Source organism: Microcaecilia unicolor, chromosome 8 (genome assembly GCF_901765095.1).
Source record: "Microcaecilia unicolor chromosome 8, aMicUni1.1, whole genome shotgun sequence".
Classification (NCBI taxonomy): domain Eukaryota; kingdom Metazoa; phylum Chordata; class Amphibia; order Gymnophiona; family Siphonopidae; genus Microcaecilia; species Microcaecilia unicolor.
In genome coordinates this window covers 161345734-161409925 of record NC_044038.1, presented here as the reverse complement: position 1 = coordinate 161409925, position 64192 = coordinate 161345734, and the positions used below count along the sequence as shown (strand labels likewise).

Sequence of the window (64192 nt, the reverse complement as noted above, 5' to 3'; positions counted from 1 at the left end):
GAGCAGCCCATAATTGAAGGGTAGGTTATTGGTAACAGTGAGAGATAGCACATCACAAATTAAATCCGGAAAATCACATTGTGGAAAGTATATGAATTTATTTGCATTCTGCAGAGGGAAATAAGTATTTGATCCCCCACCAACCAGTAAGAGATCTGGCCCCTACAGACCAGGTAGATGCTCCAAATCAACTCGTTACCTGCATGACAGACAGCTGTCGGCAATGGTCACCTGTATGAAAGACACCTCCGCGTGTTTCCCTACTCCTCCCCCTGTGTTACAGCCCACTGCACTCCCCTTACGCGACCCAGTCGACCCCCCTTCTCGGCGAAAACCGTCCCCTGCCGCCGTCCAGTACCTGTGCTGACGGGGGACCCCAACCCCCGTCAGCCAAAGTCCTGTGCTGGCCTTTGTGCCGTTGCTTCTTCAATGATCTTCGGTTCAAGTTCCTCTGCGTGCGTCTGATGTCAGACGCACGCAGAGCAACTTGGACACAAAATCATTGAAGAAGCAATGCCTTGAAGGCCAGCACAGGACTTCGGCTGACGGGGGGTTGGGGTCCCCCGTCAGCACAGGTACTGGACAGCGGTGGGGGACGGTTTTCACCGAGAAGGGAGGTCGACTGGGTCACAGAAAGGGGGGGGGGTGAAAACGGAGGGACGGCAGAGTCTGGAACAGCGAGGGAGGGAGGGTGGGGGATGGCCTTGCTAGTGCCCGTTTCCTTCCCTTTTGAAACGGGCATTTTTTACTAGTTTTTTAATGATTTTTAACCGTGAAAATGATCGCTCACCACTTGCCACACTGACAGGAATTGTCAGCAATATTCTTAGAAACAAATTGCTATACATTGCAAAATAAGATAGCAGATGTAAATTCTCAAAGTGGACATATTCCAAACACTAAAATGAAAATAAAATGATTTTTCTCTACCTTTGTTGTCTGGTGACTTTCTTTTTCTGATCATTGATAAGTCTCTGACTCTAAAGTTTAGCAATTTCATTAAAGCAAAATATATTTTCACATATCACAGACTCTTCCCTATCCAAGGAGAATCTTTTATATAAAAACAAACACCAAAAAAACCAATCAGATTTTCACTTACCAGCTCTACTTGTCACTACGTCAGCTAAACTTCCTCTGAAACTACAGTTGGAACCATAAGTCAATGAAATGGCTTTTAGCTGTAGCTATCGGGTTACCTGAAAATTATGCAAATATCATTGCAGTCATGCTCTCCTCTCGGTGTACAAGCTCAGAGAAAAAAAAAACCCAAAAACTTTGAACCACTTAAAGATTTTAACAATTACACTATTTAGTTTTTATTTCACCCCAGTCTCACTTGCACACCTCCCTCCAAACCTGGCTGTTCTCTTTAATTTGAATGTTGTTCAAGCTCACCCTGAATGAGGAGTTCGTCCCACACCAAAGACATAAATAGCACTGGTTGTATTTTTTCAAACAGCTTCAGCAGAGCCTGCCTGCCTCAGTGAGCACTGTGGTCAAAGAGGGGAGAGCAGGGGAGAGAGGAGAATCACAGCTTCAGGTAAAACATTTTGCAAGTGAGCTGACCTCAGGAAATGGTAGGCACCCTCCAGAGGTCGGCGCCCCCCTGCGCTGCTTAGCTCGTGTTAGCACAGCCCTGCCTATGTTAGTGAGCTATAGAACATGCAGAGTAGGTTCACTAGAATTATGTGGACTAGACATGTAAGGTAAGATAAAGACCTTGGGATAGAGGATATTGTAAAGAAGAGCAATGAAAGGAGGGATATCAGTGGGGGACCATATAGCAAAGAAGTACTTTGGGGCAAGGGCTATCACAATGGATTACATGATCATTCATTGGATAATCAATGTTGGTACTGAGATGGGTTAAGCACTTTGGAGGCACTTTGGAGTAGAGAGCTGCTTGGGAACAGGGTTTGCAGGACTCCCGCAGTTCCCATGGGACTCCTACGGGGATCCCCTCCAGATCCATGGGACTCCTGAGGAGATGAACATAGGTCCTGTGGGGTTCCTGCGGGGATGGACTCAGGTCAGCGTAACAAATGCTGTGGTGTCTATGGCTGATGGACCAGTGGATAAACATGGGTTATGTGATCTTGGCAAGCTTTTTATAAAAACAATGAATAATTTTAGCTGCTGAAAAAAATAATTTTGGGTGTGGTAGAGGTAGCATGCCATTGCATCTCCCCATCTGAGAACCTGAAATCTTGTGTTAATGTGTTAAACAGGGTTTCTCAAGCCAGTTCTTGGGACATACCTAGCCAGTCAGGTTTTCACATCTAATATTATGAGATAAATTTGCTTGCACTGTCTCCATTGCATTGATTCATTATCGTGGCCTGAAGAATGCTAGGCTGCATAGAAAGGAGTATAACAAACAGAAGGAGGTGTTGATGCATCTGTACAACTCGTTGGTGAGGCGCCACTTGGACTATTGTGTTCAGTTTTGGAGGCTGTATCTTGCTAAGAACATAGAAAGACTTGAAGCAGTTCAGAGAAAAAGCAACGAAAATGGTATGGAGTTTGCGTCACAAGATGTATGAGGAGAGACATGAGGATCTGTACATGTCTACCCTGGAGGAAAGGAAAGACAGGGGTGGTATGATACAGATGTTCAAATATTTGAAAGGTTTTAATCTACAAACAAACCTTTTCCAGAGACGGGAAGGTTGTAGATCTAGAGGACATGAACTGAGGTTCCAGGGGAGCTGACTCAGGAATAACATCAGGAAGTACTTTTTCATGGAGAGGGTGGTAGATACCTGGAATGCTCTCCCGCAAGTGGTGGTGGAGATTAAAAGAGGTAATGGAATTCAGAAATGCATGGGATAAAGACAAAGGAATAATATATGGAAGGTGTGAAACCAAAAAAGCTTAGTGGTGATTAGATGGGAATTGGGAAGCAAAGCCAATGCTAGGCAGGCTTCTACCATCTGTGGCCTGAAATGGCAAGAACAAATCAAGATCAAGTATACATATACAGCATCTCATCATATCTTATACTGTGAGTTTATCATGTTGGGCAGACTGGATGGACTATACAGGTCTTTATCTGCAGTCATCTACTATATTACTATCAGCCTTATTTTCGAAAGTGATGGGCGCCCATATTTCGACCCAAATCAGGAGATGGGTGCCCATCTCGCAAAGGCGCCCAAATCGGTATAATCGAAAGCCGATTTTAGGTGCCTGCAACTGCAATCTGTCGTGGGAACGAACAAAGTTGACGGGGCGTGCCGGAGGCGTGGTGAAGGCGGGACTGGGGCGTGTTTATTGGCCGAGCAGAGATGGGCGCCTTCGGCCGATAATAAAAAAAATGGCCGTTTTTAGTGCGAATTTAGGTCACTTTTTTTTTACCCTTTTTTTTCACGAACAAGTCCCAAAATATGCCCTAAATGACCAGATGACCACCAGAGGGAATTGGGGATTACCACCCCTGACTCCCCCAGTGGTCACTAACCCCCTCCCACCAAAAAACCCCCCAACTTTAACAACTTTTTTTTCCAGCTTGTATGCCAGCCTCAAATGCCATACCCAGCTCCATCACAGCAGTATGCAGGTCCCTGGAGCAGTTGTTAGTGGGTGCAGTGGACGTCAGCCAGGTGGACCCAGGCCCATTCCCCCCTACCTGTTACCCTTGTGGTGGTAAATGGGAGCCCTCCAAACCGCTCCCAAAACCCACTGTACCCACATGTAGGTGCCCCCCTTCAGCCATAAGGGCTATGGTAATGGTGTAGAGTTGTGGGCAGTGGGTTTTGGGGGGGGGGATTTGAGGGGCTCAGCACCCAAGGGATGGGAGCTATGGACTTGGGAGGTATTTAACTTTTTTTTTAATTGTTACAAGTGTCCCCTAGAGTGCCCAGTTGGTGTCCTGGCATGTGAGGGGGACCAGTGGACTACGAATCCTGGCCCCTCCCACAACCCAATTCCTTGGATTTGTTCGTTTTTGAGCTGGGCGCCTTCGGTTTCCATTATCGCTGAAAAACGAAACCGCCCAGCTCAAATCTGCACATATCCGATGCATTTGCCCGACACAAACCGTATTATCGAAAAAAAAGATGGGCGCCCATTTTTTTAAAAAATACAGGCTGTCTCGTCCCTTCACGTACCCGTTCTCAGACATAGACGCCCATGGAGATTGGCGTTCGCGTTTGATTATGCCCCTCCACGTTATGTTACAGAATTGGTGCTAAGTGTGACCCTTTGTGGCACCTAAAATGAGGAACCATTTTATAGAACTGCCATCATAATGATTTAATTCAGGGTTTTGAGAGAGATGTTCCTCAACATCTTAGCAGGCATTGCAATTTGCAACAGACTGATCTGATTTGGATTAGGGTTAATAAACATTGATAATGGGTCAGTTAATGGTCTTAGTTTCAGTTCCACTATGCATTGTATGCTGCAGTGGAAGGGTGGAGTGAAAGGAGGAGTGTCTTGCTGCCTTGTACACAGCAGGTCTAAGTCAGAACCACATAAAATTTGTGAGCTCCCCTGCTACTGGGGGTCATTCCTGCCTTTCCCTATCACCAAACATGTCTCATTCTGCATTGCTGCTCTGGAGTTTCACCCTGCTTTGCATAGGTAAGGGATTAGGTTTATGGGGGGAAGGGGCACCTTCATGCTATGATGTGTATAACCAACGCTGATGTTTAATTTCTAACCTTCTTTGGTTCTGAAATTATAAATGATATATCTACCTCTTGCTTGCTGGCCCACTGGCATCCCTGGGGCAACTTAATCCTGTGTCTTGCTGATCAATATTGGTGGTATTATTTGGTATTATAAATTTGAGTTATGTGATGTTGGCAAGCTTTTTATGAAAACAATGGATCATTTTAACTGCTGAAAAAATAATTTTGGGTGTGGTAGAGGTGGCATGTCATTGCATCTCCCCGTCTGAGAACCTGAAACCCTGTATTAATGTGTTAACTAGGGTTTCTCAAGTCAGTTATTGGGACACACCTAGCCAGTCAGATTAGGGGATCAAGACAGAAATAGAAATGTCAAATGGAAGACGCAATTCCTTTCTAAACATTGCTATTTCAGTAGTGTTCTCTCTTCCAGCAAGTAATCCCAAAGAAAAATGTCACACATTGCTACACAGGATGTGAAGATCCCAACAAAAAATATATACAAGACTCTTTCTATTTCTTATTCTACAAAGTTGGGGTGTTGTAAAGAAAGACAGTTGTATTTTCATTACGTTTTAAGAATGAAAACCAAGAAAAAGTACATATTATTGATGTTTTTTTTTTTAACTCCTCTTGTGGAGGAGTAGCCTAGTGGTTAATGCAGCAGACTTTGATCTTGGGGAGCTGGGTTCAATTCCCACTGCAGCTACTTGTGAGTCTGGGTAAGTCACTTAACCCTCCATTGTCCCAGGTATAAAGTACCTGTATATAATGTAAACCACTTTGAAAATAGTTGGAAAAACCACAGAAAGGCAGTATATTAAGTCCCTTTCCCTTCGCTCTTTGTTTGCAACTAATAATACTGTGGACGATTAGAAAGGTACCCTATAGACCCATATTGCAAACCTAAGCTGGTGATGTGCTCTGTGCGTCTTCTCAAATTGTATCCAGTGATGCCTTTAGAGCTGTGTCTGGATTATGTGTCTCTGAGCCCCTCAAGTATTTTGTAGGGATGTATATAGTGGGGAAAAAATGTAGGTAGTTTTGGGGGTTTTTCCCACAATTTCTGAGTGGTTTTTTTTTCATGCATGCCTTTTAATAGGGGTTAATAGTACATGCTATAATGCTTTAAAATGCACTAATCGATTAGCATGTGTTAATCCTTGCTTAGAGCAACTTAAATTGATTTAGGAGCCCTTTTACCAAGCTGCAGTAGGGCTACCGCAAGCTTGGTGCATGGCGATTTGGCCCTACTGCTGGGCAACTGTGGGAGCGCCAAAAATTATTTTTAATTTTTTAGCACCAGGGCACTAACCTGGCAGTAATTGGGCAGCGTCGCGCACTACCTGGTTACCGCCGGATTAGAGTGGATGCCTTTATCGCCTCCTAAATAGGAGGTGGTAAGGGGTCCCCCTGGAAATGGCTGCAGTGCCATTTCCATTAAAAAGTCCTGTTTACCGGAGGTGGTAAAAGGAGGTCTCGGCTTGTGGCAAACCCATGCACCGACGCCACCCCTTAGTGTGCACTCATTTTTTATGGTGCACTAATGAACCGAATGTGCACTAGTGAGCAGATCACTGATTCTACTGAGAATTGGGTGAAATAAGTCTTTCAGTTCAGATCTATAGACAACATGCGTGGCATATTCTGTCTTCGCTTTCTGTGAGTCCTTGGTAGTCAGACTACAAATCTTTTGAGGTAGGAGGAATGAAGTGTTGTGTAGGCTGATAAGGCTTTCCCCCAGATTCTATATATGGCATCCAGATTTGCATGCGCCAAACATGCGTGCGCAAATTAAAATAACGAGCCCTTAACTACCAATACTTGGGTGATAACAACTAATTATTGATGTTCTCACTAAAATTTAAACATGCATCTGGCTGTGCGCTATTCTATAAGGCGCCTAACTCTACTAGCACGTAACTCAAAAAGGGAGAGTGGCCATGGATGTGTCAGGGGCATTCTGAAAAGTTTTGCACACAATATCATGTTTAATGTTGATTTAATCATAAATTGATAATGAATGTGACTGTTGGGCAGACTGGATGGACTGTTCTGGTCTTTATATGCCATCACTTACTTTGTTACAATGGGGCTCATTTTCAAAAGAGAAAAACGTTCAAAAAGTGGTATAAATCTGCATTTGGATGCTTTTCTCACAAAAATGTCCAAATTGGTATATTCAAAACCAATTTTTAGACGTTTTTCTATGCAGCCCATCAGAAGTGTGTTCAAATCCCAAGGGGGCATGTCAAGGGTGTATTAAGAATGGGATCTGGGCATTCCTAAGACTTGGATGTTTTTCAGCCATAATAGAACAAAACAAAACCATCCAGGTCTAAAACTAAGATGTTTTGAGCTAGATCTGTTTTCATAATGAATAAGGCACAAAGAGGTGCCCTAAATGACCAGCCAGCTCATTTTCGAAAGTGATCGCCGGCCATCTTCCGACACAAATTGGGAGATGGCTGGCGATCTCCTGAAACCGGCCAAATTGGTATAATCGAAAGCCGATTTTTTGACACCCTCGCCGGTTTCCCATCACAGAGCCAGCGAAAGTTCAAGGTGGCGTGCCGGCAGTGTACCGAAGGCAGGAATGGGCGTGTTTAAGAGATGGCCGGCTTCGTCTGATAGTGGAAAAAATAAAACCGGCGATGACGAGCGTTTCGCCGGTTTCACTTGGTCCCTTTTTATTCACAGCCAAGCCTCAAAAAGGTACCCCAACTGACCAGCTGACCACCGCATGGAATCGGGGATGACCTCCTCTTATTCCCCCAGTGGTTACCAACCCCCTCCCACCCTAAAAAAAAACTTTACAACATTTTTTTGCCAGCCTCTATGCCAGCCTCAAATGTCATACCCAGCTCCATCACACTACCAAAACCCTCATCCACGCTCTTATCACCTCTCGCTTAGACTATTGCAACTTGCTTCTCACAGGTCTCCCACTTAGCCATCTCTCTCCTCTTCAATCTTTTCAAAATTCTGCTGCACGACTAATATTCCGTCAGGGTCGTTATGCTCATATTAGCCCTCTCCTCAAGTCACTTCACTGGCTTCCTATCTGTTTCTGCATACAGTTCAAATTCCTCTTATTGACCTATAAGTGCATTCACTCTGCAGCTCCTCAGTACCTCTCCACTCTTATCTCTCCCTACATTCCTCCCCGGGAACTCGGTTCACTGGGTAAATCTCTCTTATCTGCACCCTTCTCCTCCACTGCTAACTCCAGACTCTGTTCCTTTTATCTTGCTGCACCATATGCCTGGAATAGACTTCCTGAGCCGGTACGTCAAGCTCCATCTCTGGCCGTCTTCAAATCTAAGCTAAAAGCCCACCTTTTTGATGCTGCTTTTAACTCCTAACCCTTATTCACTTGTTCAGAACCCTTATTTTATCACCCTCACCTTAATATTCCCTTATCTCTTATTTGTCCTGTTTGTCTGTCCTAATTAGATTGTAAGCTCTGTTGAGCAGGGACTGTCTCTTCATGTTCAAGTGTACAGCACTGCATATGTCCAGTAGCGCTATAGAAATGATAAGTAGTAGTAGTAGTAGCAGTATGCAAGTCCCTGGAGCAGTTTTAGTGGGTGCAGTGCACTTCAGGCAGGCGGACCCAGGCCCCCCCCCCCCCACCTGTTACACTTGTGGTGGTAAATGTGAGCCCTTCAAAACCCACCAGAAACCCACTGTACCCACATGTAGGTGTCCCCCTTCACCCCTTAGAGCTATGGTAGTGTTGTACAGTTGTGGGGAGTGGGTTTTGGGGGGCTCAGCACCCAAAGTAAGGGAGCTATCCACCAGGGACGCCCATGTATTAAGCACGCCCCAGTCCCGCCTTCACTATGCTTCTGACACGCCCCCATGAACTTTGGTCGTCCCCTCAACAGAAAGTAGTTGAGGACGCCCAAAATTGGCTTTCGATTATGTTGATTTGGGCGATCCTGAAGGACGCCCATCTTCCGATTTGTGTCAGAAGATGGGCGACCTTCTCTTTCGAAAATAAGCCTGTAAGTAACCATTTAGTTGTTCCTACTAATCAAATTATAGGACTTGATACAATTCGTTCTAGGATATTTAGAGGCTCATTTTCAAAAGAGAAAAATGTCCACAAAAAAAAGTAATAGGATGGTAGAACAACATTTTTCTCTCCAAAACATCCAATTTGCAATTTTTGACAGCCTGATATTAGACATTTTGCTCCATAGTTCATCCAAATTTTAAGGGGCGTGTTGGGTGTGAGTTTTGGGCAGGACATGAACGGCATCAAATGATAGACATTTTTCTGCAATAATGGAACAAAATGAAAATGTCTAAAGCTAAAATTAAGACTTTTTGGTTATATCAGTTTCAATCACAACTATGTGACCAAAAGCTGCCCTAAATAACCAAATGACCACTGGAAAGATTAAGGCATAACCCCCCCCCTTCAGTAGCATAGCTAGATGGGCACCAGAGGAGCGGCTGCTCCCCCAAATGGAGTTCTGCCGGCGCCTATTTTTTTCTCTTCGTGTTACATTGAAAATGTGCGCCTGCGGAAGTCCGCTTTCACGCCACTTTCGCTCCCCCTGCACCGTCAACCTGGCTCCGCCTCTGTCCCCTCATTTCCCTAGTGGTCACTCATGCCATCCCACCCCCAAAGATGTGAAAGAAACAGTACATACTAGCCTCTTTGACAGATTCAAATGTTATGGCCAGTCCTATTAAAACAGGAAGCAGGTCCCTTGAGTAGCCTAGTGGTCGATGCAGTGGACAGTAAAGAAGGAAACCCAGGTCCATATCCCACTCTAACTGTTACACATGTGATGGAAAATGTGAGCCCTCTAAAACCCACCAAAAACCTATTGTACCTACCTAAAGGTGACACCTGCAGGCATAAGGGCTATTGTAGTGGAGTACATTTGGGTACAATAGGTTTTTGGTGGGTTTTGGAGGGCTCGCCATGCAATATAAGGGGTAACCATGAGATGTGTACCTGGGACTTTTTATGTGAAGCCCACTGCAGTGCTCCCTCCCCCATAGGATGCCCCACTGCTCTGCTGGGAAGTCTGTGTGACCTGTCTACTAAGAAAGCTGCCATCCCCATATATCCCAATGGCTTGTTTTGTGCATTTTCCCCTTTGATATTTTTCAAAGATGGTCCAAAATGATACACACACTAAGCACAAAAACATCTAGTGAATGGCCATTTTCAAAATAAAAAGATAGGTGTTTTCTGGTTTGAAAATGGGCATGTTCACTATTAGATTTTGGACGTTTTCCGCAAAATGTCCAAAGTCAGATTTAGATGTCAAATTGCCTCGCTGGTCCTGCTCCAACGAGGAGGACGACGACGCCGGCGCCGCCATCTTGGCCGGCGGATCTCCTTCTCCGAGGCCGGCGCTTGCTCCCTCGGATCGCCGGCCTCGGAGCAGCCAGCGGCAGCGCCGGCCCTGTCGGCAGCCTCATCCCGCCGTCCCGGATCCCGTGGGCGCCCCTGGTTACCGCTCCCTCCTGCGGGCCGCCAGGTAAGAGCCCGGGACAGGACAGTATCCTCCCCGGATGCCCCCTTCTCCCGGGGCCCGGGTTTGGACGGATATCGGGCGTGGAAGGCTTTAACCAACTCTGGAGCATGTACATTAGCAGCGGGTTCCCAGGAGTTGTCTTCGGGACCGAAATATTTCCATGATAACAAATAATACAGCCTTCCCCGCCGCCTTTTAGAGTCGAGGACCTCTTCTACTTCATACTCCGGATCAGGAGTAACCTCGAGAGCTTCCTCTTCGGATGGGTGAGGGTGCCACTTGGACCCCCGAAATCTCTTCAATAGGGAGATATGAAAGGCGTTGTGCACTCGCAGGGTCCTTGGTAACCGCAACCGGTACGTGACTGGTCCAATTCGTTCTTGGATAGCAAAAGGTCCAGCATACCGAGGTCCCAGTTTCCGGGAGGGCACCCGGAGCCTCAGGTACTTAGTGCTTAACCATACCTTCTGCCCCGGCTGGAGCACTGGGGCGGGTCGCCGGTGGCGATCGGCAAAGACCTTATCTTGGGCAACGGTCTTCTGTAGTTGCTCCCTAGCCATCCCCCAGACCTTCTGCAGATCCGCCAGGGTTTGGTCCCCCACAGGGGTTACCGCTGTCGAAGGGAACGGCCCTGGAAGCCGAGGATGTCGTCCGTATACCAAGAAGAACGGGGAGTGTCCTGAGGATGAATGGTCACTCTGGTTATAAGCAAACTCGGCCCATGGAAGCAGAGAGGCCCAGTTATCTTGTCGTTGGTTGACAAATGCCCGCAAGAATCCTTTCAATGTTTGGTTAATTCTCTCGACCATGCCGTTGGTTTGGGGATGGTAGGCGGATGAAAAATGAGTCTCTACTCCCAAAGCCGTGCACAAGGCTCTCCAGAAGCGTGAGGTAAATTGGGGTCCCCGGTCACTGACGATCCGACTGGGCAGCCCATGTAGCCGAAAAATGTGTTGAATGAAAGCCTGGGCTAGAGAGGTCGCCGAAGGAAGGCTCGATAATGGAACAAAATGAGCCATTTTAGAGAAACGGTCTACCACAACCCAAATCACAGTATGGCCCTGGGAGCGGGGTAGGTCGGTGATGAAATCCATGGATAACTCCGTCCAGGGAATGGTCGGTACGGGCAGTGGTTGCAGGTCCCCCACGGGGGGCCCTGTTAATGGCTTGGTCCGTGCACATACAGGGCACGAGGTAACAAATTGGAGAACATCCCGCCTCATTTGCGGCCATTGGTACTGTCTCGCGATGAACCGGAGGGTTTTTTGATACCCGAAGTGCCCGGCCCATCTAGATGAGTGCCCCCATTGCATTATTCTTTTTCGGTCGGCGGCCGACACGAACTCCTTAGTCGGCGCAACTTCCCCTGTAGCCGCACTGAGACATGCGGGATTTAACATAGGATGGACCTTCTTGGTCTCTTCAGGAGCTTCAAATGCTCGGGAGAGCGAGTCCGCTGGGGTATTCTGAGACGCCGCCCGGAATACTAACTGAAAGTGAAACCTGGCAAAGAATAACGACCATCGGGCCTGTCGGGGGTTTAACCGCTGAGCCTCTTGGAGGTATAGGAGGTTCTTGTGATCAGTGATTACCGTAAATCGGTGCTCCGCTCCCTCCAGCAGGTGCCTCCATTCCTGTAGGGCTAATTTCAGGGCCAAGAGTTCTCTATCCCCTACCGTATAATTCCGTTCTGCTGGGGAGAATTTTCGTGAGAAGAATGAGCACGGTTGACGCCGGCCTCCGGGGTTGACTTGAGAGAGGACCGCCCCGGCCCCCAAGGCGGACGCGTCCACTTCTACAATAAATGGTTTCTCGGGATCGGGGGCCAGCAGGATGGACGCTGACTCGAAGGCCTCCTTTACCTGACGAAAAGCCGCTTGCGCCTCTGGCGGCCAATCCCGGACCTTCGCGTTCTTTTGGCTGAGCGCCGTCAGTGGCGCTGTCAGTTGGGAATACTGAGGGATAAACTGGCGATAGTAATTTGCGAACCCCAGGAACCGTTGCAGTGCCTTCAATCCCAACGGTTGTGGCCACTCTCGAATTGCCCGGAGTTTGTCTGGCTCCATCTGTAGGCCCCCGGGTAGCAGAATATGTCCTAAAAAGGGTAATGACCGCTGATGGAAAGCGCATTTACTGAGTTTAGCGAATAGACGGGCTTGTCTTAACCGGTACAGCACAGCGCGGACGTGGCCCGTATGCTCCGCGGGGTCCTTAGAGTAAACCAGAATGTCATCCAGGTATACAATCACCGTGGAGTTCAGCAAATCCTCTAGCACGTAGTTAATAAGACGTTGAAACACCGCAGGGGCATTACATAGGCCGAACGGCATCACCCGATATTCAAAATGTCCCTCGTGGGTGTTAAAAGCCGTTTTCCATTCGTCCCCTGACCGGATTCGAACCAAGTTGTAGGCCCCCTGCAAATCCAATTTAGTGAATATCTGCGCTCCTTGCAACCTGTCAAAGAGCTCGGGAATGAGCGGGAGAGGAAAACGATCTTTCACGGTGATGGCATTTAATCCCCGATAGTCAATACAGGGCCTCAGGGACCCATCCTTCTTGGTAACAAAAAAGAATCCCGCCCCCGCTGGAGACGTAGAGGGCCGGATGAACCCTCTCCGCAGGTTCTCCCGGATGTATTCTTGCATTACCTTGGACTCTCCTCGGGACAGAGTGTACAGTCGGCCCCGAGGGGGCACGGTTTCCGCCTTCAGATTAATGGCACAGTCAAAAGACCGATGAGGCGGTAGCACCTCCGCTTCCTTGGGATTAAACACATCAGCAAAGTCTCTATAATCCATAGGCAGCGAGCCCAGCTCTACCCGTCCCTCACCGGGCAGCGTATTTAAGGCAGGGCAGCTGCCAGCCCGGCCCTTACAACAGGTCTGCTGACAGGGACTACCCCAAGCTTGAATCCTTCCCCCGGGCCAGTCGATAATAGGGTTGTGGCACCGTAGCCACGGCAGCCCCAGGACCACTGGGTGGATGGTCCGGGATAGCACTAGGAATTGGACCTCCTCCCGGTGATCCTCCCCCACCTGTAATCCCAACACGGGGGTGATCTCCGTGACCGGCTGGGGAAGGGTAGTTCCCTGGATGGAGGTTATTCGCAGCGCCGGCCGCCGCGGGAGCGTAGGCCAGCCCATTTGCTGCAGCAGTTCGAGTCCGATAAAGTTGCCCCCGGACCCCGAGTCCACCAGGGCCCGGGTCTGGATCGTGGCCTCTTGCCACCGTAACATTACTGGCAGGGTTATCAAGGAGTCCGGTAGGGGAGCGGAGTGCCCCAAGAACCCTCCCCTCAGGGTGCCTTGGGGGAAGCATTTCCCGGCCGGACGGGACAAGTCCGGATGAAATGACCAGCCTCACCACAATAGAGGCACAGTCCGTTCGACAGGCGTTTCTGTCTGTCGGAGGGAGCCAGCCGTTGACGGCCCATCACCATCGGCTCTTCCCCGGGCTCCGTGGAGTCCCGGTTCCCCTGGCGAGGGGATGGCCCTTTGCCCATCCGGGACGTCCCTCGCGCCCACTTCTGCCGCTCCGCCCGGGCTCTGGCTCGCTCCTGGAACCGGGTGTCTACTCGTATACAGAGCGAGATGAGGGCATCCAATTGTCCTGGGACCTCCCGTCCAGCCAATTCGTTCTTGATCCGTTCTTGTAAGCCTTCCATAAAGATGGCCATCAAGGACTCCGGATTCCAACGCAGCTCCGTGGCTAAGGTCCGAAACCGGATGGCGTAATCGGCCACCGTCCCTTCTCCCTGATGAATCCGCAGCAGTTCCGACGCAACGGAGGAGGGTCTCCCAGGAAGGTCGAACACCATCCGGAACTGGCGCTGAAATTCACTATAATCATCCAAGATGGGGTCTTGCTGTTCGTTTAGGGGGGCCACCCAGGCCTGGGCCTTCCCTTCGCAGAGGCCCATAATGTAGCCCACCTTACTTTGGTCCGAAGCAAATGCCTCCGGTTGCATCCGGAAGGCCAGGTTACACTGGTTGAGGAACCCCCGACAGCCTCCGGGGGTCCCATCATATCGAGCTGGTTCAGGGAACCGAGGTCCCATGCGGAACCCTCCCACACGGGGAGCCGCTGCGGCCCCCTGGACCGCAGCGGCCTGGTTCTGTACCTGAAGCGTGGAAAGTTGCGAGCATACGTTCTGAAGCGCCCCAGACAGGGCGTTAAGCTGCTCCTGCTGCTGCTAGGAGTACCTTGGCCAGGTCCCGTAGATCAGGTTGCGTTGGCGAGCTCATGGCTTCCGTTTCCTGTCGTGTCCCTGTTGTTTCTTGGTTGGTGAGCCCTCAAGTTCCCCGAGGCCCCACAAGGCCCCAGAGGGCAGCCGAGCACCCCGAATCTTCACCCGCGGCGACCGCCGTTCACCGAGGGTTGAGCCCTCAGCTGCAGGCGGCCAGCAGGACTGCTGGAACCGCGGGGTGACGGCTGACCTGGCTGACAGTAAGCACGCAGTCTTTAAGGGAGGACTAGCAGAGGCGGCTAGGACTCCGAGAGGAGATTCAGGCTCTGGAGATGGCTAGACGGATGGCTAGCTGAAAACACAGTCTCTGAAGGGGCTAGCAGGACGGCTAGCTGAAGAGGAGCACTGTCTCTGGAATTGGCTAGCAAGGACGGCTAGCGGAAGACACAGTCTCTGAAGGGGGCTAGCAGGACGGCTAGCTGAAGAGGAGCACTGTCTCTGGAGTAGGCTAGCAAGGACGGCTAGCGGAAGACACAGTCTCGGAAGGGGGCTAGCAGGACGGCTAGCTGAAGAGGAGCACTGTCTCTGGAGTAGGCTAGCAAGGACGGCTAGCGGACGACACAGTCTCTGAAGGGGGCTAGCAGGACGGCTAGCTGAAGAGGAGCACTGTCTCTGGAAATGGCTAGCAAGGACGGCTAGCGGAAGACACAGTCTCTGAAGGGGGCTAGCAGGACGGCTAGCTGAAGAGGAGCACTGTCTCTGGAGTAGGCTAGCAAGGACGGCTAGCGGACGACACAGTCTCTGAAGGGGGCTAGCAGGACGGCTAGCTGAAGGGGAGCACTGTCTCTGGAGTAGGCTAGCAAGGACGGCTAGCGGACGACACAGTCTCTGAAGGGGGCTAGCAGGACGGCTAGCTGAAGAGGAGCACTGTCTCTGGAGTAGGCTAGCAAGGACGGCTAGCGGACGACACAGTCTCTGAAGGGGGCTAGCAGGACGCAACCCCTGTGTCGGCTTCTGACAAACAAAACGGAAGCGCTGGATCCCTTCCGTCTCGGGGTTTAAATCCCCCGCCCGTCCTTCCTCTGGTAACAGCTGGAGCCAATCCTCTTCGCCCAGGCAGGCAGAGGGGGCCCGGATTGGTGCCCCTGTCTGGCGGGCGGAGTCTCCCCGTTGGTGCGCCAATCCGGCGCAAGTGAGCGGAGCTGCCTCGCTGGTCCTGCTCCAACGAGGAGGACGACGACGCCGGGGCCGCCATCTTGGCCGGCGGATCTCCTTCTCCGAGGCCGGCGCTTGCTCCCTCGGATCGCCAGCCTCGGAGCAGCCAGCGGCAGCGCCGGCCCTGTCGGCGGCCTCATCCCGCCGTCCCGGATCCCGTGGGCGCCCCTGGTTACCGCTCCCTCCTGCGGGCCGCCAGGTAAGAGCCCGGGACGGGACACTACATGTCTTACAGGCCCTACTTTGTGGAATAGTTTGCCACAATCTATCCATAAGGAACGTTCCTTAGATGCTTTTAAAAAGAAGCTGAGAACTTTTGCGATTAATGATGCTTTTAATAAGTAATTTTTTGGGGATGTCTGGGTGAGTCTGAGTGGGTCACCATCAAAGCACTGTATTACTTTTATTACCTTACTATCTCTTTCCTATCTGTTTTCAATTCTTAAATTTTGTACACTGCTTAAAAAGACTACTGATTTGATGGTATATCAAAGATAGAATAAACTTGAAACTTAAAAAAAACCCTAGAGTTTCTGTCAAATTAAAAAAACTCTGAATGATCCAAAAGGAGGGAAAATGTATAACTAAATCGTAGCTTATCCTCACCGTAGGGATGATCTCCACTGTACCTCAATATAGCTCATCTTCAGCTACAATGGAAAGATATTCACCCTTCTTTCCTGTTTCATTTGCTACCAGATACTTAAATGCTTTAGTTTTGTAAAAAGTAGAAGTCCACTATAGCAATTGCAAACCATAAAACGTATCACTGGTCGTTAGGCCAGAAGAGCCTGAGCTTAATTAGCACCTGAAACACTACAAGCAGAGTCAAGTTCATGAGAACAAAATAGTTAGATGGAGGCTAAAATTGAGACCAGTATAGCAGAGGAAGGAAGGAATCAGGACTTCATGGCAACAGTTTGTCTTTTCCAATAATAAATACTGCAGGAAGGCATGTTTATCCACTCGTACCCTAGCTGAGATAATATTTAATCATCTCTCTGAACTTACGTGCAACTTTCTTTAAATTAGTCACCTTATTCTGTAACTCCTCTTACTCTCTTACCTATCTATCTATATCTGATAGTGCCAGGGTAATCAGATAGTGAACATAAGTACACTGGAGTAGCCATACTGGGACAGGCCAAAGGTCCATCAAGCCCAGAATCCTGTTTCCAACAGTGGCCAATCCAGGTCACAAATACCTGGCAAGATCCCCCAAAAGTACAAAACATTTTATGCTGCTTATCCCAGAAATAGTGGATTTTCCCCAAGTCCAATTTAATAATGGTCTATGGACTTTTCCTTTAGGAAGCCGGCCAAACCATATGGCCTTTCTCTGCTCTCTTTTTTTCTGTGTTTTTACGGTATCCGTGTAGTGAGCTCTTGTAGGTTGTTTACTATTTTTCCCAGCACTGACTGGCCAGTAGCCAGTGGTGTGCTGGAGCCGGCTCGCAAGAGCCGGTTGTTAAATTTTCTTCCGGCTTGCGAGCCGGTTGTTGAAAATAGCGAGCCGGCTCTGGCTCTCCTCCCTCCCTCCTCCCTCTCTCCGGATCCGCCTCACCGCCCGCTTGTTTTTTGAATTCTTCGGGGCAGGCAGTCTTGCCTGCCCGCTTCCAGCACTGACTGTCCTCCCTTGCCGATTCGTCCTTTAAAAATGGCCGCCGAGACTTCCAGAGGCGGCCTCGCGAGACTTCAGCTGAAGTCTCGGCAGCCATTTTGAAGCGCGAGTCAGCAAGGGAGGACAGTCGGCGCTGGAAGCGGGCAGGCAAGACTGCCTGCCCCGAAGAATTCAAAAAACAAGCGGGCGGTGAGGGATCGGATCGGGAGGGAGGGTGGGAGGGAGGAGAAGAATTCATGAAACAACTCGGAAGGGGGTGGCAGGGGGGGAAAAGGGAGTCGCTGCTGGGCATGGGTGGATGGAGGTGGTCCCTGGGTATGGGTGCATGCAGGGCAGGGGAGAGGAGGGTACACTGCTGGACATGGGTGCATGCAGGGCAGGGGAGAGGAGGGTACACTGCTGGACATGGGTGCATGCAGGGGAGAGGAGGGTCACTGCTGGACATCTGAGTGCATCCAGGGCAGGGCAGAGGAGGGTCACTGGGTATGGGTGCATGCAGGGCAGGGGAAAGGAGGGTCACTGCTGGACATGGGTGCATGCAGGGCAGAGGAAAGGAGGGTCAGTGCTGGACATCGGTGCATGCAGGGCAGAGGAGGGTCGCTGGGTATGGGTGCATGCAGGGCAGGGGAGTGGAGGGTCACTGCTGGACATGGGTGCATGCAGGGCAGGGGAGAGGAGGGTACACTGCTGGACATGGGTGCATGCAGGGCAGGGGAAAGGAGGGTCACTGCTGGACATGGGTACATGCAGGGCAGAGGAAAGGAGGGTCAGTGCTGGACATAGGTGCATACAGGGCAGGGGAAAGGAGGGTCACTGCTGGACATGGGTGCATGCAGGGCAGGGCAGAGGAGGGTCACTGGGTATGGGTGCATGCAGGGCAGGGGAGAGGAGGGTACACTGCTGGACATGGGTGCATGCAGGGCAGGGGAAAGGAGGGTCACTGCTGGACATGGGTGCATGCAGGGGAGAGGAGGGTCACTGCTGGACATCTGGGTGCATGCAGGGCAGAGGAGGGTCGCTGGGTATGGGTGCATGCAGGGCAGGGGAGTGGAGGGTCACTGCTGGACATGGGTGCATGCAGGGCAGGGGAGAGGAGGGTACACTGCTGGACATAGGGGCATGCAGGGCAGGGGAAAGGAGGGTCACTGCTGGACATGGGTGCATGCAGGGGAGAGGAGGGTCACTGCTGGATATCTGGGTGCATGCAGGGCAGGGCAGAGGAGGGTCACTGGGTATGGATGCATGCAGGGCAGGGGAGAGGAGGGTACACTGCTGGACATGGGTGCATGCAGGGCAGAGGAAAGGAGGGTCAGTGCTGGACATCGGTGCATGCAGGGCAGAGGAGGGTCACTGCTGGACATCTGGGTGCATGCAGGGCAGAGGAGGGTCGCTGGGTATGGGTGCATGCAGGGCAGGGGAGTGGAGGGTCACTGCTGGACATGGGTGCATGCAGGGCAGGGGAGAGGAGGGTACACTGCTGGACATAGGTGCATACAGGGCAGGGGAAAGGAGGGTCACTGCTGGACATGGGTGCATGCAGGGGAGAGGAGGGTCACTGCTGGACATCTGAGTGCATCCAGGGCAGGGCAGAGGAGGGTCCCTGGGTATGGGTGCATGCAGGGCAGGGGAAAGGAGGGTCACTGCTGGACATGGGTGCATGCAGGGCAGAGGAGGGTCGCTGGGTATGGGTGCATGCAGGGCAGGGGAGTGGAGGGTCACTGCTGGACATGGGTGCATGCAGGGCAGGGGAGAGGAGGGTACACTGCTGGACATGGGTGCATGCAGGGCAGAGGAGGGTCACTGCTGGACATCTGGGTGCATGCAGGGCAGGGGAGTGGAGGGTCACTGCTGGACATGGGTGCATGCAGGGCAGGGGAGAGGAGGGTACACTGCAGGACATAGGTGCATGCAGGGCAGGGGAAAGGAGGGTCACTGCTGGACATGGGTGCATGCAGGGGAGAGGAGGGTCACTGCTGGACACCTGGGTGCATGCAGGGCAGGGCAGAGGAGGGTCACTGGGTATGGGTGCATGCAGGGCAGGGGAGAGGAGGGTACACTGCTGGACATGGGTGCATGCAGGGCAGGGGAGAGGAGGGTACACTGCTGGACATAGGTGCATGCAGGGCAGGGGAAAGGAGGGTCACTGCTGGACATCGGTGCATGCAGGGCAGAGGAGGGTCACTGCTGGACATCTGGGTGCATGCAGGGCAGAGGAGGGTCGCTGGGTATGGGTGCATGCAGGGCAGGGGAGTGGAGGGTCACTGCTGGACATGGGTGCATGCAGGGCAGGGGAGAGGAGGGTACACTGCTGGACATAGGTGCATGCAGGGCAAGGGAAAGGAGGGTCACTGCTGGACATGGGTGCATGCAGGGGAGAGAATGGTCACTGCTGGACATCTGGGTGCATGCAGGGCAGGGCAGAGGAGGATCGCTGGGTATGGGTGCATGCAGGGCAGGGGAGAGGAGGGGAGAGAGAAGAAATGCTGGACATGGATGGAGGGGAGAGAAGAGTGAGGAAGGAGATGAGATGAGGGAAAAGGAAGAGAGGAGAAAAACTGCACATGGATGAAGAAAATAGGCAGAAGCTGAGGACCAGAAATGAAGAAGAAAGGAGGAAAGAAATAAATGGAAAGGAAGCCCTGGAAATGGAGTTAAGAGGACAGATAGCAGCAGAATCGGATACTGGGCCAGCATGATCAGAAAAACAGTAACCAGACAACAAAGGTAGAAAAAAAATCATTTTATTTTCATTATAGTGTTTGGAATATGTTCACTTTGAGAATCAGGTGCTCAACATTAAAAGTTTATATTTATTTACTTATTTATGGCATTTTATCCCACATTAAACATGAATTAGATTGGAACTTGGGATCATTTAATTTTTTTTCCTGGAGAGAGTAATGCATTGCCCCCCCCCCCCCCCCGGCTATAGCCACCTCTGCAATTTTGGGGGGGCGCCGAGGTGGACGGGGGGGGGGGGGGGGGGGGGCGCAGTGGTGGACGGGGGGGAGGGGGCGCCCAGGTGGACTGGGGAGAGAGCCTGTTGTTAAAAATTTACCAGCACACCACTGCCAGTAGCTCATCTTCACCCCTTGTGGCTATCTTATGACTGGGAATAGCAGAGGCCTGCCATAAAGTGCCTTCCTATGTAAAGCAGAAGTGAGTCAGTGCAACCACTGATTTAGGCACCTTCATTTCTCAGATATGCATAGAGCGGAAAAAGGAATCAAAACTGCAAGCACTGCAGGTTCTGATGAAGATCAGACTTTTAGGTGCCCAAACACTGCCAGGAAATAAGGAATTGGGAACAAGTTTTGATGCTCGAAACCATTCTTTGGACACTTGTGTCTCGTGCAAAAGGAAGGACACAAGGTAATGGAACAATATGTAAGATGTCTTATTTTTGGACAGTGCATTAATTTTAGATTGAAACTTTCAATGTTGAATTTAGACAAACCCCTACTTGTGCTGCAAGTTACTTTGGGGATCTTTTACAAAGCCGCGGTAAGATCAACACGAGCTTACCGCTCGCTACTACTACTACTATTTAGCATTTCTATAGCGCTACAAGGCATACGCAGCGCTGCACAAACATCCAGAACTACTGCTGTCCCAACGTGGCTGCCCGTGGTAGTTACGGCTGGAGCATGCACTATTTCCAGTGTTCCAGAGATTTCTTTTGTCTAGCACTATGCTAGCCTGGTGGTTATCACTGGGGTCCTTACTGTCACCTCAGTGGGTAGCGGTAAGTGCTTCCCATCATATGGCCACATGGTAAGGATTATGTTACCCATGATCATTTTTTTTGTTTTTTGTTTTAAGATTTTGTGGACTTTTTCCTTGTTTGGGGGCATTTTTTCATTTTGTTTCAAACGTTTGTTTTCATAAAAATGTTTTAACTTGCATGAAAACTTTGTAAAATGCACAAATCAATTGTATCTGTATTAAATTGTAGGTTTAAGTGCATTAAATTGATTTACACACATTTTTTAAGTTGCACTAATGAACTAAGAAGCCCCTTTACTTGATTGCATTAAGCCCAAATCTGTGGTTAGCATGAAAAAAAAAAAAAGGTTTACAACAAAACATGTTAAAAATTTGTCTGTTAGCACATGCTAATCACACATTATTTTTTAAATCATATTTTTGAGAAGGGGCATACCATGAGCAGGGAATGGCATGGAAGTGTTATCCAGCTAGTGTGTTCCTAATAGCGCACACTGACTGGATAACATGGACTTAACATGGGAGCCCTGAGCATCTCCTAAGTAGGAGGTGGTAAATGTTCTCAAGTTAATTTTTTGCAGGTCATGTGCACTAATAAAAAATTAGTACAGAACCTGCAAAAGTAAAAAAGGAAGAAACCCTATTTTGCGTCTGCCTTAAAAATGGGCTTAGCACTATACACCAAGGCAATATATTCACAGTGGGACACAATAACATCAATAACAAATTCAATCCCACCATCAACAGACCTATTATAGGTATTCAGAAAACCTCAGTGGTGTAACTTGCCAACTAACATTCACTGCGGCAAGAATTACAACACCAACCTCATCATCGATTCTTGGTTTTATCAATTATTTTTCAATACCATTTTATATTTTTGCATTTTTATACTCTTTATATAATTATAATCCAATACTCAACTTAAAAACCTCTATATAGATAATGTGAAATGGACTTAGTATATGGGAAAGTCTTGCATTGAAACATGTTAAGCTCATTTTTTAAACACTCTTCAGTAAAAGGGCCCCAAACCCCTAATTCTATAAAAGTTGCCAAAAATTGCACATGCAAATTTAGGCATGCGTCCAATTTGTGTGCACAATGAGCTAATTAGCACCAATAATTGGCAATAATTAGATTTAATTGGCATTTATGTGCCTAAAATTTACCTTATAGAATAATGCATTTTTTAGCACCGATTATTTTGGTTCTATAGATAGAATCTAGCTCTAAATGTGGGCTAATTTTATTTATCAATTTAACATTTCTTGTATCACTGTGGCTTACAAATAAATGTACACCATTCTTATTTTTCCCACACTGGAAATTTATTTACTAAGAGCCACGAAGGCATTAGACATTGGTGATGGCTGTATTTTTTTCACTTATTTGGATTTTGCTCACACGTTTTCACTAGCAGCTTAAGATGAGTTACATTCAGGTACAGCAGGTATTTTCCCTGTCTCTGGAGAGCTTACAATCTAAGGGGCTCTTTTACTAAATCTTAATGTGCACTAAATGCTACATGTCCTATTTTATATCTATGGGTCATGTGGTACTTAGGGGTCCTTTTACTAAGTGGCGGTAAGTCCACCACAGGCTTACCACATGCCCATCTAGAGCTATCGCTGGCTCAACGTGGGCACCGGTGGTAGTTCCACCCCCAGTGGGTGGCATTTCTGGCGCTAGTTGGGTGGCATTTCTGGCGCTAGTGGAAATATTCCAAAATATTTCCTCGGGGGTTACCCAGCGGTAATTGGGCAGCGCTGCATGCTACCCAGTTACCGCTGGGTTAGTGCAAGAGCCCTTACTGCCACTTCAATGGGTGGAAGTAAGTGCTGCTCCCTGTATGGCCATGCAGTAAGAGCAATCTTACCGCATGACCATGTCTTTTTTGGCCTTTTTACCTGCTGTGGTAAAAAGGGCCTCAGCACGTGGCAAAAACGGCCCCCCGCTCTAGCGCAGGGCTCTTTTTACCGCAGTGTAGTCAATGTCTGTTAGGACACACTCAGTTTCAGTAAAAGGGACACACTCAGTTTGTACTTGAGGCATTGGAGGTTTAAGTGACTTGCCCAAGATCACAAGGAGCGGCAGTGGCATTTGAACTGGACTTCCTTGATCCTCAGCCTGTTGTTCTAACCACTAGGTTCTTCTGCCACTCCCCCAATGTACTGTCATTTATTATTTTATTTGCCCACTGATGAAGACAGGTTTCCCTCGATCTTTACGGACTCCGTTTCTGTGGTCAAAGCATTAAGGAGGTAATTTTATAAGGAGGGCATCTACATTTAAGTGCTAAGATCACATGTAAAATGACTAGAATACACGTGTGTGTGTGCACGTGTGTGTGCATGTGTGTACTTGTGTGCGTGTGTGCATGTGCGTGTATGTGTGCACATGTGTGTGTGTATGCATATGTGCATACATGCCAATATTCCATGTGGTTATTCAATAAAATGATGCCTAAATGTGAAAGCATTTAGTTTGAAGGTGGGTGTACCCATGGGCGGAGCATATAGTTAGGCACATATATTATAGCACATTATAATTCCTGTGCATCTTTAAGCAATCTGGGCATGGTTCCTAGGACCTTCAATTTCTTCATAATATTAGTCTAAGTCAGTGGTTCCCAAACCTGGCCCTGGAGGCACCCCAGCTAGTCAGGTTTTCGGGATATCCACAATGAATATTCAGGAGAGAGATTTGCATGCACTGCCTCCACTACATGCAAATCTCTCTCATGAATATTCATTGTGGATATCCCAAAAACCTGACTGGCTGGGGTGCCTCCAGGATCAGGTTTGGAAACCACTGGTCTAAGTGTTACACTGAAGGAACAAGATAAAGGTTAACCATCCCACAGCTGATCCTTGCTCGAGGCTGGGAAATCAAAAGGCAGCTGAGTAATTCTTTAAAAAAAATGTTACTTTCTTTTTTGTGAATACCTTTCTTTGCATTTTACAGGGCAGATGGTATTAACACTGACTGTGAGAGGAGTGGTAGGAAGCCCTGTCACTCTACCATGCAGATATAACGTTAGGAGCGAAAGTGACATCACCACAATGTGCTGGGGACGGGGCAGCTGCCCTAATTCCAAATGTAATGATGAAATTCTTCATACAGATGGCAGAAAGGTGATATCAAAAACATCCAGCAGGTACCAGTTAACGGGTGTGATTGTGAAAGGAGATGTTTCGCTAACTATAGAGAATGCAACTGAAGGAGACAGAGGGTCCTACTGCTGCAGAGTGGAGATTCACGGTTGGTTTAACGATCTGAAATTTAATATTCAGCTAGAAATGTACAGAGGTAAGTAGTCGTCTATCCTGCACAGAGCACTATGGGCTACATTCTATGTATGATATAAAAAAAATTGGTGCCGAAAAAGTGCTATTCTGTAAGCCGCGCTTAAAGTTAGGTGTGGTTTATAGAATAGCACTTACTCCCGGGAATCAAGCCTAACTTTAGTCATGGCCATTTGTACCAACTGAAGCATTAGGCACATATCCCTGTAATTCTATAACAATGTATGTTAATTATAGGAACACCCACATTATACCCATGATCCTCTCATTTCTGCATCCCCTTTTCAGTTGTGTGTAAATTTTAGGTGCTGAGCCCGCACCTAAATTTATGCACCTACATGACAATTAAATCTAATTAGTGCCAATAATTGCTTGTTAAAAATTCAATTATTGGCACTAATTAGCTTGTTATTCAATTAAAATGTGCGCACAATGTTTGGTGACTTATAGAATTAGGGGGATGTGGGGAAAATTCATTAAATGTCACTCAAAGCTAGATGCAAAACCGCTGGGTGCTAAGTGCAAATGCTATAATGACGATTAGGCACATAATTGCCATTCTAGAATACTAGGGTAAGTTTGCATTCCAGGCCTAATTTTAGGCACAAGCACTTACACCATGTCAAAGGCTGGTATAAATTCTAGCGTCTAAGTACTGGCAGTTAGGTGCGTAATTAACAATATTCTATAACATTATACCTATTTCGCTTGCCCACCCCTCCCAGATCCATGCCCCCCCTTGGAGTTGCACAGCATAGAAATTACGCGCTCAGTTTATCGAATAGGGGCATAAGTCAGTTACATTACCAATTGGTGCTTGTTAAAGCCAATTATTGTTACTTATCAATTAAGTGTCAATTTCGCGTCAATTAGCAAATTAAAGAGGGCCTTTTATAAAGATGGTAGCATTTTTAGCGTGCACTAAAAATAAGCATGCGCTAAATGCTAGAGATGCCCATATATTCCTATGGGTGTCTCTAACATATAGTGCACACTAATCATTAGCACACACTAAAAACGTTACTGCGCCTTTCTAAAAGACCCCCTAAGTTATGTGCATAATCGACCCTATTCTACAACTGTGAGCTCAGTTGGGGGTCTCTTTACTAAGCCGCTGTAAAAATTGACCTGCGGTAGTGCGAACGTGCCTTTCGGGCATGCGCTGGGCCATTTTTTGACGCATCTAGGAAAAAGGGCCTTTTTAAGGGGCTTGAGACCTTACCACTACCCATTGACATAGTGGCAAGGTCTCATGCGCTACCCACATGGTAAGCACGCAGCGTGCGCCAACTGCTGTTTACCGCTGGGTAGGTGCCCCGCAGTAGAAAATAGAAAATATTTTCTACCACATGTTTTCAGCGCATGCCAAATTCAGAATTACTGCCTGGGGCAAGCGGTAGCCAGGCGGTAATGCTGATTTAGTTATTTATTAGGTTTTATTTACTGCCTTTTTGAAGGAATTCACTCAAGGCGGTGTACAATAAGGACAAATCAAACATAAACAATAGACAATTACAGCAGTAAAAATATTCAAATAACAATACAAAGAATGGCATAGTATACTACTTACAATGTCAACACAATACGTAATAGAACATTTTAATTGACAGTGTAGGGTATAAGCAAAGATGGTAGCGCTATAGAAATGATTAGTAGTTGTAGTAGTTGATTTCCATGCAGAAACCTCAGTGTTATATGTAGAATCTCGCAGATAATGTGTGTGAAGAGATGAAGATGAACAGCCAACATGGTGCTGCTATGCCTTTGAGAAGTGTGAAACCAAAGAGTGAGAGGGAGCAGATGTAAAGACTGGCCAGTGGTGCAGTGAGATGGGTACAGAGCATTAGTGCTGAGAAGTATGATTATCAAGGAGGAGCAGGAGGGAGAGAGAAGGTGACAGAGAGGAAGATGGAAAGAAAAAGAAGGTTTAACTATTGCTAAGTTGACTAGTTAAGCCTAGAGCCTGTAGGAACACAGGACCCTGTTTGGCTGCTCCCGTCACCTCTGCTTAAGACCAGCCCTGACAGCCACCTTACTAGTCTGGTTTTCAGTACATAAGAAATACCATTCTGGGCCAGACCAATGATTCATTGAGCCCAGCTATTATTTGACTCTCAAGCCCTTTTCAAAACAGACTTGTCCAAGTCCACTGGCAACAAATTCCATATCTTAATTGAACATTGGCTGAAAAAAAAGCACATTCTTAAGTTTATTCGAAAATTGCTTTCAGGCGGTTTCATGGTACCTTGTCCTAGTAGAAAGGGTAACTAATATATTTCTAAGTTGACTAATATGGCAATTACAATTCTCTGGTTCATCTATACAAGTTTCAAGTTGATCTGCTTCTGATTTACGGTACCTGTTCCACACTACTCGTGATTTTATAAACCCCCTCTTGGTTGTCTTCTCAAAGCTGAAGAGCTCAGCCTGTCGAGCCTTTCTTCAGAATGAAGGTATTCCATCCCCTTCTTGGTATCTTTTCTAGTTCTACTCTGTTAGAACTATAGGTAGAAAATAGAACTGGAAAAAAAAATCAAGAAGACAAAGCAGTATGGTTAAAAAAAACCCCAAATCTTTAATAATGTATAGTTCATTTGCTGGTACAAAAGACACTTGTCAGCTTGTGCCTGATTTAGGGAATAAGATGTTACCTCAATGGGGAATCTCAAATTTAATTGTAGAAATTTCAAACCACCTAAAACAAATATGTGAGCCAAGTGGGAACGCCTATTTGCTCAACAGAGTTGTGGAACTGCAGAAAGGAATTGACTGAATGTCATTGCTGGATGTTTGAAATTTTGACAATTAAGGGGTCCTTTTATCAAGGTGCGCTGAAAACTGGCCTGCGCTGGTGTAGACACGTGTAATGGACGTGCACAGGCCCATTTTTCAGCACACCTGCAAAAAAGGCCTTTTTTTGGCCGAAAATGGATGTGCGGCAAAATAAAAATGGGCGTGTGTCCATTTTGGGCCTGAGACTTTACCGCCACCCATTGACCTAGTGGTAAGGTCTCATGATTAACCGTGGGGTAATGGTCTACACATGTACAATGCTGATTACTGCCTGGTTATCGCCACGCCCTGGAAAATAAACATGATTTTCCGGAGTCCATAGTGGACGCGTGTAAAAATTGAAATTACCACCCAGGCCACGTAGTAGCCAGGCGGTAACTCCAAATTGACGCACATCGAGCGTGCGTAGGTACCTATGCAGCTTAATAAAAGGGCCCCTAAATTTGAGATTTCCCATTAAGGTAACATTACCTACAGACCTGAAAGCAATCAAAGAAACATCTAGCTTTCGAAAATCTCTGAAAACATTCTTCTTCAACAAGGCCTACAATGAGAACCTATAACCTCACTAAGTCCACTCAACTATGAACGCACACCTTCTATAACTACCCTAACAACTCTCTTCCTTCTTCCCTCTCCCCTTCCTTAATCACTACACATTACTAACTGTATCCGATAGCCTGTTATGACAATGTTATCAAATCTATGTAAGCCACATTGAGCCTGCAAATAGGTGGGGGAATGTGGGATACAAATGCAATAAATAATAAATCTTATGTCCTTGAAGCATATGCAAGCCGAAATGTGGCTATATTGAGCAGGTGACTTTTGTACCAGCAAATGAACCATATATTATTAAAGATTTAATTTTTTTACCTTACTGCTTAGTTTTCTTGTTTTTTTTCCAACTCTATTTTCTGCTTGTGGACTATGTGTTGGGGTTTTTTTTTGCCCTCTTGGACGTTTTATTGCAACATGAGATTTATTTGCATGCTCTTCTGCTATCATATTACATATTCATTGCGAATATCATAATAGCCAGACTTACTGGATGGTTCTTGAGGACTACTACTACTACTAGTTATCATTTCTATAGCGCTACTGGATGTACGCAGCGCTGTACACTTGAACATGAAGAGACAGTCCCTGCTCGACAGAGCTTACAATCTAATTAGGACACACAAACAGGACAAACAAAAGATAAGGGAATATTAAAGTGAGGATGATAAAACAAGGGTTCTGAACAAGTGAACAAGGGTTAGGAGTTAAAAGCAGCATCAAAAATAATGGGTTTTTAGCTTAGATTTGAAGACAGTCAGAGATGGAGCTTGACGTACCGGCTCAAGAAGTCTATTCCAGGCATATGGTGCAGCAAGATAAAAGGAACAAGGAGTCTGGAGTTAGCAGTGGAGGAGAAGGGTGCAGATAAGAGAGATTTACCCAGTGAACAGAGTTCCCGGGGAGGAATGTAGGGAGAGATGAGAGTGGAGAGGTACTGAAGACCTGCAGAGTGAATGCACTTATAGGTCAATAAGAGAAATTTGAACTGTATGCGGAAACGGATAGGAAGCCAGTGAAGTGACTTGAGGAGAGGGCTAATATGAGCATAACGACCCTGACGGAATATTAGTCATGCAGCAGGGTTGAGAATCGTTGCTCTAGACTGATGCTTTCAGACTTTTTAATCTTTCAATATTTTTTTTGTTAGCGTTGACCACACCACCAACTACGATTAGATCTACCACTCTAACAACTAGAGCTGTGACTGAGACTACATTTCCTACTTTGCCTGTTGAGATGGTCACGGAAACAGCAGTGACAGGTGTATTTACTACAAATATGGAAAGTAATTTTATATCTACAGATGCCCTCACTACAGGTATGAAAGTAGTCAGCGCTTTTTTTTTCAGATGAATGTTTATGTTTATTTAAACTTTATATACTACTCCATCCAAGCAGAGCTAATTGGAGTGGTTTACATTCAATTAAAATATATACCACCACCAAAAAAAAAAAAAAAAATAAGGTGAAGGAGGTAGTGGATCTAAAAAAGTCCTCTCTTTGGTCAACCTCCAGGAGGTACATGAACGATCTGGTGAGAAAAGAGATTTTTATCTCCAAAACATTTTCCTCCATTATGCTGGTCCTGTCAACATTAGGGCTTGAAGTTGTCAGCAGCAGCTTTTGATACAGAAAGGAAAGGGGGATGGGATTTGATATACTGACTTTCTGTGGTTACAGTCAAAGTGGTTTGTATATTATATACAGGTTTGTATTTTGTACCTGGCACAATGGAGAGTTCAGTGACTTGTCTATTGTCACAAGGAGCTGTGGTGGGAATTGAACCTGGTTCTGAGGTCATTGTACTAACCATTAGGCTACACCTCTGTAATGATATTAGGATATGCCCTTCTGCATCTCTGGAGATCTTCACAGTTATCTATCAGGCCTAAAGGTATCTGACACACTAGACAAACCTTCAGCTGTGTGCCTCCCCATCAAATGATGTCTCGAGGACCTTTCCCCATGCTCAGTAACGTCATAGTCTAGCATCTCCCCCTGTGCTGTCCAGCATTTTCCCCATCTTCTCCCCCCTTCTATAGTGTCCAGCATTTCTCTTTTTCCCTATCTCTCCCCTATCGTGTCCAGCATCTCTCTCCTTTCCTACCTCCCCCCCCACCTCTGTGGTGTCCAGCATCTCTCTCCTTCCCCACCTCCCCCACTCTGTGGTGTCCAGCATCTTTCTTCTTCCCTGCCTCACCTCTCTCAAGGTGTTTAGTGATTTCCCTTTCTTCCCTCCCATCTCTGGGGTGGCACAGGAGCAGCAGTGGTGGTATCTTTAGAAGATTCATCATGGCTGGCATAGGGCTGGCCCTGCTGTCAGGCTCATATGTGAATCAAGGTTCTAAGAAGAGCTCTGTTGGTCTGAAGTACATTTCCAAGAATCAGTGGGAGTTTTGCAATAAAATGCATACTCATACAATGTATGTGAGTATATCTCGTGCATATTGTAGAAAATATGAAAATCAGACAGCATCTCCTAGGATGAAGTCAGTCCAGAAGACAGCTACTAAAATGGTCAGTGGCCTTAATCATAAAGCATATAGAGACAGACTCATAGACCTCAATATATATATACTTTGGAAGAAAGATGAGAGAGAGGAGATATGAGTGAGACATTTAAATATCTCCGTGGCATAAATGCACAAAAGGCAGGTCTCTTTCAACTGAAAGGAAGTTCTGAAACAAGAGGGCATAAGATGAAGCTGAAGGGGGGTAGACTCAAAAGTAATCTAAGTAAATACTTCTTTTTGGAAAGGGTGGTGGATGTGTGGAATGACCTCCCAGTGGAGGTGGTGCAGACGAGGACTGTATCTGAATTAAAAAAAAGCATGGGGTAGGCATGTGGGATCTCTTAGGGGGAGGTAGATACTGTAGTTTAACACTGTGGATTGGCAGACTGGATGGCATTTATCTGCCATCAATTTCCATGTTTCTTTGTGTCTAGACAGGCTGAGTGGTTCTCACGGACGAAGGTTGAGATTTACACTACAGCTTTGAGATTTTTAAATCTTTTTATATTTCTCTTTAGAACATACTACACTACCGACACCTCCAATGAGATCTACTACTGAAGCAATCAGAAATACTATAACCCAGCTGGCATTTACTACTTTGCTTATTCAGACATCCACAGACTCAGTAAAGACAGATTTGTTTTCTACTGCAACAGAGACAATTGCAACAGTTACGGTAAATAACTTCACATCCACTGCAACAGATGCCCTCACCACAGGTACAGAAGTATTCAGCGTTACTTTCAGATTAATTATGATTATAATGAAAACTGTGTTTTATATCAGCTGTCAAATGTTTCACCCCATACTGGGAGCCCAGCGTTAGGATATGACTTAGATCAAAACACTATAAACTGATTTTTTAAAAGTCATTTTATAACTGATTCATAACCAGGCATCCTAGAATGTGTGTTGTACTTGAGGATTATAGTACTTCTCTGGTGGTTAAAGAAACAAAGCTGACAACATACTCCAGGGTGTTCTTATCAATCGTCGTATGCTCCACAGGTCCCATTTGCTCAAATAATACATAAAATGGTAAACCAATTAGATTACAGAGGGAGGGGAAAACATATTGGTAGTATGGGATTTTGCTAATCTTTGGGTTTCTGCCAAGTACTTGTGAGCTGGATTGGCCACTGTTGGAAACAGGATTACAGCAGGGCTGCTGAGAGGGGGGGGCAGGGGGAGCCCAGCGCCGGGGTCTCTCTCTCCCTCTTGCTCGTGACAGGACCCGAGTGATCATGTCCCGAAAGGAGCAGGAGAGAGAAAAGTCCAGCACCGGTCCCCCCTTGGAGGCTGGGGAGGACCTGGAGCTTCCTCCAGCGCTGCTCTTCTGCCCAATGCCGAGCGGCTGCTTTTCCTCTCAAACGTACATGCTTGGTTTTGAAACCAAGCAGGCCCTGAGAGGGAAAGCAGCCTCAGGGGCAGGCAGTCAGCACTGGACGAAGAAGATGTCTTCTGCTGGCGGGGCCTGGGATCCCAACCAGCCAAGGTATTTCAGCAGTGGCAGCGATGGGTGGGGGTGGGGGGGGGGGCAGCAGCAATCAGCGACTTGCCCCGGGCCCATTTCAGTCTCTCAGTGGCCCTGGATTACAGAGATAAGGGAAGACATATTGGTAGTATGGAATGTTGCTAATCTTTGGGATTCCAGAATGTTGCTATTGTTTGGGTTTCTGCCAGGTGCTTGTGACCTGGCTTGGCCACTGTTGGAAACAGGATACTAGGCTAGATGGACCTTCAGTCTGACCCAATATGGCTATTCTTATGTTCCTAGAATTGATAAGTAATGAAAGCTGGCCAGAATGAAAGCTTGATGAATATGTGGAAGTTTGAAGGTTTGCTAAGTTCTCCTTCATGTGTTTTGAGTTTGTTTCTTCACGTATCACCATTTAAAAATAATTTTACAATGTTTATTCTATGTTTTGATTTTGTGTATTATTTTACTGATGATTATTGGAAGCTGCTTTGGTGCAATTTGGCTTGCAAAGGTGGGATTTAGGGGCCCTTTTACTGAAGTGCACTAAGTAGTTAACACACGAGTTAGTGCATATTAACTGCTTCCACACAAGCATGCCCAACTGTTTTCAGGGTCATGACAATCCCACACACAAAAAAAAAAAAATTGTTTTCTATGTAGAGAGAAAACAACAACTGAAATCTATAAAACTCTGTGAACCAAAAAATAGCAACCACAGGCCTCAAATCCACTGGGAGACTGTTGATACCAATTTTACTTAATTGCAAAAAAGATGCAAACAAGTTTTTTTTTAATAATAAAAGGAACCTGTCAATGTCGCTGTATGTCAACTAACACTCACCATCAGTGCATCTAAATTGATCAATTTAGATAATGAGCGGAGTAGAGCGGACAGATGTGAAGCGTTTGTTTACATAGTAACATAGTAACATAGTAGATGACGGCAGAAAAAGACCTGCACGGTCCATCTAGTCTGCCCACGATAAACTCATATGTGTATACCTTACCTTGATTTGTACCTGTCTTTTTCAGGGCACAGACCGAATAAGTCTGTCCAGCAGTATTTCCCGCCTCCCAACCACCAGTCCCACCTCCCATCACCGGCTCTGGCACAGACCCCGTATAAGTCTGCCCTCCCCTATCCTAGCCTCTCAACCACCAACCCCTCTTCCCCCCGCCACCCAATTTCAGCTAAGCTTCTGTGGATCCATTCCTTTTGCACAGGATTCCTTTATGCCTATCCCACGCATGTTTGAATTCCGTTACCGTTTTCATCTCCACCACCTCCCGTGGGAGGGCATTCCAAGCGTTCACCACCCTCTCTGTGAAGAAATACTTCCTGACATCTTTCCTGAGTCTGTCCCCCTTCAATCTCATTTCATGTCCTCTCATTCTACCGCCTTCCCATCTCCGGAAAAGATTCGTTTGCGGATTAATATCTTTCAAATATTTGAACGTCTGTATCATATCACCCCTGTTCCTCCTTTCCTCCAGAGTATACATGTTCAGGTCAGCAAGTCTCTCTTCATACGTCTTGGAACGCAACTCCCATACCATCCTCGTAGCTTTTCTTTGTACCGCTTCCATTTTTTTAACATCCTTCGCAAGGTACGGCCTCCAAAACTGAACACAATACTCCAGGTGGGGCCTTACCAACGTCTTATACAGGGGCATTAAAACCTCCTTTCTTCTGCTGGTCACACCTCTCTCTATACAGCCTAGCAACTTTCTCGCTACGGCCACCGCCTTGTCGCACTGTTTCATCGCCTTCAGGTCCTCAGATACTATCACCCCAAGATCCCTCTCCCCGTCCGTGTCTATCAGGCTCTCCCCACCTAACACATATGCCTCCCTTGGATTTCTACTCCCTAAGTGCATCACTTTGCATTTCTTTGCATTGAATTTTAACTGCCAAATGTTAGACCATTCTTCCAGCGTCTTCAGATCTTTTTTCATGTTTTCCACTCCCTCCGGGGTGTCCACTCTGTTGCAAATCTTGGTGTCATCCGCAAAAAGGCAAACTTTACCTTCTAACCCTTCGGCAATGTCACTCACAAATATATTGAACAGAATCGGCCCCAGCATCGATCCCTGAGGCACTCCACTACTCACCTTTCCCTCCTCCGAGCGAACTCCATTTACCACCACCTTCTGGCTTCTGCCCGTCAACCAGTTCCTAATCCAGTTCACCACTTCGGGTCCTATCTTCAGCCCTTCTAGTTTATTCAAGAGCCTCCTGTGGGGAACCGTGTCAAAAGCCTTGCTGAAATCTAAGTAGATGACGTCCATAGCACATCCTTGATTTAATTCTCCTGTCACCCAGTCAAAGAATTCAATGAGATTCGTTTGGCACGATTTCCCTTTGGTGAAACCATGTTGTCTCGGATCTTGCAACTTATTGGCTTTCAGGAAATTCACTATCCTTTCCTTCAGCATGGCTTCCATTACGTTTCCAATAACCGAAGTGAGGCTTACCGGCCTGTAGTTTCCAGCTTCTTCCCTATCACCACTTTTGTGAAGAGGGACCACCTCTGCCGTTCTCCAATCCCTTGGAACCTCTCCTGTCTCCAAGGATTTATTAAACAAATCTTTAAGAGGACCCGCCAGAACCTCTCTGAGCTCCCTCAGTATTCTGGGGTGGATCCCGTCCGGCCCCATGGCTTTGTCCACCTTTAGCTTTCCAAGTTGTTCATACACACTCTCTTCCGTGAACGGTGCTCTATCCACTTCATTCTCAGGTGTACTTTTGCCAGTCCCTCTCGGTCCTTCCCCAGGATTTTCTTCAGTGAAAACAGAACAAAGGTATCTATTTAGCAAATTGGCTTTTTCTTCATCATTTTCTACATAGCGTTTTGCTGTATCTTTTAGTCTCACAATCCCCTTTTTAGTCTTTCTCCTTTCACTAATATACCTGAAGAAGTTTTTGTCTCCCCTCCGTACATTTCTAGCCATTTGTTCTTCCGCTTGTGCCTTCGCCAGACGTACCTCTCTCTTGGCTTCTTTCAGTTTCATCCGGTATTCCTCCCCGTGTTCCTCTACTTGAGATTTTTTGTATTTCTGGAATGCTAACTCTTTAGCCTTTATTTTCTCAGCCACTTGCTTTGAAAACCATATTGGTTTCCTTTTTCTCTTGCTTTTATTTACTCTCCTTACATAAAGGTCTGTGGCCCTGTTTATTACTTCTTTCAGCTTGGACCACTGTCCTTCCACATGTTGTGCGTTCTCGCAGCCCATCAGCTCCTTCCTCAGGTATTCCCCCATTTTGTTAAAGTCAGTTCGCTTGAAGTCCAGGACTTTGAGTTTAGAGTGGCCGCTAACCACATGAGCCGTTATATCAAAACAAACCGTTTGATGGTCACTGCTTCCCAGGTGCGCAGCCACCCGGACATTTGACACACTATCTCCATTCGTGAGCACCAGATCCAGCGTTGCTCCCTCCCTTGTGGGTTCCGTCACCATTTGTCTGAGCAGAGCACTTTGGAAAGCATTCACAATCTCTCTACTTCTTTCCGATTTCGCAGAAGGAACCTTCCAATCTACATCCGGCAGATTAAAATCTCCCAACAACAGCACCTCTCTTTTCTTCCCCAACGTTTGAATATCAGCGATCAGATCTTTATCCAGTTCCTCCAATTGTGTCGGGGGTCTGTAGACAACACCCACGTGGACCAAGGTTCTATCCTCTCTTGTTAAGGTGATCCAATCGCTTCTTCCTTTCCCCACTTCCCTGTCATTTCAGTTGCTGCGATATCATTTCTCACATACAGAGCTACTCCTCCACCTTTACGTCCCTCTCTATCCTTCCTAAAAAGATTATAGCCTGGTATGTTTACATCCCATTCATGGGAACCATTGAGCCATGTCTCTGTGACTGCAACTATGTCCAAGTCAGTCTCCAACATCAGGGCTTGAAGGTCATGAATTTTATTGCTTAGACTGTGAGCATTTGTGGTCATTGCTTTCCAACTACATTTCCTAGTATGTGTTTTGGGTTTAGTGATTTGTGAGTGTCTTTTCTCTTTGGGTACCTTCTCCTCTTTTTGTTCCCTTTTCCTTGCTTTTTCTTTTTCTTCTGCTTCAATTTTAGTTTCAGGAACATCACAGTGCTGTAGTGGAGCAAAAGAATTTTGTAGTGGCAACACTTGTGTGGGCGGATGCTTCTGTGTCACATGACGAATGTAGTGACAGCAGCTGGCCTTACGGAATTTAAAGGGGGTTTGGACAGATTCCTGAGGGAAAAGTCCATTGAACATTATTAATTATTTTTTTTTTTGGGGGGGGGGGGGGGTTGCTGGGTTCTTGAAGCCTGGATTGGCCGCTGTCGGAGACAGGATGCTGGGCTTATGATCATACACTCATATAGAGCACGTGAAGGCTACTGATGGCTTTCATAATGAATGTAACTCCACATTCCTGGGGTACCTTAATGAGATTCTGTTGATACACTCCATTAAGTTGCTCCAGTGATGTGAAGTTACATTCATTGTGGAAGCCATAGTAGCCTTTATGGGCTCTATATGAGCGTATGATCAATTAAAAGGCACCAGTGAATACTAGTTGACATACAGCAACACTGAGGGGTTCCTTTTATGATAGTAATCTTGGTTGCGGCTTGCCTAAAGGAGAGGAAGCCCAGAGGAAAGACTGTGCAAACTGACTTGTACCCACTTCAGTTGGGATACTGCAGAGATAATAGGGCAGTGGAAGCCAAAACTGTGTTTGCATGTTTGAAGCCCTAATAAAAGCCTGGTTACTCATGATATGGAGTGGTTCTCGAGAACTGTGTTTTATAGAAGGGTGAAGGATGTTGAAGAGGTGGTCAATGGTGACAGGCAGCTAATCGGCCTCAGAAGCACCCTGCCAGTGACACTACATGCTGTCACTTTTGCAGTTAGCAATGGTCCACTTAGTGCCTTCTCAATAGGAGGCACAAACGCCTGGATTCTATAAAGGTCGCCCAAATTTGGGTGCGATCTTTACCCTTTGTAGTTGCAAGCTGTGCTTTGAGTAGGAATTGGCTCGTGACAGCGGGGTAACTTTCCCTCAGCATAACAGAGAATGGGGATACCAGAATGTGATATTATTTACCACTAAGAAATTTTCTTTCTTGTTATTGCTACTGTAGGATTTCAATCAGAATCCACCACCATGATATCAAAAATTCCATTGGAAGTGGAACAGGTGAGAAGTGTGATGTGATTGAGATTAGCTAGACAAGAAACCATTAGGTTGCTGGAAGCAGTGCTGGGTCACATGTTTGTCTTTTCAATGACAGCTTCACCTGATTGCTGCTTAAGCTCCAAATGTGTCACTCTTTGTACAGCTTAGTGAAGATACATTAAAACTTTCTTTTTTTAACTTTTCTTCTCTTTTTCCCATAGTGCAGGTTTTACAAACCAAGTACACTCTCTAGACCAATGGTTTTCAACCCAGTCTTCAAAGGAACCACCTGGCCAGTCAGGTTTTCAGGATACCCACAATGAATATGCATGAGAGATATTTACAAGTAATCTCTAACAACTGTTAAATGTAAGCCACATTGAACCAAAACTTGTTTCTGAATAATTGAGGGATACAAGTATGAATAAAATAAATAAATACATGGAATAGAGGAAGTGCTTGCTAATACATCTCATGCGTATTTATTGTGCATATCCTGAAAATCCAACTGGTTAGGTGGTCCCTGAGGACTGGGTTGAAAACCACTGGTCTACACATGGTTCATTTTAGTTTATTTTGGAGGGGGGAGGGGTTTGGGCTCAGTAGTTTTCTCGTGTTCTTTTGAGTCCATAGACCGCTATTAAATGGACTTGGAAAAATTCCGCATTTTTAGGTATAACTTGTCTGGAATGTTTTTACGTTTGGGGAGCGTGCCAGGTGCCCTTGACCTGGATTGGCCACTGTCGGTGACAGGATGCTGGGCTAGATGGACCTTTGGTCTTTCCCAGTATGGCACTACTTATGTACTTATGTACTTATGAGTTTCCAGCTCAGAAATGGGTCTGGGATGTGGCACCATCACCCTTCATTTGGAAGTTTGCTGTTCTGTTTCATATCCTCCAACTCCTGCACCACAGACATTACAGCAATAACCCTTGACAGGGAGGCTATGCACCAGAATTCCTTCCAGCACCCTACACTCAAGGGCCATCCAGCCATTTGGTATAGAGTTGCATGATCAGTGGTCTCTCTCCCCCTATCAGTTGTGGATAATGCTTTTGTTGCATCCCCTTATATATTGGTTTTCTGTTACATCTCTAACGCTGGCAGACTGGAGATGTAAAAGGTTCCAGGTTCTTTTCAAGGAAGTATGCAGCACTTTCACCGAATCACTGGGCTGGCTCTATATATTTTTTTACACATGGAGGGGCATAATCGAATGGGGACGACCATCTCTAAGGCCGTCCATCTCTAAGGACGTTCCGGCGAAGGGGTGGGGAAACCATGATTATCCAAACAAAATGGACGTCCATCTTTCGTTTCGATAATACGGTCGAGGATGCCCAAATCTCAACATTTAGGTCGACCTTAGAGATGATCGTCCCCAGTTTTCGGCCATAATGGAAACTGAGGACGCCCATCTCAAAAATGACCAAATCCAAGGCATTTGGTCATGGGAGGAGCCAGCATTCATAGTGCACTGGTCCCCCTCACATGCCAGGACACCAACTGGGCACCCTAGGGGGCACTGCAGTGGACTTCAGAAATTGCTCCCGGGTGCATAGCTCCCTTACCTTGGGTGCTGAGCCCCTCAAAACCCACTCCCCACAACTGTACACCACTACCATAGCCCTTAGGGATGAAGGGGGGCACCTACATCTGTGGCGTAGCCACGGATGGGCTTGGGTGGACCAGGGCCCATCCTAGGGTTCAGGCCCACCCAACAGTAGCACATGTTTAGTGGTATCTGGTAGGGATCCCAAGCTCCACCAGCTGAAGACTTCCCCCTGATGGTAAAAAAACGCTACTCTCCATGATACCTGTGCATTCTCAGTTTTCAGGGCATGCCTGCTGCAAACTGCCAAGGTGGAAAGAAGCATTTTCCTGCCAGCTGAGATATTTCTTTGATGGTTGGGGGGGGAGGGGGAACACTTGGTCCACACCCACTTCTTGCCTAGGCCCACCCAAAATCTGTTGTCTGGCTACGCCCCTGACCTACATGTGGGTATAGTGGGTTTGTGGTGGGTTTTGAAGGGCTCACATTTACCACCACAAGTGTAACAGGTGTGTGTGGGGGGGGGGGGGGGGGGGGGATGGGCCTGGGTCCACCTGCCTGAAGTGCACTGCACCCACTAAAAACTGCTCCAGGGACCTGCATACTGCTGTGATGGAGCTGGGTATGACATTTGAGGCTGGCATAGAGGCTGGAAAAAAATGTTTTTTTAATTTTTTTTTGGGGTGGGAGGGGGTTGGTGACCACTGGGGGAATAAGGGGAGGTCATCCCCGATTCCTTCCGATGGTCATCTGGTCAGTTTGGGCAACTTTTCGAGGCTTGGTTGTGAAAAAAAAGGGACCAAGCAAACTCGGCCAAATGCTCGTCAGGGACGCCCTTCTTTTTCCCATTATCGGCCGAGGAAGCCCATCTCTTAACCACGCCCCCGTCCCACCTTCAGTACACTGCCGAACTTTGGTCGTCCCCGCGATGGAAAGCAGTTGAGGACACCCAAAATTGGCTTTTGATTATGCTGATTTGGGCGACCCTGAGAGAAGGAAGCCCATCTCCAGATTTATGTCGGAAGATGGGCGTCCTTCTCTTTCGAAAATGCCCCTGATAGTAACATAAGCCCAATATTCAGACCGCGGGAGTTAGCCCTGCGGTCGGCTGAGCCCAGTTATTCAATGCCGGGCCATTTCCAGTGACCGGCATTGAATATCCAATTTATTATTGGCCGGTTCAAACTTAACTGGCCAAGCTGCACTGGCCAGTTTATTTATTTGTATTTATTTAATAGGATTTATTTACCACATTTTTTAAGGAATTCACACAAGGCAGTGTGTACTGTAAGAATAAATCAAACATGAGCAATAGTCAATTACAGCAGTAAAAATATTCAAATAACAATACGAAGTATGGCATAGTATACTACTTCCAATGTCAACACAATACGTAATAGAACATTTTAATTGACAGTGTAGGGTATAAGCAAAGATGGAACATACAGATAGGTAAGAGAGTAAGAGGAGTTAGAAAATAAGGGATTAATTTAAAGAAAGTTGCACATGAGGTCAGAGAGATGGTTACAAAACTTGGGCTGAAAATTGGTGTATAGCTGGTTATATTGCGCGATATAACCAGCTATCCACTAGCCACTAACTGCAAATTTTCAGTGGGTTATGGCCGGCCATGTCCTGCTGAAAATTGGCGGAAAGCCAATCAGCCAGGTGACAATCCTGGCCGGTTAAATGCTTTTAAATACTGGGGGGGGGGGGGGGGGGGGAGGGGGGGGGAGAGAGCCCAATATCGAAAAGCATTTACCTGGTAACAGCAGCCTTTTTTATGCATCACTATCCATTGATATTTTAGTGGCACATTCTATGGTGGTTGCTTGTGTTTAAAAACAAAAACAAAACAAATTAAATTAAATTTCATTTTAAAGGCCTCCCGTGCAGCCTGACACACAGACTAGGCTCTCTGAGCAGCTGCTTTTCCATTAGGGAATGGACTTGGATTTAGCTCATGCCTTTCCCAGTAGTTTACTGGCAAATTATAGAAGGCATCTTCCTATCCCCAGAGAGCTTACAACCTAAATCTATACCTGAGACAATAGAGTGACTTACCCAAGTCTACAAGAAGCATCAGTGGGATTTGAACCTGGCTTTTGTAGTTTGTGGTTCACTGCTTTAACTGCTAGACTACTTCTCCAGACCTCTGTACTCCAGTAGGAGTTCTACATATTAATGTACTGTATTTGCAGCCTTCCAGACAGACCCAGCTGATAGTTTCATTTTATCATTGCAGCTTGCCAGACAGTTGTACACAGTGCAAGTCTCCAGCACATAAAAAGTCATTGACCTCAGTGCCTGTCTGTGTTAAGTTCACCACACTAAAAAAAATTATTATAATGCAAGTTTTTGATATATGGGATTTTTTCCCCCCAAAAAACTTCTCCTTCTAAGGTTGTAATGGAAGAAAGCCTCTAGGAGATAAGACCTATGGAGATGGAGCAAGTTGCTCATAGTCACACTGAGACAAGAGGGGAAATCAGGCCTGAGTTAATAAAGATCTCCTATCACTGTTGCTTTCCTCAAACTTGCTGTTTCTCAATTTCCTGCAGAAAGCCTCAGCTTCAATTTCAAAGAAAACACTGATAATCATCATCTGCTTGACAGTAGCATTTTGTTTCCTTGGTCTGCTGCTGGCCTTTAAAGCAAAAGGTAAGAGATTTAGTGATAAAGTACAGTATCTTGGGGAGAGGGAGAAACTGGCAGGAACAACAAAAGAAAGATTAAGCGTAGAACATAAGGGATGACATTCAAAAGATTTGTTCAGGCAACTTTGGGAGTTACCCAACAAATACTTGCTATGTAAAGTCAAAACCCCTTCCCCTGTTCACTACTCTGCTGACCAGATAATTTTTTTTTCCAAATTATTATTGTATTTACATCAAGAAAAACATCCAAAGTGAGACAGATATATACAGAACTATAAAATGAAAACACAGTTTGTCTAAGGCAAGTGCAAACCAACTTATTACAATGTAGGGGAGAAAGGACCCCTGTTCCCTCTAAGCTGAGTGTGTGTCCTCCACTTCCAGTCCTGCCAGTAGAGGGTGCTGTTTCACAATCACATTTTCAATAGTGAGGGACAGGTAAGCTCTGCAGGACTCCAGGGAACCTGCTTGTCCCTAGTGACTGAAACACAATATTGAAGCACCACCCCCTGCTGGCAGCAATGCAGTTGGAGGACTCCAGTTCAGCTTAGAGGGAACACTGGAAGGGACCTCAGACTTTAGCTAGCTATCAGGCTTATTTTCGAAAGTGATCGCCGGTGATCTTCCGACATAAATCGGGAGATGGCCGGCGATCTCTCAAAAGCGGCGAAATCGATATAATCGAAAGCTGCTTTTTTGACAGCATCACCGCTTTCCCGTTGCCGAGCCGGCGAAAGTTCAAGGGGGCGTGTCGGTGGTGTAGCGAAGGCAGGACATGGGCAGACATGGGCATGGCTACCATACTCCCCCAGTTGTCACCAACCCCCTCCCACACTAAAAAAATAAAAACCTTTTTTGCCAGCCTGTGTGCCAGCCTCAAATGTCATACCCAGCTCCCTGACAGCAGTATGCAAGTCCCTGGAGCTGTTTTTAATGGGTGCAGTGCACTTCAGGCAGGCAGACATAGGCCCACCCCCCCTACCTGTTACACTTGTGGTGATAAGTGTTGAGCCCTCCAACCCCCCCCCCCAAACCCACTGTACCCACATGTAGGTGCCCCCCCTTCACCCATAAGGACTATGGTAGTGGTGTAGAGTTGTGGGGAGTAGGTTTTGGGGAGGATTTGGGGGGGCTCAGCACCCAAGGTAAGGGAGCTATGCACCTGGGAGGTATTTGTATATTTTTAAAAAATTTTTAGAAGTGCCCCCTAGGGTGCCCGGTTGCTGTCCTGACATGTCAGGGGGACCAGTGCATTACAAATGCTGGCTCCTCCCACGACCAAATGCCTTGGATTTCACCGGGTTTGAGATGGCTAGTATTTTTTCCCATTATCGCTGAAAAACAAAACCAGCCATCTCAAACCCGACGAACTCTGCCATTTGGCCGGGCTAAACCGTATTATCGAAAAAAAAGATGGCCGACCATCTTTTTCGATAATACGGTTCCGGTCAGCTGTTGTGCTGCCGCCAAAATAGATCACCGGCAATCTATTTCGCTGGCGACGTTCGATTATGCCCCTCTCTGGCGACTTAGTGGCCTAAATGAGTTATAAGCATAACCATTGGTCAGAAAAACTCCTCTGTGCAGTGCCTAATTATTTATACTGTCATATTATACATTTAAAACATGAAACAAATTGTAAATAAAATAAAACTGCTGAAAAAATATTGGACAGCAGTGGTGTTCTGAGGCATATCTTAAATCTGTCGCAAGGCTTCCAATGCTCGAGCATTGGGAGCTTTGCGACAGACTTAAGATAAATGCCTCAGAAAACCACTGTGCAATATTTTTTCAGAGGTCTTACTATTTGCATTTTGTTTCCTTTATTGGATGTATAATATCACGTTGTAAATAATTACATATTGTATTGACATCAAAAACAAATAAAATCAATAAATACAATCTATAAATTAAAAATTACACATAAATAGCACTAAATATCTAAGTAAAGTTAATTTGGGTAGCTTTACCACTCAGTCTAATTAAATACCTTCAGACTGGCGTGGTTTCCCAGCTCTTGATTTTTGTCCTTCTAAATCATATTTCTGCCCTGCCTGGTCAAGTAGGGTTTCATTTTTTAAAAATCTTTTTTTTTAATCTACATTTATTTATAGGAAAAATGTTAAAGCAGTATCACTTGGACAGAGCTAGAAGGTAAATAAATTTTATATTTGTCTAATTGGTTGTTCAGGTTGTAAGCTATGGGCCAGTTGCAATATTCAGTTTTCCAGTTGACATAACATTGGAGAAAGCTATTAATACATTTAACTGTATTTTGTGAAAAATGTGGCTGAATCAATGTTTTACTGTAAAACCCTAAGAACTTTAGATTAGTGGTATAAAAGAATAAATAAATTAGAACTATATACCATCATGTCAAGTGACCTTAATTAAGGCAAGGAGCTACCAGAGGGTTAATTATTAATCCTATTAAAATAATCAACATAGAAGCCTAAGAAAAATGACAGCAATAAAAGAGCATTTATCTGCATACATTCATTCTCCAGTAGATGGATGAATGCACATTGGGGTCCTTTTACTGTGCGCTGTGTCCCTTTTGTACCGCAGTGGGTAAAAAAGGATGAAAATAGCCGAGTGGCCATGTGAGGGGGAGCACTTACCACCACACTTTGAGGTGGCGGTAACCGGGTAGAGCGCAGCACTATCCGATTACCGCTGGGTTAGTGCCATGCTAAAATCTACAGTCCTATTTTCCCCAGTACAGGAAATGGTGTGTGCTGGGGTTACAACTACTGCCGACACCTACATTGGGCTGGCAGTAGCTCCTGATTAGAGTGTGGTAAACCCGCGTTCGGCTTACCGCCGCTTTGAAAAAAGGGCCTCATTGGGAGCTACAATACACACGTCTTCTAGTGGGTAAAAATACACACACTTGTTTGCACAGAAAGGCTAGATAATCGAGAAGTGTATTCATTAGTAAGTATTTGGTTCATTAACCATTTTTGGGCTCCTTTTACTAAGTGGCGGTAAGCCCAACATGGGCTTACTGCTCGCTGAACAGGAAGTACCGCCGGGCTACCGCAGCAGCCCGGCGGTACTTCCTAGAGTGCTGTCATTTCTGGCACTACAAAAATATATTTATTTTTGTAGCACTAGAGTGTACCCGGTGGTAATCACTGCCCAGAAACCGCCGGGTTAACGTGGGAGCCCTTACCGCCACCTCAATGGGTAGCGGTAAGGGCTTCCTCCCAAAATGGCCGTGCAGGAAGTGCTTTACTTGCCACATGGCCATTTCCTGCAGGAAAGCGAGACTTCCTTTTTATCAAGCTGCGGTAAAAGGGGGCAGCGCCGGCCCCCTTTTGCTGCAGCTTGATGAAAGGAGCCCTAAGTGCATTGCTAAATCAATTTAATAGATCAAATTAACTTATAGATTAACAAGTTTTGTCAACATTTTAATTAAAATTAATCTGAGAAACTAACTGAAAAAATATCTGAAAATTAGGGAAAAAAATTCCCCAAGTGACCCCCCCTCCTCCCCAACTTTTTCCTTCCACATGGGGTAACTCTCAAAAGGACGCCTAAATTTAGGTGCTGGGATAGAACATGCTAAGCGTGAAGTTTATATCGGCAATTCCACATTTGCACTGCTAACTTTAAGCATGAGCTGTTATGCTATTTCAAAGGCTGGTGCAAATGGTCACCCCTAACTGTAGGCAATTAGACATGCAAATGCTACTATTCTATTACCTACGTGCACCCATGCCACTATATCTAATGTACAGATAAAAAAAAGTGGGAAGTGGACCAATGACTCCAGGACGCTGAGACTGTGGTGGTATATAAAGGAGCAAACTTTATTGTAGACTCGACACAGTACTGTGTTTTGGCCACAGGCCTGCCTCAGGAGTTTGTCGCTGGCCAAATAGAAGCAGGAGATTCTACAGCTTGTTTACCGACGCATGATAACCGCCCGTCCTATTGAAATACTTCAACAGCTTACGCACTCAAATCCATCTCTCCCACCTCAGTTTTATTTTTTCCGTGGTTGCAACAGGACCCGCATTGTCTTTCAGTCCTTTAAAGAATTATTCTTTTAGGGGCCCTTTTACAAAGGCGCCTATATGCATCCAAAATGCTCCAAATTGGAACTACTGCCTGGCTGCCGCATGCCCCAGGTGGTAGGTTCCATTATTGACGCACACCCAAACACACAGTCAAAAATATTTTCTATTTTCTACCGTGTGGCTCTTACCTGGCGGTAATCAGTAGTTTACACTCGCTGGCCGCTTACCACCCAGTTAACGTGTGAGACCTTACTGCTAAGTCAGTGGGTGGCGGTAAAGTTTCAGGCTGAAAATGGACGTGCGCTGGTTTTAATTTTGCCACATGTCCCTTTTTGGCCACAAAAAAAGCCTTTTCTCCAGGCGCACTGAAAAATTGGCCAAAACACACGCCTACACCAGCACAGGCCATTTTAAGGTGCACCTTAGTAAAAGGGCCCCTTAATTTTAGTCTTTCTTTTACTTTTGTTTTAACTTTTAGTCTCTTCAGTTAATTATTTTACATTTATTTATCACAGAACAATATCTAAGGGGTCCTTTTACTAAGGTGCGCTGAAAAATGGCCTGCACTGGTGTAGATGCATGTATTGGATGCGCACAGGTCCATTTTTCAGCGCACCTGCAAAAAAGGCTTTTTTTTGGCTGAAAATGAACATATGGCAAAATGAAAATTGACGCACGTCCATTTTGGGCCTGAGAACTTACCACCTCCCATTGACTTAGTGGTAAGGTCTCATGCATTAACTGGGTGGTAATTATCAGCATGTGTACAATGCTGATTACCGCCCAGTTAGCACTGCACGACAGAAAATTTTCCAGCATGTATAGAAAATGAAATTACCACCTGGGCCACGTGGTAGCCGGGTGGTAGTTCAAAACTGACGACTGTAGGACACGTGTACGTGCCTACGGGGCTTAATAAAAGGGCTCCTAAGTCAGCAGCACTATGTCACTGCAAGTGCTTCAAACATATACCTCAGCTGCTACCATGAAGAAGTGTTCTCACAGTGTTACTCTGGATTGGCCACTGTTGGAAGCTGAATACCGGGCCAGATGGACCATTGGTCTGACCCAGTATGGTTATTCTTATTTCATACATACAAAGTGCATAGCTAGAAGTGCATGGATAGGAAGTAAGAACCTTGAAGCTGGGTGGGGAGTTTGAAAATTGTCCCTTATAATAATATGTGAACTGTCCGTGCAGGTTACATTGTCCACGATAAGCAAAGTTTATTTTTATCAGAAAATAAAGATGTCATGGAAGAGAATTTGCTGTCTTTCTATCTCTCCACAGTGTGGACTCCCTTGGACTCCCTGAGAATCTCCTCAATGAGATGCCGAAGGCAAGAGGGGCAGAAGAGAACTTTTATAATCTATAACAGTCAGGCTGACTTCTGACCACTAGGGTGGTCCAAAATCAGTTCAAATATAGCAGCTGTATCCACATCATCTGCAAAGAGCTGAAACCATGAAATGATCAGGGAATCCTGGACAACCTACCTGCCAGACTGACCCAGTGATATAAGTGTCTTCGATCTCTTAACACATTGCACAACAGGAACAAAGTTGACTTCAGTGTATTGGACAAATTTCATCTGTCTTCCAACTCTTGAGCAGTGTGTTGGACTTAGACGCTAGGAAGGTAATTATATGGGGGGCACCTTGATTTCAGTGCCACAAAAGTGCCAATTTCAAACCTATTCCATAAATAAAAGTAGGCGTCTACTTTGCTTTATAGAATACTAAGACAAGTTACCCCATGTGCACCTATTTCGCTGATGTTAATGCTAAGCAAGTCCCTAGAGTTTTTTTGCTTTTTTCTCAACAACTACTTGGAATGTCAATGTGAAATTTTACAGCTTTATTTGTTGTTACTATGTATGTGCTGAGTGGAATTAGATTTTCATATGTTCAAAAATGTTTGCACTGTAAAACTACCATTATTTTAAACAAAATGGGGTACCAGCATACTGTTAATGACATCAAAGTGACTTTTCTCTTGGGGGGGGGGGGGGGGGGGGGGGGGGGGCAATGTTGGAGGCCTATCACAAGCTTCACCCAAAGCCACAAACAATCGTCGAATTCAAGAAAGCACAAGCAATCGCCAAACTCAAGGAAGTGCTAGATGATCTAGGACAGCCTGCCATAAAGACCGATTGACAAGGCTGTTAAGAACGTCCCAAAGTGACTGACGGCCTGTGTTAAAGCTGGGGATGGACACTTTGAGCATTCACAGTGACTACGAAATTGTGACACACTGTTAACTGTATTTTTTGAATGATGTTATTTAATTGTATTTTAGCTCAATTATTTTTAACGCATAAAAATCGTTAGGTAATAACGCTAAAATATCAGTAACCTCAACACAGCTAAAGATAATTAAATGTTGTTTAATAGTAATATGTAGGTATGATGACTAAATAAGTACGTAAAGTTTCTCATTGAAATTCAAAACTGTTGCTGAGAAAACGGCAAAGAACCTCTAGGGGGTTACTTTTTTGCCTCACCCTGTAGATTGCAAAAGAAGACATGTAGATTATACAATTTTAAAACAGATATACATAAATGTGTGCCCTTTCCATGCTCTGTCCAAACTGCTCATATGAACACCCACATGCAAAGAATGTTCCATCACATCTTGTTATGCACTTCCAGAATACGATGTAGCCAGAAAATGGTCATTTACATGTGTTTTTTCTGCTTAAAATTGGCTGTTCCTTAACTCTCTTCCCTAACTCTCTTCTTCTGCCTCAGAGCTGACCACCTTTTAAGTGCTTGTGCTTATAGAATGACAAATTAAATACAATGAGGTTGATATTCAAACTGCGGGAGGCAGCCTGGCTAACTCCTGTGGTTGACGGTGAGACCGGATATTCAATGCCAGGCTGTTTATGATGACCGGCATTGAATATCTGTTTTTTTTTTGTTGGTTTAAATTTAACCGGAGAAGCCAATATTTAGCCCTGGCCGGCTAAGTTTATAGCAGCCAAAGATAGGCCTGATATTTCAGCAGCTCAATTTGGACACCAAACTTAGGGGTCCTTTTACTAAGCAGTGGTAAAAAGTGGCCTGTCGTAGAGTGAGCATGTCTTTAGGGTGCATGCTGGGCCATTTTTTTACTGAGTCTAGGAAAAAGGGCCTTTTTTTAAGGGGCCAGAAAATAGACGTGCACAAGAACTGAAACCAACTCGTGTCCATTTCGGCATGCAGTTCATGCCAACCGGTTTACCGCCAGGTAAGCAGCCTGTGATAGAAAACAGAAAATTATTTTCTACTGTGGGATTCGTCACGCGCCACATTCAGAATTACCACCTGGCTCAAACGCTAGCCGGGCAGTAGTGCCGATTTGGCACAAGGTTACGTTCGTAGGCCCTTACGCAGCTTAGTAAAAGTGCCACTTAGCCATCGAAGTGCTGAATATTTATGGATCGCCAGTTATATTGCACAATATAACTGATTAGCTGCTAAGCACTGACCGTTAAAATTCAGCAGGAGATAACCAGCACTGTTCCCTTTGGTTTGCATAAAGTAAATGAATGATCTAGCTCCCGTCTCCAATGTGGTCAATGTTTCCACCATGCTGCCTCAGGGAGTGGACAAAAGAATTCAACTGTTCCCATGTTTCTGGGGGTGTTGCACAATCTAGAAAAAAAAATCACAGTACTACAGTGAATAAATTAGTCATCCTGATTTAACAAAAATACTGTGATTTTTCCAGACTGATCAATATTCCCAGAAGTATGGGAACAGAAGGATGTGTTCATTTCCTGTGGTTAGCATATCTGGGTTTAAAAAGGGTTTGGACAAATTCCGTGAGGAAAAGTCCATAGTTTGTTATTGATATGGACATGGGGGAAGCCACTGCTTTTCCTGGGATTGGTAGCATGGAATGGTGCTACCATCTGAGATTCTGAAATTTTGTTACTCTTTGGGATTCTGGAATCTTACTTTTTGAGATTCTAAGTGGAATGTTGCTACTATTTGGGTTTCTGCCAGGTAGTTGTGACCTGGATTGGCCACTGTTGGAAACAGGATACTGGGCTAGATGACCAGATTGAAAAAGAGGCACTGTCTTGCAGCAATAGAGACAAGAAACATCAAAGCAGGCACTGTGAAGTCCAAAGTAGCTTTATTCAAACAATCCCGAGGTGGCCACATTTCACAGATGTATGAAGTTATTGCTCTGCTATCTGTGATTAAGAAAACTGCTGATCGTCATCTTGGATGCTCAGTTTTAGTACCAGGGCTAAATCTTGTCTGTCCCTGGTTAGTTATCTATGTTTTACCCCTGATGCAGCCTATTTGGTAAAACGTGGCCACATCGGGATTGTTTGAATAAAGACTCTGGACTTCACAGTGACTGCTTTGGTGTTTTTTGTCTTACTGGGCTAGATGAACCATTGGTCTGACCCAGTATGGCTATTCTTATGTTCTTTCTGCAATGTGACCATTTTAACTAATCATAGAGCTATGACTTTATAAATAGACAGATATAGCATTAGCACACCAACTTATGCATACTAGCTCATACAGGGGTGAGGTTGTTCACTGGCATCCTGCAAGGACAGCATTCAGAATTATATAACCAAGAACCTATTACATAAGCTCTAGTTAAAACAGTGGTTCCCAGACCAAGTCTCTGGGCACAGCCAGGTTTTCATGCTATCCACAATTTAGATCCACAAATGCATACGGCAGGAATTAAAGCACAGTCAATCTAAGCATGTACCTAGGGCCCAAATGTTTATGGGGGCCCTCTCAAATGTGCTAATTAATTGACTCCCAAGGTAGATTTTTGCCTTGGTAAGACAGCTGCATGGAAGAATAAAGAGTTGGAAGGGAAGACAGGAGACACCCCTGCCCTCAGAGGTTCTCCCTAACTTCTGTAAATTGTCCATCAGTTGGCAAAAAGAGTTGGTTAGTAGCACTTCTTATCTGCTGTTTCCTGTACTGGATTTCCTCTGTAGTCAGAATCACACGATAAGGGGGGCATTTGTAGGTTTTATATTTTGAAAGGGGGAAAGGCAATATGAATCTATTCCTAGGACCTACCAAAGGGTTAACATCTTTTACATAGCGGCCCAATATGACCGCTAGTGGTAGTTCTGTAGTTAAGTGAAGTTAAGTGTAGTGTAGTTAAGTGTATTAAAGTTAAGTGAGGTTAAGTTTATTGTAGTTAAGTGTAGTTAACTTAAGTGTAGTTAAGTTAAATGTAGTTAAGTGTAGTGTTGTTAAGTGTATTAAAGTTAAGTGAGGTTAAGTGTAGTGTAGTTAAGTGTAGTTAAGTTATGTATAGTTAATTGTGTTAAGTTAAGTTACGTAAGTTAAATTACTTAACTACAGAACTACCACCAGCGGTCATATTGGGCCGCTTTGTAAAAGACGCCCTCTATTTCTTGAAAAGTCAGCTTCCTCTATGACGTGAGACTATACTTAACTTAACTACACATAACTTCACTTAATTTATCTACACTTAACTACAATATACTTAGCTTCACTTAACTTCACTACACTTAAGTAACTTAACTTAACTTAACTACTTTTAACTACACTACACTTAACTTCACTTAACTTCACTACACTTATCTACACTTTTGGGATCAAGAAGTCTCAAGTCATAGAGGAAGCTGACTTTTCAAGAAATAGAGGGCGCTTAACCTGAGAGCACTTAGCTTAAGAGCACTTAACTTATGAGCACTTAACCTGAGAACACTTAACTTAAGCATGCTTAACTTGAGAGCGCTTAACTTGAGAGCTCTTAGCTTAAGAGCACTTAACTTGAGAGCGCTTAAGAGTGCTTACCTTGAGAGCACTTAAGAGTGCTTAACTTGAGAGAATTAAACTCACTTAACTACACTTAACTACAGAACTACCAGCAGCGGTCACATTGGCTGCTTCGTAAAAGACGCCCTCTAATTAACTTTACATAACGTAACTACACTTAACTGAACTTCACTTAACTACACTTAAGTAACTTAACTTAACTTACCTACACTTAACTACAATACACTTAACTTTCCTAAACTTAACTACACTTAACAACACTTAACTACACTTAATTTAACTACTCTTAAATACACAATTAAACTTTACACTTAAATACACTTACCTTATCTACACATAACTACACTTAAGAGCGCTTAACCTGAGAGCTCTTAGCTTAAGAGCACTTAACTTATGAGCACAACCTGAAAACACTTAACTTAAGTGTGCTTAAATTGAGAGCGCTTAACTTGAGAGCGCTTAACTTGAGAGCTCTTAGCTTAAGAGCGCGTAACTTGAGAGCATTAAACTCACTTAACTTACCTACACTTAACTACAGAACTATGATTAAATGCAGTTAAGTGAAGTGAAGTTAAGTGTAGTTAAGTTAAGTGAGTTTAATGCTCTCAAGTTACGCGCTCTTAAGCTAAGAGCTCTCAAGTTAAGCGCTCTCAAGTTAAGCACTCTTAAGTTAAGTGTTCTCAGGTTGTGCTCATAAGTTAAGTGCTCTTAAGCTAAGAGCTCTCAGGTTAAGCGCTCTTAAGTTGTGCTCTTAAAATAAGTGCTCTTAAGTTAAGCACACTTACGATAAGTGCTTTTAAGTCAAGTATACTTAACTTAGTCCAGAATTTTGGGATAATGAAGTCTCAAGTCATACAGGAAGCTGACTTCAAGAAATAGAGGGCTTCTTTTAGAAAGCAGCCCAATTTGACCGTTGGTGGTAGTTCTGTAGTTAAGCGTAGTTAAGTTAAGTGTAGTGTAGTAAAGTGTAGTTATGTTAAGTGAAGTTAAGTTAGGTGTAGTTAAGTGTAGTTAAGTTAACTAAAGTTAAGTTAGGTGTAGTTAAGTGTAGTGTAGTGAAGTAAAGATAAGTTAAGTGAAGTTAAGTGTAGAGTAGTTAAGTGCAGTTAAGTAGTTTAGTTAAGAGCAGTAAAATGTAGTTAAGTGTAATTAAGTGAAGTTAACTGTAGTTAAATGTAGATAAGTTAAGTGTAGTTATGATTAGTTAAGTGCAGTCTCAAGTCATATAGGAAGCTGACTTTTCAAGAAATAGAGGGCGTCTGTTATAAAGTAGCTCAATGTGACCGTTGGTGGTAGTTCTGTAGTTAAGTGTAATTTTGTTAAGTGTAGTTAAGTGCTGCTAAGTGTAGTTAAGTATAGTTAAGTTAAGTGAAGTTAAGTGTAGTTAAGTGTATTTAAGTGTTGTTAAGTTAATAGTAGTTAAGTGAAGTTATGTGTACTTAAGTGTAGATAAGTTAATTGTATTTAATTGTAGTTAAGTGTTAAGTGTAGTTGTGCATTTAAGTTAAGTGCAGTTAAGTGTAGTTAAGTGTTATAAAGTTTTGTTAAGTGCAGTTAAGTGTACTTAAGTTAAGTGTACTTAAGTTAAGTGTAGTTATGTGTAGATAAGGTAAGTGTATTTAAGTGTAAAGTTTAATTGTGTATTTAAGAGTAGTTAAATTAAGTGTAGTTAAGTGTTGTTAAGTGTAGTTAAGTTTAGGAAAGTTAAGTGTATTGTAGTTAAGTGTAGGTAAGTTAAGTTAAGTTACTTAAGTGTAGTTAAGTGAAGTTCAGTTAAGTGTAGTTAAGTGTTGCTAAGTATAGTTAAGTGTAGTTAACTTAAGTGTAGTTAACTTAAGTGTAGTTAAGTAAATGTAGTTAAGTGCAGTGTAATTAAGTGTATTAAAGTTAAGTGAGGTTAAGTGTAGTGTAGTTATGTATGGTTAACTTAAGTGTAGTTAAGTTAAGTCTAGTTCAGTGAAGTGAAGTGTAGTTAAGTGAAGTCTCAAGTCATAGAGGAAGCTGACTTTTCAAGAAATAGAGGGCGTCTTTTACAAAGCGGCTGGTGGTAGTTCTGTAGTTAAGTGTAGTTAAGTTAAGTAAAGTTGTGTAGTGTAGTTAAGTGTATTAAAGTTAAATGAGGTTAACTGTAGTGTAGTGTAGTTAAGTGTAGTTAACTTAAGTGTAGTTAAGTTAAATGTAGTTAAGTGTAGTTAAATTAAGTGTAGTTAAGTTAAGTTAAGTTAGTTAAGTGCAGTTAAGTGTAGGTAAGTTTTTTTTGTTTTTTTTTCCTTTGTACTCCGCACTTTCCCACTCATATATGACTTGAGACTTCTTGATCCTAAAAGTGTAGTTAAATGTACTACTACTACTACTACTACTACTACTACTTAAGATTTCTAGAGCGCTACTCGGGTTACGCAGCGCTGTACAGTTTAACAAAGAAGGACAGTCCCTGATCAAAGGAGTTTACAATCTAAAGGACAAAATGTCAAGTTGGGGCAGCCTAGATTTCCTGAATAGAGGTATAGTGGTTAGGTGCCGAAGGCGACATTGAAGAGGTGGGCTTTGAGCAAGGATTTGAAGATGGGCAGGGAGGGGGCCTGGAGTATAGGCTCAGGGAGTTTATTCCAAGCATTGGGTCAGGCAAGACAGAAAGGGTGGAGCCTGGAATTGGCGGTGGTGGAGAAGGGTACTGAAAGGAGGGATTTGTCTTGAGAGCGGAGGTTACGGGTAGGAACGTAAGGGGAGATGAGGGTAGAGAGGTAGGGAGGGGCTGCTGATTGAGTGCATTTGTAGGTTAGTAGGAGAAGCTTGAACTGTATGTGGTACCTGATCAACTGTAGTTAAGTGTAGATAAGTTAAGTGTAGTTGCGGGGGGCGTGTCTCAAGTTAGCAGCACGCTGAAAGTCGTTTCTGGAGTTCTCTCATAGCTTGTTGAACTTTGTTTTTTCTTCATTACGAGATGCCCCATACTAAACGTAAGGGGACGGTCAGAGCAGTGTCCTCGACTACTGGGACGTCCTCTCCAGTTCAACAAACGATTGAGAGGTACACCATGAAGCCACCTACCTTAATTATCGAGAGGGGCCCCTCTGCCTCCGAGGGCGAAGACTCCATCGGAGACTTGGGGCTGAAAATTTCACTCTCCCCTCTGGACTATCATCCACCGCCGTTCCCCGAAGAACGTCTCTCTTGACGCGACCAGCCCGACCCGGAAGTGGTTGAAGGTGCGGAAGCGGTTCGGGGAACGAGAGAGACGGAATCCGAGGGAGGCCCAATATCGAAGGAATCTCGGGCAGAGCATAGTGATCCAACACAGAAAACAGCGGCAGTTACCCTGGAGAGCATTTGGGAAGCTCTCCAGAGAGTCGACGCGACGGTTGCCAACTCGGCGAAAGAGATAAAAGATTTAGTGAGTACTGTGGAACATCTTTCATTATCCTTTAATACCGCTAAGCAAGAAACTATTGAACAATTGGCCTCTCTTAAGCAGGATGTTACTAAAGTAAATGACGTTACAGCCTCAATAGTTAAAGATAATCTTTCCACTCAGCGTAGGCTGGAAATGATAGAAAATTATAATCGGAGGCTAAATCTAAGACTCTTGAACTTCCCAATGGAATTTGGAATTAATCCGTCTGACGCCTTTAAAATATATTTGCAGGAGGTTTTAAATTTTTCCCCAGAAACTATTCCACCATTGAACAAAGTCTATTATATTCCAACAAAAAAGCCTTCTGAAACTTCTCTTCAAGCTATTCTGGATGAAAATCAAGAGCCAAGTTTGAACATTTCGGAATTATTAGAGATAACTTTAAATATTAATTCTGAAAGAACGATATTAATTGTTTCATTTATTTTCCAACAAGATTTAGATGCGGTAATGCGATTGTACTTTTAAAAAATGCAGGCTCTGTTCAGGGGTAAAAAAGTTTGGATCTATCCTGATATTACTAAGCAGACCCAAGAAAGGAGGAAACTGTTCTTAGCAATGAGATCAGAAGTTACATCTTTAGGGGCCTCCTTTTATCTTAATTACCCCTGTAAATGTATTATTAAATATATGGGTCTAAAATATAATTTTTATCAACCTGAACAGTTGAAGGCATTTGTAATTATGAAGAAAGTTGGTTAACTGCCGGTCCAGATGATAATATTATGTGAATATAAGATAGGTTGCATGCTAAGCATATTTCTACTAATTTTTGTTGTTAATATTGTAGTCTTCTATGTTCTGTAGACTATCCCCCATTGGTAGTGGTCTGAGGAAGAGTAACAGTTTTCCTTTACTTTTATTTTCCTTGGGGAAAGTACATTCCTTTAGCATTATTTCATGTCTGTATTTCCTGTTCAAATGTAAAAGTTTGTTTATTTGATTTAAAATGAATAAAGAAATAATTAAAAAAAAAGTTGTGTAGTTATGTTTAGTTAAGTGCAGTTAAGTGTAGTTAAGTGAAGAGAAGTTAAGTGTAGTTAGGTGTAGTCTCAAGTTATATAGGAAGCTGACTTTCCAAGAAATGGAGGGCGTCTTTTACAAAGCGGCCCAATGTGACCACTGGTGGTAGTTCTGTAGTTAAGTGTTGTTAAGTGTAGTTAAGTAAAGTGAAGTTAACTGTAGTGTAGTTAAGTGTATTAAGTTAAGTGAAGTTAAGTGTAGTTTAGTGTAGTAAAGTTAAGTGAAGTTACGTGTATTATGGTTCAGTGTAGTTAAGTGAAGTTAAGTGTAGTGTAGTTAAGTGTAGTTAAGTTAAGTGAAGTTAAGTGTTGTGAAGTTAAGTGCACTTAACTTATCTTCACTTAACTACACTTAACTACACTACTCTTAACTTCACTTAACTTAACTACACTTAACTACACTTAAGTATACTTAACTACAGAACTACCACCAGCGGTCAAATTGGGCTGCTTTGTAAAGGACACCCTCTATTTCTTGAAAAGTCAGCTTCCTATATGACTTGAGACTACACTTAACTTAACTACACATAACTTCACATAATTTATCTACTCTTAACTACACTATATTTAACTTAACTTAACTCAACTACACTTAACTACACTACACTTAACTTCACTTAACTTAACTACACCGAGGCACTGCTGCCCTGAGCTGACGCTGCAAGATAGAAGCTGTAACAGCTTCCAAAGAGGACTCAAACCTCTCCTTCCCACTCCTACCAGGTGCTCTCCGGTGTGGCCCACCAGCTTATCCTGGTCCTGCTGCTCGGCTCTTCTCTGCTCCAGCTTATCCCAGTCCATCTGCCCCAGCGTATTACAGTCCGCCTCATCCAGTCCATCTTCTCTGCTCCAGCTTATCCCAGCCCATCTGCCCTAGCTTGTTACAGTCCGCCTGATCCAGCTTGTCCCAATGTATTCCACTCCGCCTGATCTAGCTTGTTCCAGCACATTCCAGTCCACCTGATCCAGATTGTTCCAGCGTGTTCCAGTCCGCCTGATCCAGCTTCTCCCTACTTGTTCCAGTCCATTGGCCCCAGCTCGTTCCTGTCCGCCTGATCCCGCTTTTCCCTGCCTGTCCCAGTCCATCTGATCCAGCTTGTTCCTGTCCGCCTGATCCAGCTTCTCCCTGCCTGTTCCAGTCCACCTGATCCAGCTCCTTGCTTGTTCCAGTCCATCTGCTCCAGCTTGTTCCAGTCCACCTGATCCAGCTTCTCCCTACTTGTTCCAGTCCATCTGCTCCAGCTTGTTCCAGTCTGCCTGATCCAGCTCGTCCCTGTCCGTCTGCTCCAGCTTGTTCGTGTCCGCCTGATGTTCCAGCTTGCTCAAATCCTGCTGCTCTGCTCTCTTCTGCTCCAAATTATTCCAGCTTGTTCCAATCCTGCTGCTCTCCACCGCACTCACCTGTTACTGTCTGCCTGCCTGCTAGCCAATCAACCAACCTTCAAATTATTTCAGCTTGTTCCAGTCCTGCTGCTGAGCTCTCCGCCGCACTCACCTGTTCCTGCCTGCCTGCCTGCTAGCCAATCAACCAACCTGCCTGCCTGTCAGCCCTTCAACTTGCCTGCTTGTCTGCCCATCAACAACCTGCCTGCCTCCTAGCCTGCACAACTACCTACCTGCCTCCCCGTCTTCCGCTTTGCCAGCCCATCACTCTCCTGACTGGCTGCTCACCCTTCAACCTGCCTGTCTCCCAGCCCATCTACTTGTTGCTTAACACCTCAGTTACTACATATGCACCTGTAAACACCTCAGTCACTACTTATGGCTCCCATACACATTCTCTTCCTTGCCCTGTCCCTTCCTAATCTTTCCCCTCTCCCCCCACCGCTGTATACCACACGAACTCACTGCTCGTCCATGTTCTCTCCCGTCCTGCTCACTACTGCAATACCCTACCCACCCTGTCCCCCACCACCTCACCATCTCTACTGTCCTCCTCCTCCTTCCTAGCTCTCAACCTTCAACACCTCCTCCCTGCCATGAACCCTTCCCCATTCCTCCTAAGCGCATTCCGTCTTCATCGCCTTCATCGCCCTACCTCTCCCACCCTCCTCTGCACTGCACTTAACTTCACTTAACTTAACTACACCTGACTTAACTTCACTTATCTACACTTAACTTCACTTAAATTAACTGCACTTAACTACAATCAACAACACTTAACTACACTTAACCTCACTTATCTTAACTACACTTAACTACACTAAACTTAACTTAACTTTACTTAACTTAACTACACTTAACAACATTTAACTACACTTAACTACAGAACTACCACCAGCGGTCAAATTGGGCTGCTTTCTAAAAGACGCACTCTATTTCTTGAAAAGCCAGCTTCCTATATGACTTGAGACTACACCTAACTACACTTAACTTCACTTCACTTAACTGCACTTAACTAAACATAACTACACTTATCTTATCTACACTTAACTACAGTTAACTACACTTAACTGCACTTAACTATACTTAACTTATCTACACTTAACTACAGTTAACTTCACTTAACTACACTTAACTGCACTTAACTTAACTACACTACACTTAACTTCACTTCACTTAACTACACCTGGCTTAACATCACTTATCTACACTTAAGTACACTACACTTAACTTCACTTAGCTGCACTTAACTACACTTAACAACACTTAACTACAATTAACTACAGAACTACCACCAGCGGTCACATTGTGCCACTTTGTAAAAGACGCCCTCTATTTCTTAGAAAGTCAGCTTCCTATATGACTTTAGACTACACCCAACTACACTTCACTTCACTTAACTACACTTAACTGCACTTAACTGCACTTAACTAAACATAACTACACTTAACTTAACTACAATCAACAACACTGAACTACACTACACTACACTTAACTTAACTTAACTTAACTACACTTAACTTCACTTTAATTAACTACACTTATGCCTCAAAACCCCAGCAGAGTATGCCCATGTGTTCACAAGAATCTTGTTATGGAAGACATTAAAGGAAAAAAGATACTTGTTTGTAAGTTTTACAAACCCTATCATTCCAGGAGATACTGTAACAAGACTTACAGATCAGTTGCAGTCTCAAATTCATATTCATTGTGGATAGCCTGAAAACTTGGCTGTGCCCTGAGGACTGGCTTGAGCATCACTATGTTAAAGATATAGAAATTGTTCCAGTGTTTGACAGCACACATCATACTAAATCCATTAGAAACCATTCATTTTCTCAGCTGCCCAAAAATTATAATGCATTGCATGACACAATAATGTATTTACATGACAGATCTGGTGCCTGATCGAGTACAGGAGGCACCACTGAGCATAAGAAGATAAGGGGAAAGAACAAGGAACATGATATTTCAAGTGTCTATTAGCTCTGCACTAATAATACATTTCGTCAAAACACAGATGAAAATAGAAGCAAGACGCACACGACCGGGGAGTGAATTCATGGCTATCAGTGACATTATAATGAATACTAAACACAGACTTTTTATTACTATGCAAATGGACTTTATGAATTCTGTTCTGAAATATCATTAGTCACTAAAGGTATCCTCATCATTGTCTGATTGAGAATGGAAAGCGATACTCTAAAAAATAATCCCATGGTAATACCTCTGAAAAGCTAATCGAATACAGTGTTCTTGTCCTCACCAGACACATGCCCTGGATTTTGCTGATAACTAGCAGCAAGCCGGGAGCTTCAGAGCCTGTCATCATAAAGGTTGGCAGCTCAAAAGTCATCTATGTACTGTTCAGTGGCTTGCATAATCAATGGATAAGTGCTCATGACACTGAAATCTGCATCAGAATTACAGCTAGCACTGGACTCAGAATGGTTCAAGAAGTGAGCTGGCCTGGGGGGACTGTTACAAATAGTCCCTCCAGAATGGCCATGAGATGCAATGGTCAGGGAATGGGTGGAAGCCTGCACTGTCTCTGTGTCTACAGATTAACTGTGTACTGATACATCAGTAGTAGAATAATTAAGGCACAGACACACCCGCCTGTGGTGAATTTCTATGTAATTCATCCTCTGAAGGATATGTTTACTGTCTGCAAACCTTGCTTTCTGAATTATTTAGCATTCATATGCAGTACAAAGGGATTAGAATGGCTGAGTACTCTTAAAGCAACTGATCAGACCAAAATATTGATGTCAAACTCCAGTAAGAGAAAAAAAGCTTTCCTCGGGAGACAGACAAGTCCCACTGGAAATATTTCAAATCATATTCAGGAGTAATGCAAAGATTAAACTGGCTTCTAAAAATAGAAGGATTGTTTAATAGTTGACTCCACGGAATCTGCTAATGAAGAAGAATTCCGAATTAATTATTGTACATGCCACAGTAGAAACATCAGCCAATCAGATGCCTGTGTTGACTCTTTTTTGGCTCAGCAATTCTTCCTTTCTCTTTCTTTCCTGGATTAACCAGAATCAGTGCTAGGATCCAAGATCGCGAAGTTCAAAGCTCCAGCGCTAAAGCCAAAAGTGCAAACCTGATAGCGCAAGAGCAGTGCAGAAACCTAGCAATGCAATGGTCGAAGCAAATGTCTTTCAAATTTTATGTGAACTAGTAAACTGAAGGCAAGGGGGAGGAATGTGCCTGGTGCATGTGAACAAAAGTTTTGCAGTAAGTGCAGCTCTTGTGAGCATGCCCGGTCAAACCCGGGACTGCAAGCACACATCAGCGCAGTTCTTTGCAGCTTTAAATATATGCTTTTCAAAAATTGTTTACACTTACATTTTTGAAAGGCTCATATTTAAGCACAGGACAACAGATGCCAATGTGTGCTTTCACGTTTGGTTTTGCTCGGACTCGCACATGTTTGTTTCTCACTATCAGAACTAAGGGGTGTTTATTTATTTCTTTCTTCCCAACCCAGAGGAATTCTCCACGCACTCCCAAAGTTAGGGAGAAACAAAATGCATGCCACAAGAATATGAGAAAATACTAGGTTTTATTCACTTACCAAGATAGAAAAATAGACTGCCAATAATAGTAACGTCTACAAAGTTTTTCTCATGGGAGTGTGCCCAAGGTGCAAAGTGCAGTCTCTAAGTACATCTCCGCAGAGGTAGGAACTACAATCACTTATATATGGAAACATTGAGTCTATGGGACACCTGTCACTAGTCCTGCCTTTTTTTTTGTTCCTCTTTTCTACAAAAGCTTAATCAAGATTGTTTAGGGTGGTCCACAGAAACATAAGACTGATAAGTTTGTTTATTAGCTTGATTCACAGTCCATTTCATCATAACCTTTTATCTTATGCCTGCATGTCCAGGTAATTTGCAAAGCCCCCATACACATTCTGTGTTACGCACTTGCTGGAACCTTTTAGCTCTTGGTTCCTCTTTCTTGCAAAGCTGCAAAGCCAGCTGTCACGTACCATTTCCAGGTCACTCAGAGTTTATGCTTTTAATTTCCACTGTTAGCTTTCAGGCCCTCAGGCTTTTAGGTTCAGAGAAGGCCCAGACAGGTTCATTATTATCAGGGGTTAGCTTAGCGTGGTTTAAAAAAGGTTTGGCCGGCTTCCTAAAGGAAAAGTCCATAGATCATTATTAAAATGACTTGGAGAGAATTCACTGCTTATTTCTGGGATAAGCAGCATAAAATGTATTGAACTTTTTTGGGGGGATCTTGCCAGGTATTTGTGACCTCGATTGGTCACTGCTGGAAATAGGATGCTGGGCTTGATGGACCTTTGGTCTGTCCCAGTGTGGCAATACTTATGTACTTATGAGGCTGCATAGGCTTCCTTCCATTTAAAAAAGAACACAAAAGTGGCAGTTTAATGTGACAAATGCAGAAGAAATCCTCTCCTCGAAACGCTGAATGCCATCCCTGAGCTGGCAGTTTCAGCGTTAAGGCCAGCATTTGTTTCTGCGCTGCCTTCTGAGCATTGGGAGGGAATATTGAAAAACCTCATTAACATCTATTTAAATGCAAGTTGCGGCCATCTTTGGTACACACATTGATACCTGGGCTAGTGCCTTCTGCGTCCATTAACATGCGCGCTGTTCCAGCACTAACTGCCTCTAATGCCGGTGTAAGGTTTTGAATCAGATAACTAAAAACCCACAGCTGAAGAAAAATGGATATCTCTAATTACAAAACCAATATTAAATTTCTAAGCGTGCTCAGAAAGTGCCTTAGAGACCAGCATTTTTTGATAACCCTAAGTTTAAAAGTTTTCACTTTTCAGTCATTGCACTCTATGCTACCAAATTGTAAAGCAGTGGAACAAGATGATATATGATATGTGTATGACAAAAAAAAGGAGAAACTCCAAACCTCATGAATGTGTATAAAGTCAACAGCCAAAAGCGAGGCAAACCAATGGCGTAGCTACTTGGGGCCAGGATGCTGGCAGGTTGGGGGAGGGGAAGACGTGTAGGGCAAGGGCGTAGCCAGACTTTGGCGGGAGGGGGTCTAGAGTCCGAGGTGAGGGGGCACATTTTAGCCCCCCTAGCGCCGCCGACCTCCCTGTCCCCCTTGACCCCCCCTGTGCCGCCAACCCCCATCCCCCTCGACCCCCCTCCTACTGCCGCCAACCCTCCACCACCACCGCCAGGTACCCTTGCTAGCGGGGATCCCCAACACCTGCCAGCCAAAACCCCCTTCAGCGCCGGTCTCCGAGTCCGGCGCATTTGGTGATCTGGATTCTGTTTCTGTGAGTCCTGACGTCCTGCACGTTCCTACGTGCAGGACGTCAGGACTCACAGAAACAGAATCCAGATCAGCAACGTGCCGGAGACCAGCGCTGAAGAGGACTTCGGCTGGCGGGGGTTGGGGACCCCCACCAGCAAAAGTACCTGACAGCAGCGGCGGGGGAGGGTTGGCAGCAGTAGGAGGGGGGTTGAATGTGGCAAGGGAGGGTCGATGGCGGGGGGGGGGGGGGTGAAAGCAGGGGGTCAGGGCTAAATCTGCAGGGGCGGGGCCCGTGCCCCTGTGGCCCCACCCAGCTACGCCCCTGGTGTAGGGAATTATGGTAATCCACAAGGCAACACCTTGTGGGCAGGTTTAGAGCCTGTGATAAAGGGCCAATGCAGTAAAGTGTGATTGCGTATGATTTTGTGTGCATTCTATGTAAAAAGGAGTTTTACAAGGGAGTACCTGCACTGCTCCCTTTAAGCTGAGTGGGAGTCCTCCAACTGCATTTCTGCCACTGGGGGGTGCGTTAGGTTTTGAGCATTGAGTCCACAGTGTCAAGCATCTCCTCATACTTTTATCTGGTGATTTTTCCTTTCCTGCCACTTTTCCAGCATATTCACAGATTTTTACGCATACAATTCAATGAGTGCCGATATCATTTTTCAGCAGTCCAGCACTGTACTTTTTCTTCATCCAGCTCCTCTCACCTCCAACCATGCCCTTTATGAAAGGCAGAGAAAAGTTGCAGGTCCATATGCTCTCAGCTGTAAAGGGGAGGGGATTTTGGATTTAGATCACATTTTTTTTAGTTGTAGGCAAAGGAAAGAAACCGGCATGAAATCCTTCTTTTTGAGCTTGTGTTGGGAATTTCACTAATTTTTGCTTTGAACTAGGTGTTTTCAGAAAACCAGCACTGGTGGAGCTGGGAATACTCAATGTGTAATTAAACTCTAGAATTCGTTGCCAGAGAATGTGGTAAAAGCAGTTAGCCTAGCGGGGTTTTAAAAAAAAAGGTTTGGATAGTTTCCTAAAAGAAAAGTCCATAGATCATTATTAAAATGGACTTGGGAAAATCCACTGCTTATTTCTGGGATAAGCACCATAAAATGTATTGTATTATTTTGGGATCTTGCCAGGTACTTGTGACCTGGATTGGCCACTGCTGGAAACAGAATACTGGGCTTGATGGACCTTTGGTCTGTCCCAGTATGGCAACACTTATGTACTTATCTAATATCTCTTTCAGTAATTTAACCTTTCAGAGTAGTGGCTGTAGATCCTTTATGATTTTTCTCAGTTTTTCCAGCTCTGGATTTTATGTCAATACAAGAGGGCCTTTCTCTAAGGTTTTCTTTTCTTTGTACTATGGTAAGTTTTCCCTGGGTATTTTAAGTAAAGAGGCAATCTTCCTGGAGATTATTTTGGGGATGTAGCCTTTCTGTTTGACGGATTCTATCAGAAGTTGGAGGTGTTTTTTGCTGTCTCTTGGGTCAGAGCATACACGGTGGTATCATGTGGCTTGGCTTTTTATAATGGGACTTTTTGCAGTGCTGTTCCCTAGCCTGTTTGCCACCTGGGGTGGATCACCACTGCGCCCCCAAAGCATATTACCTCCCCAGCACATCACCCCCCCAAAGCACATCACACTCCACGAAACGCATCACCAGACCTTTCCTGTCAGCAGGGGGGTGTGTGGAGCAGGCTCTGTCTGTCCCCTGCCCCAAAAAAGGAAGTAACGTTAGAGGGGGCAGGGGATCGTGTGCCTGCTCTGCGCACCCTCTTGCTGCCTGCACCTGGGGAAGACCACCCATACCTACCTGCCCTTAGTATGCTACTGCTTTTTTGTATGTGAAGGGTAGAAGCTGGAATTGTGGAAGTAGCTGCATCTGTCAGTATGTTTCTTGTATATAGATGTTTGCAAATATCTATTGTTCATAGAAATTATGGTGTCTAGAAAGCTGATGAAGGATGACATGAATTGAAAGCATTGTAAAATTGTTTGAGAGTATCTTCTCCCTCATTCCAAATCATTAAAAAATGTCATCAATACACTGGTAGTATTTTAGGGGTTGAGTCTGATATACATTCAAAAATGTCTCTTCCAGTTCTGCTATGAAAAGGTTTGCATATTGTGACGCCATCCTGGTGTCCATAGCAGTGCCCATGATTTGCAGATAGATAATCATTATGGAAACGGAAATAGTTGTGAACTAGAATGAATTTTTGTGATAGCTCTGGTTATCAATAGAAATCAAACAAAATAAAACATGGAAAAGAAAATAAGATGATACCTTTTTTATTAGACATAACTTGATAGCTCTGAAAACTGTCCTCAAAAAACACATCTGGCCACTGGAGGGCAGACTTGTC

The 64192-nt window shown here is 44.9% G+C and overlaps 1 protein-coding gene across 2 annotated transcripts; it reads left to right on the top strand.

The window, feature by feature from the left end:
* The first annotated feature begins 4479 nt into the window (after window positions 1–4479).
* Window positions 4480–46823, top strand: LOC115476041 (T-cell immunoglobulin and mucin domain-containing protein 4-like). Of its 2 annotated transcripts, XM_030212161.1 has the most exons (8): window positions 4480–4587; window positions 23860–24204; window positions 28702–28872; window positions 30586–30789; window positions 36676–36731; window positions 40827–40926; window positions 43037–43076; window positions 46239–46823. In XM_030212161.1, the coding sequence occupies exons 1-8, from the start codon at window positions 4539–4541 to the stop codon at window positions 46321–46323; spliced, it is 1050 nt and encodes a 349-aa protein (XP_030068021.1). In that variant the 5' UTR covers window positions 4480–4538; the 3' UTR covers window positions 46324–46823. The 2 variants fall into 2 exon arrangements, with proteins under 2 accessions (XP_030068021.1, XP_030068022.1); XM_030212162.1 differs by lacking the exon at window positions 43037–43076.
* The last annotated feature ends 17369 nt before the right edge of the window (window positions 46824–64192 follow it).

Bases quoted from the DNA above. Each gene is read 5' to 3' on its own strand.
- LOC115476041 (XM_030212161.1), top strand. From the start codon at position 4,539: ATGTCTCATTCTGCATTGCTGCTCTGGAGTTTCACCCTGCTTTGCATA. The intron at 4,588-23,859 runs GTAAGGGATTAG...TGCATTTTACAG, and splicing joins TTTCACCCTGCTTTGCATAG to GGCAGATGGTATTAACACTG. The intron at 40,927-43,036 runs GTAAGAGATTTA...ATTTATTTATAG, and splicing joins GCTGGCCTTTAAAGCAAAAG to GAAAAATGTTAAAGCAGTAT.